The sequence below is a fragment of the Armigeres subalbatus genome, chromosome 2 (genome assembly GCF_024139115.2).
Source record: "Armigeres subalbatus isolate Guangzhou_Male chromosome 2, GZ_Asu_2, whole genome shotgun sequence".
Classification (NCBI taxonomy): Eukaryota; Metazoa; Arthropoda; class Insecta; order Diptera; family Culicidae; genus Armigeres; species Armigeres subalbatus.
Window position 1 is genome coordinate 423,318,624 of NC_085140.1, and position 72,089 is coordinate 423,390,712.

At 40.0% G+C, this 72,089-nt stretch overlaps 8 protein-coding genes across 8 annotated transcripts; 3 read left to right on the forward strand and 5 right to left on the reverse strand.

The window, feature by feature from the left end:
- Positions 1 to 9,792: 9,792 nt before the first annotated feature.
- LOC134213471 (uncharacterized) lies at positions 9,793 to 10,410 on the forward strand. The gene is made up of 2 exons (XM_062692552.1): positions 9,793 to 9,893; positions 9,953 to 10,410. The coding sequence occupies exons 1-2, from the start codon at positions 9,885 to 9,887 to the stop codon at positions 10,313 to 10,315; spliced, it is 372 nt and encodes a 123-aa protein (XP_062548536.1). The 5' UTR covers positions 9,793 to 9,884; the 3' UTR covers positions 10,316 to 10,410.
- On the reverse strand, positions 10,364 to 18,380 carry LOC134213472 (adult cuticle protein 1-like). Its single transcript, XM_062692553.1, has 2 exons — positions 18,222 to 18,380; positions 10,364 to 10,845 (listed from the first exon to the last, which is right to left on the reverse strand). Exons 1-2 carry the CDS (start codon positions 18,225 to 18,227, stop codon positions 10,540 to 10,542), a joined length of 312 nt encoding a protein of 103 aa, XP_062548537.1. The 5' UTR covers positions 18,228 to 18,380; the 3' UTR covers positions 10,364 to 10,539.
- Positions 18,381 to 19,967: 1,587 nt separating this feature from the next.
- On the reverse strand, positions 19,968 to 20,375 carry LOC134217802 (uncharacterized). Its single transcript, XM_062696619.1, has one exon. It carries the CDS (start codon positions 20,338 to 20,340, stop codon positions 19,987 to 19,989), a length of 354 nt encoding a protein of 117 aa, XP_062552603.1. The 5' UTR covers positions 20,341 to 20,375; the 3' UTR covers positions 19,968 to 19,986.
- Positions 20,376 to 26,855: 6,480 nt separating this feature from the next.
- LOC134217804 (adult cuticle protein 1-like) lies at positions 26,856 to 27,717 on the reverse strand. The gene is made up of 2 exons (XM_062696620.1): positions 27,564 to 27,717; positions 26,856 to 27,499 (listed from the first exon to the last, which is right to left on the reverse strand). The coding sequence occupies exons 1-2, from the start codon at positions 27,567 to 27,569 to the stop codon at positions 27,104 to 27,106; spliced, it is 402 nt and encodes a 133-aa protein (XP_062552604.1). The 5' UTR covers positions 27,570 to 27,717; the 3' UTR covers positions 26,856 to 27,103.
- Positions 27,718 to 29,031: 1,314 nt separating this feature from the next.
- On the forward strand, positions 29,032 to 29,853 carry LOC134217805 (adult cuticle protein 1-like). Its single transcript, XM_062696621.1, has 2 exons — positions 29,032 to 29,177; positions 29,242 to 29,853. The coding sequence occupies exons 1-2, from the start codon at positions 29,046 to 29,048 to the stop codon at positions 29,596 to 29,598; spliced, it is 489 nt and encodes a 162-aa protein (XP_062552605.1). The 5' UTR covers positions 29,032 to 29,045; the 3' UTR covers positions 29,599 to 29,853.
- A 5,622-nt stretch (positions 29,854 to 35,475) lies between these two features.
- On the forward strand, positions 35,476 to 36,234 carry LOC134217806 (adult cuticle protein 1-like). The gene is made up of 2 exons (XM_062696622.1): positions 35,476 to 35,578; positions 35,652 to 36,234. Exons 1-2 carry the CDS (start codon positions 35,573 to 35,575, stop codon positions 36,021 to 36,023), a joined length of 378 nt encoding a protein of 125 aa, XP_062552606.1. The 5' UTR covers positions 35,476 to 35,572; the 3' UTR covers positions 36,024 to 36,234.
- Positions 36,235 to 42,140: 5,906 nt separating this feature from the next.
- Positions 42,141 to 43,218, reverse strand: LOC134217807 (adult cuticle protein 1-like). The gene is made up of 2 exons (XM_062696624.1): positions 43,070 to 43,218; positions 42,141 to 42,995 (listed from the first exon to the last, which is right to left on the reverse strand). The coding sequence occupies exons 1-2, from the start codon at positions 43,073 to 43,075 to the stop codon at positions 42,624 to 42,626; spliced, it is 378 nt and encodes a 125-aa protein (XP_062552608.1). The 5' UTR covers positions 43,076 to 43,218; the 3' UTR covers positions 42,141 to 42,623.
- A 6,894-nt stretch (positions 43,219 to 50,112) lies between these two features.
- Positions 50,113 to 50,917, reverse strand: LOC134217808 (adult cuticle protein 1-like). The gene is made up of 2 exons (XM_062696625.1): positions 50,759 to 50,917; positions 50,113 to 50,682 (listed from the first exon to the last, which is right to left on the reverse strand). The coding sequence occupies exons 1-2, from the start codon at positions 50,762 to 50,764 to the stop codon at positions 50,311 to 50,313; spliced, it is 378 nt and encodes a 125-aa protein (XP_062552609.1). The 5' UTR covers positions 50,765 to 50,917; the 3' UTR covers positions 50,113 to 50,310.
- Between the last annotated feature and the right edge of the window lie 21,172 nt (positions 50,918 to 72,089).

Here is a 72,089-nt window from a genome sequence, read left to right on the forward strand (position 1 = left end):
AAGTTTTTACTGACTAGTTTGGTGTCATTTGTGACTGAAGAAAAAATTACTATAAGATCTTTAACAACCTTAGTAGTAGTAATTTTTGCTTTTTCGTGAGCATTGTCATGGTATGTACCTATCATGCATTTGTTGTTGTTGAAGATACCCGTTTCCTCCCGATCATAAAGTCTATTCTCTAAGAGGTATATTTTTTGCAGGTAAACTATAGACGTACACGTGTATATAAATCTTTGATTTTGCAGCTTTTGTCTTAAAAATAACATTTCTGATATGTTTCTATCAACGTTATTATCAACAGGTTTCAACACTATTAAAAGAATTTTTCGCCAGTCACGTGCAATGAAAATTATGACACTATCAATACTTTTGATCACAACACTGGATCGTGTCTAAGTTTCTTATAGATGCTATGAATAATTAAATCAAAATATCATGAAAACAACTTGTTTAAATCACGTCCCTTAACAATAAAATCTGCATCAAACTGCAATTCTCGAAATAACTAACACAGAAAAAATTTTTTTACTAAATGTGAAAATTGTGAAATGTTTGAAATGTCATAACTTTTTTGTTTATTAGTTTACCATCACCAAATTTTTATGGTAGATAGCTAATATAATGGACCGTTTTCCCTAAAAAATTACGTTCGAAAAAAGATAGGGTTTTGAGATATTTGAGTTTTTGTGACTAAAATGATATTTTTAAAGGCAAAAAAATTTTTTTTTACTGTGCACATTTTCTTAAGAATCACCATTTAGTTGTCTAACTTTGCTGAAAAAATCATAACAATCGAACATTCCGTTTTGCTGTGCAGCTTTTTAAATATTTTTGAACCATTTTCACATACACCCTTTTGAAAAGTTAGTCGTGACTCAATATGAAGATTTGATATCGAAAAATGACGATTTAGATGAAATTGAAAAACTGTGCAGAGTTTCAAATATTTTCGAAATGGTCGCTCAGGATCGACTGACATGCCCCCGTGGAATGCCTCTGAGGTAGCCTAAGTAACATTTTAAGTTTTATTACGCCTTTGAAGAACATAATTTACTCTACAAGAGTGTTATAAAACCATCATAAAACCAAAATGTTACTAGAGAGGGCAGGGTTCGTTTTGGTAAACGGTCAGCAGTGTATGGCGTGTAGTTTTATTTAAAACAAAAACAATCGAACGAACGCTAATGATTTTAATTATCGACCGCACTACACAACTGGATGCGAACTAAATTTTCTATGTCTGATCAATTTACTCGACCGCACAATGCAGAACAAAATTTCGGTGACCGACTGATTGTTTTGCTTTCCGCACAAAGCAGAACTGAATCTCGTTGACCGGCTGATCGCTCTGCTTACTGGAGAAACACGACTGGACAAGAGACAAATTTTCACTTTCTGATTTATTTACTCACCCGCGCAAAGCAGAACAAAACTACGGCGATCGGCCGATCGTTTTGCTTTCCGCACAAAGCAAAACTAAATTTCGATGACCGGCCGATCCGCTTACTGGAGAAATACGACTGCACAAGAAACCAACTTCCACTTTCTCGGCATGGCGACAAGACCCCAAAATAAAAAAAAACTCTTCTGTTCGTCGAATATGCTAGTTCCTCCCATGGCAAGGAACAGGCATAGTTTCGTTATACCTTGCAAATGCGTTTATTAAAAGAAGGAATAATCTCCTATGCTTGCCTTAAATCGGGCAAATGCGTTTCTTACAAGAAGGCATTATCAACTATGTTCGCCTCATATCGGGCAAATGCATTAATTTCAACAAGGCATTATCATCTCTGATCGCATTAAACCGAGCAAATGCGTTCATTTCAAAAATGCATTACCTCTGGCCTTATACTGGATGAATTCATCTAAAGAAGGCATTGTCTCCTATGTTCGCCTTATACCGGGCAAATGCGTTCATTAAAAGAAAGTGTTACCAATTCTGTTCGCCTTAATTCCGCCAAATATGCTCATCTACAGAAGGCGTTATCAACTCTGTTTGCCTTAAACCATTATCCTCTGTTTGCCTTATATTGGACAAATGCGTTCATTAAAAGAAGGCATTATCATCTCTGTTTGCCTTGAACCGGGCAAATGCGTTTATTTGAAAAAATGTATTACCTCCTCTTTTTGCCTTACCCTGGACAAATGAATTCATCTGTAAAAGGCATTATCTCCTATGCCTGCCTTATACTGGCAAATGCGTTAATTTTAAGTAGGCATTAGCTCCTCTGTTTGCCATAAACCGATACCGTTCATTTAAAGAAGGCATTATTTCCACTGTACACCTATGTTGATAGAAAGAAGGTGTTATCTCCTCACTTTCACCATTTCTTAGGATAGAACTTTTCCAGATAATAGTGGCGTAGAAAGATAATTTAAGTTAATTAGACCCAAAAGAGGCCCTCCTTAGCCGTGCGGTAAGACGCGCGGCTACAAAGGAAGACCATGCTGAGGGTGGCTGGGTTCGATTCCCGGTGCCGGTCTAGGCAATTTTCGGATTGGAAATTGTCTCGACTTCCCTGGGCATAAAAGTATAATCGTGTTAGCCTTATGATATACGAATGCAAGAATGGTAACCTGGCTTAGAAACCTCGCAGTTAATAACTGTGGAAGTGCTTAATGAACACTAAGCTGTGTGAGGTGGCTCTATTCCAGTGTGGGGATGTAATGCCAATAAGAAGAAGAAGAAGACTTTCTGGGTAATGGATCTCGGGTTAGTGTCCCATTCGGAGCAATGGCTTCCAGGGTACTGTCCCATTCGGGGTGATGGCCTTCGGGGTAATGGCATTCGGGGTACAGAAGTGGAGCCACCATTTCCTCTCTTCTTCCACCACTTCTACCGGGCGACTGCATTTTCTGAATGAAGGGATCAAATATTCTTTTGCCTTAAACCGAGCAAACGCATGAATTGAATAAAGGAACTATATCGTCTTTTACATTTTGCCGAGCAAATGCTTCCTCTAAATGAAGGAATCTCATCTACCTTTGCCTCTAACCGAGTAAATGCTTAAATTGAAAGAAGGAACCATATCATATTTTGCCTTCTACTGGACCTTCTGCCATCCTCTGAAAGAAGGGATCATATCTTCCCTCGCATTAAACCGAGCAAATGTCTGATTTGGAAGAAGGAAGCATATCGTATTTTGCCATCTGCCGGGCAAATGTATCCTTTGAAAAATGGAACCATATCTTCTCTGATGCAACTGTCGGGAAGATGCATCCTTTGAAAGAAGGGATCATATCCTCCTTTGCCTTAAGCCGAGCAAATGCCTTAATTGAACAAATGAATAAAATCTTCCCTTGCCTTCGCCGAGAAAATGCATCCTTTGAAAGAAGGAATTATATCTTCCCTTTCCTTGAACTGAATAATGCATACATTGAGAATAGGAACCACCCTAGCAGCACATATGTTCCGCATGTGACACTACAACTTATATGTGACCAGATTCAGTCCCAATCAAGTTGCTGCAACTACTTTTGGCTAACTGGTGCTGCTCGGGCATACATATTCTCCCTTGTATTACGCCAGACTAATGCATTATTAAAGAAAGGAGTGCATCCTTTGAAAAAAGAAGCATATACTTTTTAGATTTATGAACGACAAAGAATGCTTTTAAAGAGATGAATACATCTCATGCAAAAATATCTACATTTGCTTTTTATTGCCTTTTCTGCGTAATTTTTTTTTTGCTCTTGTGCACTTGCTGCATCCGGTTCTGTTTTTACACGGCCGTGTAAAAAAATCCCATACAAAATTTTTGCATGATTCGTCGAGAAATCATAAAAGTTTTTTTACACGGATTTTCGAATATTCAAGTTATTGTATTAAATAATTCAAGAATTTTGGTATTGATAATCAAAAAGCAAGAATAACATACACCTGAGATTTTTAGACACAATGCACAATATAAGCTAAGCTTTCCATCGATGTATTAATATTCAAAATCGGTGGTTGCAAACCTAGCGGAAGAATAGTTTTTAAAAAGAAATCCAGAATGGCGGCCAAATTCAATATCGCTGCCTCTATTTTGAAGACACACTTTTCCTCTTTCCAACGATATGCTTGATCTTTAAGATCGGTTGAGAAATGTTGGAGTTTTGACAGTTTTGGTGAGTCAAGAATTGACAAAAATCGAGAGGTCCATAAAAGTGATTTCGTGTATAACTATCGAGGGGTCTATCTTTCTGAAGAATTTAACTCGGATCCTTAATATACTCGCCGAAAGCTTTCGAATGAACATAAATTTAGACATTTTTAAGAACCTCGTGCAAATAGTGCCCGGTTTCCATGAGAATTAGAGTAATTCGCCAAATGTTGAACGGCTAATTTCTTCGTCTATTGTTGAACGCACGTGCATTTCTTATGGAAGTTCAACAATAAGCGAAAAAAATAGTCGTTTAATATTTGGCGGTTTCCCCTACTCCTATTTGTTTGAGTATTGTAGGAGCTAGTAGAATCGAAATTTGTGTTTTTGTATAGATTTCCCTTTTCCCATCAGTCTATTTACCGTCAACCTGTCAATAATTAACCAAACAAATAATAAAAGCAAAAGAGATGAAAGCACAAGAAATGTTTTCCGAGAAGTAAAATTTTATATTTGTATAGAATTTAAATATAAAATTGTGTTTAGAGTTTCTCGTAGCCGACATTCAATATCTAATAGCAGTACGGGTGATACTATATATACGGGCACAACGGGTGATACTATTGCCACCTCCAAGTAACAGTTAAATTGGGGATATTATTCTGATAGTGTTTGAATAAGTTATGTTATAATGAATCGAAATATTAATCTAAGAGCTTCCCTTGTTTTGATGCGGTTTGAAGTAGTTTGGAGAATTGTACCTATCTTTATGTCTTTTACCGATTGCAATGATGTCTGGTATTACAAGTTCCAATAGTCAAACAGTTAGTTTACTTCTAATTTTGTCTAATATTTCGTAAGATGTCTTTTTGTTTTAACTTGTTTAATTTACCTATCACATTGTCTTTCTTAGTTTTTTGTGTTCCCTACGTAATTCAGTTTAAGTTAATATTCAATGTAGATTATGTTGCGTCACTCCTTTATTTTATATGTCTAAGACTAATCTCCCAGGGTCGTTTCCGCATAGATGAAAAAAACTAGTTTAAAAATCTGAAAAAGCATCAATTCAAAAATGAAATTTGCCCTACCGTTTCTAATCGTCTTAAATCATTACAAGCAAGTGTAAAATAACTATCATTATATAAGTCGTGGTCAGCTATATGATTCACTTTTCGGTGGCAAAATAAAGCTTCATAACACTTTTTGCTTTTTGCCTTTCTCGTATACCAAGTATACGTAAAGGCTGTAGGATCACTCCAAAACCGAACTTTCGATAAAAGGCTCGGAGACCCATAGTGTTATTTACCAATCGACTCAGTTCGACGAATTGAGGTGATGTCTGTATGTATGTATGTATGTGTGTGTGTGTGTGTGTGTGTGTGTGTGTGTACAAAAATGTGAGACACACTTTTTGGTACTTAGCCTTATTCGATTTGCTTGTCAAGTTGCAGTCGACGCAGATTGCGGTCTAGTTGTTTCCTATTGAAAATTGACCCGATCGGTCATTGCGTTCCAAAGTTATTGAAAAAACATTGTTTTTCTGCCAAGGGGGAACCCCTAGGGAAAAAAAATTTCAAAAACGAAAAAAAAAATTCATAGATTGCAGCAATGCATTCAAATGACCGCAAATGCATATGAATTGATGGAAAAAGTAAAATCTATCCCCCTAAAGTGCTATTTCGACCTCTCTTATGTGTTTTTCTTATTTTTAATACGCGAGAAAGGCACCACCAACGCTAGGTGGATTGATCTGGGTTAAGCAATTGATGAGAAACAACTTTGGCATTTTCCTTTTGCGGGCAGCAGGGACTATGTCCAAGGGTTTGACGATCCCTCCCCAAGCCATCTGCGAGTTGTAACGCCTGCCTAGGATGTGGTGGGGTTTGACAGTGGGCCCTGTTAAACCTCTATAAAAAGCTGCATGTATCCGCAAGTAGGCTCCGCCAAAGCGACCGTGTGCCGCTCAAAGCGCACAAGCCCAAGTCCTGGTGTTAGGTGGGACGCTAAACAGCCCTGACACGACGGCCCTCCGACGAGACATGAGGTTTGCGCAGGCCCAATAAGCCGCCTTTAAAAACAACCATTACGTACGACATCCCGAGCAGCACAAGTCGGACAAAAAAGGTTGCAGCAACTTGATTGCGACTAAATCAAGTCACATTTAAGTTGCATTAACCTATGTCAAACATGTGTGCTGCTAGGGATAGTTACAATCGGCAACGACGACGAATAAAGGATTACGATTGGAAGCTTGGGACGTGAAACTGCAAGTCGCTAGGCTTCGCTGCTTACGACAGGATAATCTACGATGAATTACATTCCTGCAACTTTGAAGTCGTAACGCTGCAGGAAATCTGCTACACATGACAGAAAGTGTGGAAAAGCGTGCATCGAACGGCTACCTGCTACCAAAGCTGTGGCACCACCAACAAGCTGGGAACCGGCTTCATAGCGCTGGGAAAGATGCGCCAACGCGTGATTGGGTGGCAGCCAATCAACGCAAGGATATGCAAGCTGAGGATAAAAGGCCGATTCTTCAACTATAGCATCATCAACGTGCATAGCCCACACGAAGGGAGTCCCGACGACGAGAAAGAAGCGTTCTACGCACAGTCGGATAGTCTGCTTATCGAACGACAACGGCCAACGATGCATAAACTTTGCAGCCTCCTGCGGAATGGTAGTACGAAGCACTTTATTCCTCCGTAAGAATATCCACAAGGCCACATGGAAATCACCTAATCAAGTAACGGAAAACCAAATCGACCACGTTCTAATCGACGGTAAATACTCCTCCAACATCACGAACGGACGCACTTACAGCAATACGAATATTGAATCCGCACACTACCTCGTTGCAGACTAGCCCAAGACTATGCGGAGCAGCTGGAAGTGGCACTCCCAACGGAAGAGCAGCTAGGTGCAGTTGCTTTTGAAGATGACTGGAGAGATATTCGATCCGCCATTGGAAGCACCGCAACCTCTGCACTAGGTATGGTGCTCCCGGATCAGAGAAACGACTGGTATGACAGTGAATGTGAGCAGTTAGTTAAGAAGAAGAATGCAGCAAATGTTGTGCTGCTGACTAATGCCAATTGCAAGCCAATTGCAAGCGCGTTCGTGGGGCCAATTGCAAGCGAGTTCGTGGGGCAGTACCAGGTGGGATTTATGGGTGAACGCTCTACCACATATCAGGTGTATTGCAGAAATGCCGCGAATATAACGTGCTCCTACATCATCTATTTATCGACTTCAAAGCCGCATATGATACAATCGATCGGGACCAGCTATGGCAGCTAATGCACGAAAACGGATTTCCGGATAAACTGATACGGTTGATCAAGGCGACTATGGATCGGGTGATGTGCTTAGTTCGAGTTTCAGGGGCATTCTCGAGTCCCTTCGAAACCCGTAGTGAGTTACGGCAAGGTGATGGTCTTTCCTGATATTCAACTTCGCGTTGGAGAAAGTAATACGAAGGGCAGGGATTGACACGAGTGGTACGATTTTCACGAAATCCGTTCAGTTATTTGGTTTCGCCGACGACATTGATATTATGGTACGTAAATCTGAAAAATGGAGGAAGCCTACATCAGACTGAAAAGCGAAGCTAAACGGATTGGACTAGTCATCAACACGTCGAAGACGAAGCACATGATTTGAAGAGCCTCAAGAGAGTTCAATGTAAGCCACCCACCACGAGTCTCTATCGATGGCGACGAAATCGAGGTGGTTGAAGAATTCGTGTACTTGGGCTCATTAGTGACCGCCGATAACGATACCAGCAGAGAAATTCGGAGACGCATCATGGCAGGAAATCGTACGTCCGCCGCCGTACCAATCTGACTATCTACAAAACGCTAGTTCTCTACGGACACGAGACCTGGACAATGCTCGCGCACTGGGAGTTTTCGAAAGGAAAGGGCTGAAAAAGATGGCGGTGGAGGAGGCGAATGAACCACGAGTTGCATCAGCTGTTGGGAGAACCATCCATCGTTCAACCCGCGAAAATCGGAAGACTACGGTGGGCCGGGCACGTAGCCAGAATGTCGGACAAAAATCCAGTGAAAATGGTTTTCGACAACGATTTAACGGGAACAAGAAGGCGAGGTTCAGAGCGAGCAAGGTGGACCGATCAGGTGGAGAAGACTGTGTGGTTGACCACTTGCAGCCATGGACCGAGCTGAATAGAGAAAACTTTTATTTATTGCACAGGCCATTCCGGCCTTAGTCTTAAGCACGACGCATCAATTGAAACCATCGTTCAGTGTATAATTATGATAAATCTTATAAAAACCCCGCTACCTCCACTAAAGGTACAGTTACCCTACCGTTCATGCATTTTACATTTGCAGTTCTCGATTCAAATTTGTGAAATGGATAAAAAAATGAAAATAAGAAAAAATACGATTTTGTCACACTCCATATTTTATCACCCCAACATTCACCAAGGGGATAATAAAATCGTGATATAACTGTAGTAAGAAGTGAGAAGTGGATAGTGAGAAGTGAGATGCGAGAAGTGAGAAGAGAGAAGTTTAAAGGGAGAAGGAAGAAGCCGGAGTAAAAAAGAAAAAAGAAAAAGGAAGAAGAAAGAAGTGAGAAGGAGGAACCTGAGCAATGCAGCAAATTAGAAAGTGTGGATCTATTGCATCCACAGCTTCTAATTTACCACATTATTCAGAATGCTCAGAGTAGTGGGGGCGATTAACCTCCATGAACATCAAATTTGAAACTATCCAGAGGCTAGTTCGCAGCCGTTATCGCTCGTGGAAAACTGGATGAGTATCAACATGTTTGAAACGGTTCCGGAAGCATGCTTTTATAAGCTGATGGGCCTTCAGGAAGGTTTGCCATCGAAACGATAGACCAGAAAAAATTATTAAAATAGTCGGTAAATTCTACCTCTCTTACTCGATATCTTTAATATCGAGTAAGAACGAGCCCGCATTGAGCTAAAGAACACTTGTGGTTTTAGAATATTGAATCTAGAAAATTCAGGTTCCATGAAAATCTGTTTCGTTCTTGTGGAAAAAAACATGTCTCTGAAACGAATCAGATCATGCTTCTGAAACAATTTCATGAATTTTGATACCCATATTGCCAGGTTTTCTTCAGAATGAGTTTGTAGTCACTTAAGTCCCCACGGGAACCTGTTTGCGGAGTAACAGTTCCGGGATTAAATCATAAGATGGTCCTGTAACGTAGTTAAGTTATATTCTTTTTATTTCAAACGAAGTTCATCAGTCATGACGCAAATAATCTTGTATGTATCAAATAGCGGGTAGGTTCCTGAATCCGTAGCAATCAAAATCGTAATAATCGATCAAAAACTCTTATGATCATTTTAAGTCCGTGGGTACCCGGTAACGTAAGGGTGTTTTTTTTTGTCGGTGACAAAAGGGTTAATAAATCTCCAACTCCATTTTCATCTAACTAAATTATCAAAGATATAGAACCTCCTTAGCGTTTACCAAACTCGCGACTAGTCAATATCAAAAACCTATTTGAAAACCATTACCTTGCTTACATTGCCAAACAAGATCAAATAGCCCATAACACATATGAAGCTGATGGTAGAGCAGTAGCAACATCTACTGACCGATTTGATTCGATTCGCTGCTTACGGTTTGATTGACCTTCCAAAACAAAATCATCTTGTAATGTGTGTATTTTCCGGTGGAAAAAATAAAAAGCGCTTACTGACCGTTGTGAGACTTCAGAGTCTATCAGATAGCATTGGTGTAAGGTGCGGTAAGCCACGCGCTTATGATTTAGTAGGAAAAAGCGGCTGACATCATGATGAAAGTAAATACTGCCTTCTGTTAAGTAGCAATAGAAACCGTTCTAATTTTTTTTTCTTCTAGTCACAACCAGTATGGATAATTTTCGTAGTAGCGATAGCTATTGCAGACTGTCATTACTATACGCCACTAGAAACACATCCACAGTTGCCAGAGGATTTAAATCACGGTGGAGATGATTCCTGCTTTTCCATGAACAGCGATGCATATTTGGGTGATCTTTCCCAAGACTTGAGCGTTCACACTCTGGAGAAACCGAACTTTATGAATTATCAAGCTCCGCCAAACTCTGTGATCAATTACATCCCAGTGGAAGAGGATTCGTGGATCACTCCGAATGTGCACGTCGATGGACAGGGTTACTTCACGGACCGGTACGTGGCTCCGACAATGCTGAAAAGGTTTCTGTCGGTTAATCCTCGATAGTGCAGTTGGATTTTCTCTGGTTATAGTTGACTAAGTAAGTAAGACTGATTATTTCTATTCTTTTATAGAGAAATAAAAACGAGTTTATTCATTGATGCTTAAGCGTTGATAGTTCAGAAAAGAAATAGATGTAGATAGGATGTGGAAAAACAAAACAAATTGACTTCGGGTACAGCGATTGACTTCTGAGTTTCATTTGGTGGCGTATGTGAGGGTCGACAGTTCTAGGCAGTTCCTGGTGCTGGAGCCAAATTGAGCTGCTGCTGGTTGACGGCGTGACCAGGCAGGGGGGCAACGTGAACAGCTCCCCGGGTGGCGGTGACCGAGGTGGCAGCCGGTTCCGGAGCGGCTGGGGCATCAACGGCTACGACCGGGGCTGCAGCCGGTGCAGCGAGCGGCCAACCCCAGGGGGCGGCAGCGACTGGCCATGCGGCTGGCCAACCAGCAGCAGCGGGCCACGGGGCCCATGGCCACACGGGCTGAGCTTCTGCCGTCAGAGCCAGAGCAAGCACTACAAACAGGGCAGCGACCTGTGGAAGAGCGGAAGAAGAGAAAACGTTAGTTGTAGTAAATTACTTTAGTGGGATTATATAAATTTGTATAATTCTTCGGCCGTAAGGAGACATGATACTTATGTTTATCATGCTTCGTCTTATGACACGATGGACATTTTTCGTCTTATTCTTATTACTGATCTTTTTGCACTGTTCTCGGCATTTTTGAATTTTTGAATTTTTGAATTTCAAAAAGCAACTCGCTTTTCAATCCACCAGAAAGCCAGCAAACTGCCTTCTTAAGATCATTAATCCTATTTTATGTCGAGCTGCCGATCGTGTCCTGACGTTCTTTCAACCGAAGATTCTGGCCATCATACCGGCATTCTTCATGCGGGAGGAATATCTGACCAACTCAGTTCGAGTACGATAATAATTTGGATAATCTATACAATTTCCATAAGTATTAAACATCCAGTCATTATGAAGGAATATGAAGCATTTGAATAATCTGGGGGCTCCAAAAAATATGGGAGTATTTATGAAGTGTGTGATATGCGGAATCAGAAATATCTGAATAAGTTCTAAAAAGACTAGTTCGTGATAAAGATCTGAATCGGAAGGATCTATGTGAGGTCAGGAATCTGAAAAAAATGAAATTCCAGAGAATCTTTCTAAAGACAATTTCACCGTCTTCAACCACTGGTGGGTCAGACTGAACACTTACATAAGACAACAGACAGCTAACAATACGCATTAAACCAGTGATGAATGTTTCTTAAACATTAAATTAAACAAGTGAAGAGATTCCACAACATATCACACAATACATTCAGAAGACCCGCACTGCTAAAAGCTCGGCCTTTAGATCTAGAACAGCGATTTTCAACCTGGGGTACATGAAAATAGCTCAATAATATCAAATCTTGATATAATGACAAAATGAGATATGGATATGATTGATATAAGAGATAAAATCAGACGGCAATATCAATATTTTGCACTGCATTATAATGTGGGGATCAAGTTTAGTTATTTGTAAGAAGTGATCAATATTATGTGCTATTAACTTGTTCTTATCCATAGCTCATTTGGATATTTAAATGATGTTTCGGTACAAATTTTCAATATTGTTTCCTGTTCTTACATCTCTTATATCGATCATGTCCATATCAAGTTTTGTAATTCTGTTCGTGGCTTCTGCCCGGGTGGGATTACCTTTGCCAACCCCAGAGGGTACCTTGGCTCAGAATGCGTTATGGCGGATGTATTCTAATTCCAACAAAAACTTATTGATTCGGTTTTAATAGATGTGTAATTTCATATTCCAAAATATTTTGTTGTACATAATATGCATGATCGCCATCAAAACCTATTTAATCCTGTCCACTTCTTCTTCTTCTTTTTCTTTGGTATTACATCCCTCACTGGGACATTGCCGCCTCGCATCTTAGTGTTAATTAAGGACTTCCACAGTTATTAACTGCGAGGTTTTCTGCATTAGCATATCATGAGGCTAATACGAGAGTCTGAGATGTCTCCTTTCACGCGGCTGGTAAACCTTTTATTAAAAGGCAGAAAAGTCCGCTCTTAAGAGGCTGGGAAGCCTTCTTACAAGAGGCTTGGAAGCCTCCTTTCATGAAGCTCTATAGCCTTCTTTTTACGAATCTGAGAAGCATCCTTTTAAGCGGGTGGGAAGCCTCCTTTCAAGAGGCTGCAAAGCCTTCTTTCAAGCGGCTGGGAAGCCTCCTTTCGAGAGGATAGGAATTCTTCTTCGAAGGCTTCAAGGGTTTCTTTTTAGAGGCTCTGAAGCATCCTTTAAGAAAGCTGGGAAGGTTCATTTCACGAAGCGCGGAAGCCTCCTTTAAAGAGTCTGAGAAACATTCTTTCAAGCAGCTGGGAAGCCTCCTCTGAAAGAGCTCGGAAGCATGCTTTCAAGAAGCTCGGAAGCCTCCAGTCAAAAAAGGCTCGTAAGCTTCATTTCAAGAGGCTTGGAAGCATTCTATCAAGAGACTGGAAAGCCTCCTTTCGAGAAGCTGGAAAGCCTCCTTTCAAGATGCTGGGTAACCTCTAAAGAAGCTGGGAAGCCTTCTTTCAAGAGTCTGAGAAACCTCCTTTCTAGCGACTGGGAAGCCTCCTTTCGAGATACTGGGAAGCCTCCTCTCAAGAGGCTGAGAAGCCTTCTTTCAAAAGGCTGGGAATCCTCCTTTCAAGAGCCTGCGAAGCCTTCTTTCAAGTGGCTGAGAAGCCTCCTCTCAAAAGGCTCGGATGCCTCCTTTCAAGAGGCTTGGAAGCCTTCTTTCAAGAGATTGGAAAGCCTCTTTTCAAGAAACTGGGAAGCCTCCTATCAAAAGGCTAGGAAGCCTCCCTTCTAGAGTACAGGAATTTTTCTTTAAATAGACTTCTAAGGTTCCTTTTAAGAGGACCTGAAGCCTCCCTTCAAGAAGATCGGAAGATTCCTTTCAAAAGGACAGAAGCCTCCTTTCAAGAGTCTGGGAAGCATCCTTTCAAGCAGTTGGGGAGTATCATCTCAAAGGGCTTGGAAGCATGCTTTCAAGAAGCTTGGAAGCCTTCTTTCAAGAGACTGGAAAGCCTCCTTTCGTGAACCTGGGAAGCCTTCTTTCAAGAGGCTGGAAAACCTCCTTCCTAGCGACTGGGCAGCCTCCTTTCGAGATGCTGGGAAGCCTCCTCTCAAGACACTGAAAACCCTTCTTTCAAGAGGCTGGTAATCCCCTTTTCAAGAGACTGCGAAGCTTTCTTCAAAGTGGCTGGGAAGCCTCCATTTAAGATGCTTGGAAGCTTTCTTTCGAAAGGCTGGGATGCGTCCTTTCGAGAGGCTGGAAAGCTTCATTTCAAAAGGATCGAAAGTTTCTTTTCAAGAGGCTCGTTAGCCTCCCTTAGAGAGGATAGGAATTCTTCTTTAAAGAAGCTTCGAAGGTTCCTTTTAAGAGGTTCTGAAGCCTACCTTCAAGTGGCTCGAAAGGTTCCATTTACGAAGCGCGGAAGCCTCAAAAAGTAATCAAAGTCTTATAGGAAGCCAGATGTATAAACTTAATTTGTAATGCAAAGCTTCACAGAATAACGAAGACTTCGGTCAACATTTTGAATATCCATATTTTGCGTTAAAATAGGGGGTACCTCAATGAATGTTGAAGTTCGAAAACATACACCCAACCAGCGAATGGCAGATTTTAATACAGTTCTACATGAGAACCTTACAGAAACTGTATAATTATTTGGTACTAGCGAAAGAAACCCAGCCTTGCCCGGGACAAATGTCACAATAAACTATTTATAGCACCGCACTCTATATCAATTCCCGGACGTTTTTTTTTTGTCCTTATTAAAGAGACTTTCAGCCCGAGGCTGGCTCGTCTCCCCGGCCGTTTTTTTATGTTTCCTAAACAGCTGACCCAAAATTGTATTCTAATGATTTTTTTACGTTTCCCCGTTAAATTCACCATTTTTTTGTATATACAAACCTTGCGGATCCCAAAACGAATCGATTAGGGGGAAAATCTTGCAAATCGGTCAACCTGTTCGCGAGTTAAATCGTCAGGAAGGAAATCTCAACTCATTTTTATTATATAGACTATGCCGATCAAACCCTACAGGCTAGTACCAGTTGCTTTTCGTGGGTAAATGTAAATGTAAGATCGTTAGCAGCGCCGCACTCTAGATCAATATTAACTCGATTGTTTTGGATTTCATCACAACTCATCAACTAATTTTCACAACTTTAAAAAACTCTAACTTATATATAAACACAGCGGATCGCAAGATGAATCTATTGGTGAGAAAATCTGGCGAATCGGTCCATGCGTTCGTGAGCCTCAGAGGAAAGGCCAACTCATTTGTATATATTATATACAAATATATATATAGACTAGTCGAACCTGCCTGATCTTGCTCGAGTTGTTTTCTTTTGACTTAACTGTCAATCGTTTAGTCGATTACAGCGTCGCACTCTAGATCGATTTCAGTTCGAGCTTGATGGTTTTCTTCAGAGCTCATGGAATCGTAGTGTTTTTACATTTGTTCAACTTTCCCAGCAAAATGTTTTATCTTTTCATATATACAAACACAGCTGACCTCAAGACGAATCGATTAGTGGGGAAATATTGCAAATCGGTCCATCCGTTCGTGAGTTATAATGCCTCAAAGGAAAAGCAAACTCATTTTTATATATATAGAAAAATAAATACAATTTTGATACAATCCTTGTATTAAAATCTTACAATTTTGTATTATTTCAATACAGTATCTGTATAAAAATCTTTCGTTTCTTGTATTAAAACCCTGCAAATTTGTATATGCCAAGGCTTTATACAATAATTGTAAGATTTGTTTTTTGGTGTACCTCTCAAGAAAAAGGTTGAATCAAGAATATAAAATATTTCTTATTTCAAAAATAATTGTAGTAGAAATAATAGAAGAAAAAAAAACACTTGAGAAACGGTTTGATACGCTTTCGTACCATTTTGACTCAAATCCCGAACATATTTCGAACGCCAACGTTAAAACGCACCTTAACTGAAATTTCCATCAGTTTTACGTATGGAGAATCAAGATTACAAACGAATTCAATATCCTGTGGAAAAAAATACACGAATAAAGTTAAAATAGCCATTTGTAAGCGAGGGTTCGGAATATGTTCGGGATTTGAGTATAAACGGTAAATAATGCATAAGGTGTCCCGGATTGACCCAAGAAAAATCTGGTCACTTTAAATTAGTTAGTGCATGTCGGATGTCGGATAGTGCATGGCTGTTACAACACTCACGGATTTCGCGATTATCACGGATTTATCGCAAATTTGCTTTTTCAATCGCGGAAATCGCGTTTCCCTTAAATGATGTTGCGATAATCGCGGATTTATATTTACAGTCTCTTTTTATTGATATATTTTGACTTTTTCTGGCTGATATATTCAAACGGGTTTATATCAGAGCATTAGTGATTAATCATAGATTTAATCATGATTAATGAATAATGGGTTATTTAATCATTATTCATTAATCATAATCATACAAAAAATACGATTCAATCATTAATCACTAATCGTTAATCATAGATTTTCACATTTAATCATTAATCACTAATCTTATTCATGATTGTTTTGAGTTTATTCATTATTCATTAATTTTAATCATTGCATACATCGCTTTTGTTCATTAATCTTTAATCATAATCATAACATTTTTATACCTTTTAATAACACAGTTTGGTAGAAAGGTTACTTGACTATTGACCACAATGCAAATCATTTAATTTGATTATTCATTATCATTAATCATTAATCATACGCATATTGTGTCGACATTTAATCACGATCGGTAATCGTTAATCATACTCCAAATGTTTATTCATTAATCATAATCGTTAATCATTGTCAAAAATTAATTTAATCGGTAATCATAATCATTAATCACTGTCAAAGATGAATAAATCATTAATCATAATCTTTAATCATAGAGTTGAATGATTTAATCATAACAAATTTAATCATTCATTGGAAGCTTTATTCATTAACGCTCTGGTTTATATTTGCATTGCTGTAATCAATTCTCTTTTTTACAACCCCGACAGTGTTATCGCTTGGATAATGTGTAAAGCATTAGACCCCATTTTTGATTCCATAAGACAGAATAAAAAAAAAATAAAAATACTTAATATATTGAGCATAAAGACTTCAAACAGAATGCATTACATTCTGAATATTAGAACTATTGTCACAAAACACGAGCATAGATTATGTTTCATTTAACATAGAGTTTCACCTGTCATAAGACTATAGTTTATTGTTTGTCATAAGACGAATTAGTATTATCCTATTAAATTACATCACTTGATTTTAACTTCTCGAGTCAAGTACGAGACATTGAAAACGTCCGAACTATTGAAGTCGGTATACGTATCTGGGAAATTACAATCAAGTGGTAAAATTTAATAGAATAGTACTAACTCGTCTTATGATAGATGAAGACAGTTCACTAAAATGCTTTAAATAATTTTCTTATCAATTATTGTTTACTGCTCGAAATGATTGAGCGCTATAGACAACTTGTCGATCAACAGATTCAAAAATCATATAGGACGAAATAATGGTTCAATCTCTGAAAAAGCTTCCATATACGAAGCGAAACGTTGATTGAAAATTTAATCATCGTTATTTCAATTACAAAAACTGAGGGTGATTGAAAAATGACGTGCAGATTTTTAGACCCTTCCGTCCCCTCTCTCTGTCACGATTTTTTTATACTAGGGGATGCAATGTCACAAAATCTTGGACCCCTTCCCCCCTGAAACTATGGACGTCATTTTTGAACGGCCTCCGATCTGCCACTTAAGAACTTTCACCAACGATTTTTTCTGGTAAAATCAATATTACAACTCTACTTGCAACCGTGCAAATAATAAAAATCTTTGTTTGTCGAAGATTATTCGGTTTTGCTATATCGCACCAAGCGCTAAATAAATAATCAACCATTTTCTGTCCTAGTTTTTGCTTAGCAATTTTAATAAATTATTGGCAGTGGCTGATTTTCTACCCGCCGCTTCCACATCCAGGCGCTATCGTATATGCGCAAATAGCCAGCAAGAGTTAACCGCCAGAAATTTGTATGGCGAAAGACATCTAACGCGGGTTTTCTCAAAATTAGGAACTTTTCATGAAAAACTATTTGGTGCCGGTTATGAAGAATGGTGTCCGCTACTACGCCTACCAAATATTTTTTCGATTAAGGTGCTTAATTTTGAGAAACCGAACCTTAGATGCCTTTCGCCATACTGATTTCAGAAAGTTAACTCCTAGTGTGCCGCTGTAAGCACGCTCAAAGCAGGCGATTCATTGATCGCAAATCGAATAGGATACCTATCAACCCCATGAATGAATCGCCTGCTTTGAGCGTGCTTACAGCGGAACACTAGAAGTTAACTTTCTGAAATCAGTATGGCAAAGGCATCTAAGGTTCGATTTCTCAAAATTAAGCACCTTAATCGAAAAAATATTTGGTAGACGTAGTAGCGGACACCTTTCTACATAACCGGTACCAAATAGTTTTTCATGAAAAGTTCCTAATTTTGAGAAAACCCGCATTAGATGTCTTTCGCCATACAAATTTCTGGCGGATAACTCCTGCTGGCTATTTTACGCATATACTATAGCGCCTGGATGTGGTAGCGGCGAGTAGAAAATCAGCCACTGCCAATAATTCATTGATATGAAATTCCGTTCCGGCTTTTCTTGTAGGTACGAAAAAATATCACAAATCAGTCTAAAAGCCGCTTGGTGCGGTTTGGCAAAACGTCGATCATTTAGCACTCCACTAATCATGAAAAGTCCATCACATTTGGTTACAGTTCATTTTTTTTTTGCACTATTCACAGTGACAAAAAATATGTCAACTCACTTTCATTTTTGGTTCTTCTTGCGGTGATATTTGGCTTCCTTGCAAACAACTGAACACACCAACTAACTGTGACACATGCACCGAACCGACTCCACCTTTTTATACACAAATCCAGGAACTACGTCTAGAACCAGAACCTGGTCCATTTCTTTTCCTTATCCGAGCCAGTAGAAAACAGCGGTTCTTGCCAATAGATAGTATACTTTGTAGCTATGCCTACACTACTGGTTCAGATCCCCCTGTCCGCCCAACCTCCTATATGCAGCCGACAATCAGATCACCGTTCCACCTCGGACAGCCCGCCCACCCAGGGTTGATGCAAATCACTTACGCATATGAATCATACCTAAACTGCCACCACCGCCAGTGATAATGAAATGTAAATAGCAATTAGAATTTTCACGCGCGCATTTACGGTGCGGATCAAAAACCGGTGCAGCCTAGCATATTGCGATAGCAGCGATCAGGATTTGCTGTCGAGCAGTTATCACCGAACAGCTGTTGATATGGTTGTCTCTGCCTCCACTTCTTAATGATATGGATGGACATTTTCATTAAATAATAAACTGAGAATAAAAGTTGGAAAATAATCAGGATTAAGTCTATGCGAAAGTATTGACACGTATTTAATATTCGATTTAGTAGATGAACGTTCTATGTATTACCACTATTTCAATTTGGCATTATGCTTCTGGAATTTAGCCTGCATCCTAAAAGCATTTTGATGAAACTGTTTTCTATATTTCATATTAGAAGTACATGGTAACCCTAACTTATGACAAAGTAACCGAGCAGTAACCAGCTTCATTGCAAATTTGTAAGTGAAGAGAGATCAGTTTCCACGCCTGGTACTCTTCCTCTCCTCTTCACAACGGATGATTGGCCGAAGAATGGTCGTTCGACTTTATCGTCACTAAAATTTCCCTTCCCTTGCTTTACATCCACTTCCATAACAAAATTTTTCACGCCTGCCGTATTCTGGTGGAACCTATCAATTCTTTGCTTTCGTCTTCAATTCTATCATGAAAATGTATGTAAGCCTTAGTTTGGAAAATTATACAATATTAGCATTTCCATATCATAGCAAAATGCATTCAACTTCTCACAGCAGTAAAACACTCATATCATCAATCAAATCATTATCGGTCAATTTATTATTAAAAATCATGTGTAAGGAGATTTATTATAAATTTTTCTGATTTTGCACGCATAAATCTAATCTGGAATTTGGATATGAGTGATGATGTTAATAAGGGGTCCTAAAGCTTTCAACAAGCAATCCCACATTTGCACACCCCTTTCACTCTAGACGCCACAGACGAGCATTCTTACAAACTCGTTGGAAATACATACCCCTTGGAAGGACCCACCTTCCAATTCCCGACTGCAGCAATAAATGCGGATGTTTTGCTCCAATTTTGTAACAGCAGCGTCAGGTCGCCACATGTTCGCTAACGGAACGTTCTAGATAAGGGTTGCAACCTACAGTTTCTCTCCCTCACTGTGTACACACGTTCTACTACACTATATAATCGTGCTTCTGAAATCTAACAATGCAATACGCGTAGGTGGAAAAGTTGTCAGAAGTGTGTTACTTATTGCTGGGTCGGTTGCGCTAAGGCAGACTACAATGGCTAAAATATGTTACATATTTGTTCCGGGAGTTTCCCCAGTTGAGTCATTTTAGGTTGGTCGCAGAAATAAGAATTAAAATTGTAAAATCGAAACATCAAAGCATTCATTTTATTTCATCATCAATCCTAGTTTAGTACAGCCCCTTTTTGCCCCAACCATATTTTCCTGCGTATCCAACACCATAGGATCCCCATGGAAGGCCCCACGAATAGGCGCCCTGGTTGCCCAAATTAGCCTGAATCAGCGTTTTGTGTCCATACACTCCATATGCCGGTGACCAGCTCTGCGCATATGGATAGGCGATCGATGCTTGCTGGTGAAGACCATTCCAGGTGTTCCATCCTCCATTCAGCGAACTCCAAGCGGTTGAGTAGGGCCAAACAGCGCCAGTGTCCGCTACGACCGCCGTACTGAGAGCAGGAAGATATGATCCTTGAGCAGCGACGGCAAGCGAGGCGATGAATAGTGCAACAAAAGCCTTCATTTTGATAAAATACTATTGGACGGATTGGTTCTAACAATTAAAGAGGAACTGTGTCAATATATGGTTTGGGTGATACGTTTTATACAATTTGATTCCATACGGGAAGCACTTTGTCCGTCATGGATGGCTGATGAAGCTAGTGGTCACACAAGAACTTTTTAAAGTGAGAGGGTCGTGAAACATTGATCCTATCTTGGTAATTTGAAAATTTATTAAAGCCGGTACAAATGAGGTTACGGCTGGTGGAGATAAAAAAAATAAATATTAAAATAAGTAAGATCAAAAAACTCTTCGGAGTTGTTAAACACTGCTTCACAATTTTTGGTAATTTTCCTGAAATATTATTGTAATTTAAAAGAGGGGGACGTATGAGGTTATACAATAACCACAAGTATTGATGCAGTTTTAAATTGTTTAGATCCATGCGAAGGTATCTGATCATTTTTATCTATGCGTTTTTAAACCATACTGCTGCCACCAGTAATTTTCTCCACAGCATGAAAAATGTATCAGCGGGGTGCCAGAAGAGAATCGTCGATGCCACTGAATGTGGCAGGTTGACAGTCGGAAGTCCATATTTTCATCCTAGTGCATATATCAATGAATTCAGCTTACATTATCCTAACCGATGAAGTAAATCGTCCAGATAAGTGTATTTGCATCATGCTGTAAAACTTTGCATTTTTTTACATTTTTTGCATTTTTGTATTGCTCAATATAATGATTTCTTGTGGATAATTTATTTTGTGGAAAGTTCTTACTATTCTTGTTAATACTCATGAGTGATGGTCGGAAGAGTGTGGACCGACTATAATTTGCTTTTAGATGACCCATCTTTTGCACCTTTTGGGTGGAGTCAATGGAGTAAATTATGAAAACGTAACTCAATCTTAGACTAGTTTCGAAACCGACGACATGAATCTTCAAGTTCCAGAGCGCTGATTAATTAAGAAATACGATAATACGGATACGAATTTGGTGGATCTGCTGAACCCTATGACTGATTAGAGCTCTGTGTAAAAGTGAGATTCTGAAATGCCAAACGCAATGAAATCAGATCTTTGTACAAAAACTAATTAGGAACTCATAAGAAGCTGGGATAAAATAAGAAGAAGCAAAAATATGTTCAAACTCCCGAGCAGCACAAGCTCGACAAAAATGGTTGCCACAACTTGATTGTGACTGAATCTGGTCACATATGAATCGCAGTAACCAATACAGAACATGTGTGCTGCTAGGGCTTCAGTACCGCATGGTCAAAATCAGTATTATCCCACTTATTGTTGAAGCCGAAACTGATTGAGGGGCGCGCCTTTAAAAGTTGGTTTAAGCCATTTCTCGAAGGACATAAGGCGGTACCTCAATCTAATGAGGCCTCACATTATGTTTAAGAAATATCTGAATAAAAAACGACTTCTTCAGTTCTTCTCAATAGAAATGGAGCAAAAAGACATGCATAAACAAATGACACGGGTATACTACAAAAGTTCAATGAAATGGACGCAGTGGTTCATCCCAAACAAAAAACCCAGATTAATCCACCTAGCAGTGATGGTGCCTTCCTTGTGCAAATAAAAAATAGTATTTTGGTCATAACCTCCAAGCCCATAGTCCGATCTAGACAATTTTCAATTGGAAACAATTGAACAGAATTCTGCGTCGAATGCAACTTGTGTGACACTTTGCTACATTTTAGTACGTGGGTGCACACAGACACACACACATAGGGCTGTGAAATGGTGAGTTGACATCTGGGAAGGAGCGACCTACACAGTTCTGGTCTTCACAAGTTCCAATCTCACGCTTCCACGGGTCTTCCGATGACAATCGATCGCCAGCTAAGGGTTTTGTACTTTGCCGGTAGTGTAGCCTGGGCACTGTTGTCCTTCTGACATCAGCTAGAGTGAGTAGGTGTGACCAAGGGGACCATCGTCCCTAACCCCTAATCCCAAGGCGTTAAGCGACCCGTGCCGAGGGGATGCATGGCCAGGGGGGTGATGAGCCTCTAACAGAGCCTGTGGGGTACCTAGGCCCCCGTCCACAGTAATTGTCCCTTACCGCGTCATGCTGAGCTCTGGCGTGGTGGACCTCTTTTCCCGAGCAACTCGTGGGACCAAAATGGAAAACCAAATTAATCCTTCAATTAGTGGTAGTAGTGTAGGCGACAACCCCTTCGCAAGAGGTGGGTTGTTCAGGTCTCCGCCTAGGAGGACAGAGGCAATAGTCGGCAGCTTCTCCCCGGCTACGCCGGTAGAGGTTATAGACGGCCCTTGACTTGTGAGGGCGATGAAACGCAAACGCGATGGGCTTTCGGCCTTCGAGGTGGCGACGGAACAGCTGGACGCCATAATCGACTTTGCATCATCGAAGCATAGTATCAGCAAGAACCTCAAAAAGAGCTTGCTGAAACTACGAAAGTCGATGTTGGACGCCAAGCTGGAGAAGGCGGTCGAGACGGCCAAGTGCAAACCCGTGAAATCTTTGGAGTCGAGGTCTACCTAGATTGAGGCCCAAAGATTCGCGAACTCGGGCAAAAAAGCGAATCACGATGTTCGGTGCTGCAAGGACACGCAGCCAACCTCGAGGGTGCGTTGTGCACTGGCCCCCATTTGAAGCATTACTTTCTGGTTGTACCGAAGGGACTATGGGCTTGGCGGCAATGGAAACGGTTTAGCGGGTCGGGGACGTAGTCCTGCCTCCCTCGTTTGCTGTTGGAGGTGGTCCCTAACCTCGCACTTCCTGGATGTCCAACCCAGGATGTCTGTTGAGCAGATTCCCCCTCCATTGCTTAGGAAGAAAAATGGTGGCTCCGGTGACAAACGAAGAGTTACTCGCGGTGGTCAAATCCCTGGTAACGAACAAATCTCCAGGGCCTGATGGAGTTCCGAACAGCGCTCTCAAGGCAGCAATCATAGTGAACCCGAACATGTTCAGCTATGCAGGGATGCCTACATGAGTGTAGATTCCCCGAAAGATGGAAAAGCAAGAAACTGGTGTTGTTGCCGAAGGCCGGGAAGCCGCCGTGCGACTCATCGGCGCATAGACCAATCTGTCTTATAGACACGACGGGCAAGTTGCTAGAGATGATCATCCTTAACAGGCTGACCCCGTAATCAGAGGGTACGAACGGCCTGTCAAGCAATCAGTTCGGTTTTCGCAAGGGTAAGTCCACGTTGGACGCTATTAACTGGGTGGTAAAGAAATAGCGGAAATAGCGATCCATAAAAAAAAGACGAGGTATTCGATGCTGTGCGTTAGATACATTTAATGTGAAGAACGCATTCAACAGCGCAAGCTGGGATGCCATCGCGCTTTCGTTACTTCGGCTTAGCCTGCCGGTGGACCTGTATCGGGTTTCGGAAAGCTATTTCCAGAACCGTATCGTATAATAGACCGATGCCGGTTAGAGAAACGTATTTATTACCGCAGTAGTTTCGCAAGGTTCAATACTGGGCCCGGTATTTTGGAACCTTATGTATGACGGGCTTTTGAAGCTAAAGTTCTCTCCTGATGTTAAGATCGTCGGCTTCACCGATGACGTAACCTTGAAGGTCTACGGGCAGTCAATTCCCGAGATAGAACAGACCGCAGCATACGCGATCAGCACGGTGGAGGATTTGATGGGCGCTAGAGGTCTGGAGCTCGCTCAACAGAAGACGGAGCTGGTTATCGTCAACAACCGCAGGTCGCGACAAGCAGTGATTCACGTGGGTGGAGTCTCGATCGCATCAAAGCGGAGTTTGAAGCTCCTTAGGGTCGTAATAGACGGCAAGTTGACCTTCGCCAGCCATGTCGACTATGCGTGTAAGAGGGCTTCGGTTGCTGCTGTGGCATTATCGAGGATGATGTCCAACAGTTCCAAGGTGTGTGCCAGTAGACGTAGGCTACTGGCAGGCGTTGCCGTATCTATTCTTAGGTACGGCGGCCCGTCCTGGTCGAGAGCTCTGGGGGAAACCAGTTACCTGCGGAAGCTGGAGAGCACTTACCACTTGATGTGTCTCAGAGTGATATCTGCCAATCACACGATGCAGCCTGCGTGATTGCGAGCATGATACCAGTCGGGCTGGTCATCCGGAAAGACGAGGAGTGTTTCGAGCTACGTGGCACCAGAGGAGCCCGCGAACGCACCGGGGTGTCTTCGGTTGCCAGATGGCAGCGCGAGTGGGATAACTCTTCTAACGGTAGGTGAACCCACCGGCTGATACCTAAAATATTGAGCTGGGTGGAGAGACCCCGTGGGGAAGTTCATTTCCATCTGACACAATTCCTGTCAGGCCATGGCTAGTTCCGGCAGTACCTCCACAGGTTTGGGCACGCGGAGAGCCCCGTCTACCCTGACTGCCCAGGTGTTGAAACTGCAGAGCACGTACTGTTCGTATGTCCTCGTTTCGACGTCGAAACAAGAGCTATGCTAGACGCTTGCGGTCGGGACACAACGCCGGATATCCTTATCCAGAGGATGTGCCAAGCGGTGGAGAAGTGGAACGCAGTTTCGACTGCAACCACTCAGATTGCCTGCAGCTTGCAGAGAATCTTGCGCGCCGAACAGCAGTCGACACGCTAACTTGTTGGCTAACTTGTGATTGGTTTGTTAGAGCGAAAACAGGCTTAGCGCGGGGAAGTGAAGTTTGTGAAGTGAAGTGAAGAGAAGTTTGCACTTATCGAGGTAAGAGTGTCGCAGCGGGTGGCAACCGCAGTCGCCACCACGAGGCATGGCAGAAGAGTGAGCGCATAGGTGTTAGCATGGACTGCACATGCCGAGGTAGGAGGGTCGTAGCGTAGAACTGTTGGTACCTATAGCTATCGAAACCTCAAGGCATGGCAGAGGAGAGTAGAGTGAGCATCCAAGTCAGTCTCGCGTGGCATGTTAGAGGTGAGCACCCAAGTCAGACTCACATGGTAGGTTAAGGGCGAGCACCCAAGTCAGACTCGCATGGCATGTCAGAAGTGAGAACCTAAGTAAGTATCACATGGTGTGTCAGAGTGTGTGCCAGGAGGAGTGGCAGGGTGTGCTAGACTGAGCACCCAAATAAGTCTCAGATTGGTGTGCTAGCGCGTGAATCAGGTTAGTTAGTTAGTTAGTTAGTCTCACATGGTATGTCAGTGGTAAGCATCCAAGTAAGACTCATATGGTGCGTTACAAAGAGTGTCAGGGTATGTTAGAGAGAGCACCCAAGTAAGACTCATACGGGATGAGTGCCTGTGTGAGCGTGAATGAGCGAGTACATTAAGTACTGCCTATCACCCAGAAGTAATGCTGAGAGACAGTTCCTGGGGGAACCAGGGTATTAGTTGAGAAGGTATCTCAAGTAACCTTCCGTTGATTGGTGAGTTTAGTTTGCCTTTATCCCTGTATAAAAAAAGAAAACATACACAGACATCACCTCAATCCTTCGAACTAAGTAGATTTTTCTTCTTCATTGGCATTACATCCCCCACTGTCACATTGCCGCCTCGCTGCTTAGTGTTCATTCCTTCCGCAGTTATTAACTGCGAGGTTTCTAAGCCAACTGACCAACCGCACGGCTAAGTAGATTAGTATATAACAATATGGCTCTCAGGGCCTACTAAAAAAGTTTGGATTTGAAGCAAATTAATAAAAAGCCCTCAAAAATAGCTGCGTCGCTCTATAATGTTGAGCAACCAAACATGGAAGTTATATCAAATCTTTAACTTTTTGAATTTTGCTCTTATTTTCATTTTGTCATACAAAAATACATACTTCCACATTCGCATAGTATGATGGTCTTACAAATATTTAAAGGTACCAATGGATTTTTAACCTTAACTAGATATAGTTTTCGTTTTGGCCACATTATACCGTCTTACCCTACAAATGCGATAGACTTAAGAAAATTATTTTGAGCTTTTTAGTGGAATGTATTCTCTTGCCATAAGACGAGTTTGTGCAATCCCATTTAATTCCACCACTTAATTGTACCTTCGACAAGTCTAGTCAAGTACGAGACACTGAAGACGACCATACTGTTGAGGTCGAAATTGTTTTTTCGTTGTTTATGTTGAGGATTATCTTTCACCCAGCGGAAGGTAAACGAAAATCTTGTCTATTAGATGAAAATACTTTTTCATTTCATCACTTTTACCTCTCTCTCACCTTTCGTGAGAATTATTGCAGAACAATTACAAAATTGTATGGCCGCGTCGGGATTCGAACACAGCATAGTAACAATAATATCCGTAGGAATACGTTTACTCTAGTCACATCACCACGCTATCTGTATGAAAGCATTAAGTTATTTGTTCCACATAAACTACTACTATTTGCATTGATGTAGCTACGAGGAGACTCGAATATGAAAGAAAAAGAGCAAACCAACGTTTGGCGGCAATCAAAGTGAGCGAGAAATGGTTATCTCTCTTAAGACTGTTTTTCTTACTCGAAAAGCGATTTCTCCCTGAATTTTTTTGTGAGGGAGCATCCTGATAGAGAGCGATTTCTGCAAACCCTGATCGCTGTACATTCTTTCAAATCCTAAGATTTATGTTATTAAGTATTATGGAGAAATAATGAAAACAATTTTATTCACTTGCTGGTCCAGAACTTGCATTCATTCGAGATGGACTTAACTAGGATGCGATAGAGTGCACTTTTGAACGACAGAGTGATAGACAGTTGGGTATAGAATACAGAATGTGGTAACCCTTGATCCAAGATAGTTCATCGGTTCCACTATTTGGAAAATTGGAATCCTTCTCAGATCCAGTGACTAGCATGGGTCAGGTGTTCCGGGAGTCGATCGAATCAGATGGTTCCTGGTGCCGGAGCAAGGTTCAACTGTTGCTGCGAAAGGGCGTGTCCGGGCAGTGGAGCAACGTGCACTGCACCTCGGGTAGCTGTTACGGAGGTGGCTCCGGGAACGACCCCAGCGTGATGCGCAACCGAAGCAGCTGGCAGATGGGGAGCAGCAAGGATGGGGGCAGCATAGACAGCTGGTGCCAGAGCAGGAATCGCTGGTAAAGCAGCAGGGTAGGCAGCATGGATAGCAGCATGGGACAGTGCTCCGTAAGGATGGGCCAAAACGTTCGATTGGATGACGGTTGGTGCTCCCCAGTGGGCTGCCACTCCATATGGCCAAGCGGGGACGATTCCGGCTTCGGAGACGACGGCCAGCGCCAATATGACTGCAGCTACCATGCACTAGATGAGATTAACCGAATTTTAATGACGTATTTAAATAAATTCTTATTAAACACAAAAATACCTTCATGATTGGTCTGTGATTTGGTTTCGTTCGTCTCCCAAGGAAGTAGGTTACGGTAGAACACCTGAATTAATTATGATCAGAACGCCAACCCAACACCCGCTTATATAGAGCTAGGAAATTGACCGCTGCCGCATTCGATCGGATTTGGAATTAGATTTACTCGGGTTCAATTCACCCTTGCATGCCGTTTGATCCCTTCAACTAAACTAAACGACGCGACGATCAACGACGGAAGGGTGTCTTGAGCGGTCGTGCTAAGAATGCGGTAATACTGTATGCACCTACTGACTCCCGAGTGCCGCCACCAGCTGTAACAGCAACAACAATAACAAACGCCAAATGGGTTTCAAGAGTGTGTCTTGGCCAGCCGGTTTCAAGCTCACCCATATGGGACTCTTTGGTGGTGGAATTGCATCAGCCGTTGGTTTTCCGAATGGGTACGTACTGCTAACTGCGAGATGAAAATAGATCAGTGAACTTGAATTTTCGTGTCGTTCTTAAAGTTGTATTTTTAAGGGTGTGCAGTGCATCGTTTCGATCGAATTCATTCCCAATTACCCGTTTGGCATAACATCGGAAGGCATTATTATATCAAACATTTTGTAGCTCACAATATTATATAAGCAAGTGGTATAATCTTCCATTTCACGGTAACCAAAAGCAATGTTTGGGAGAAGTGAAATATCAACTCCAAAAGGTATGAAAATGACTATTTTAAGCGTTACGTAGTTGATGAGATTAACTTTGAACTCATAGAGATCTGTTGAATTGATAAAAATGCACCATTGAATAGTTGGCGTACGGATTCTTCTTTTGGGTATCGACAGGAATATAAAGCTGAAAAGCTCTTTCGATATTGCAGGACGAGGAAGCAGATGCCACATACCCCGATATTCAAGTTAAGTGAATTGTGCCGGTGCATGCGATACTTTTTAATTTATTCCACAAATGTTTTTAATTTTCGATTTGAGTTACATTCCCTATCAATTTAGCAATTTCCTAAGATATGTGTTAATATAATCATATAAGTTACTGTAATTTTGTATCAGTTGCATAAATTCTTGCAGGTCATTCCTAGATGATAGTAAATCGTAACACTGGACATGTTCGTATGGGGAAACTCCTTCTTTTTGCCTCAATTGGTGGAGCTGTATGCATATCTTTGCACTCTGCCCCCGCGTTCAACAATTGCTGCCGTCACATAGTGCTTGGTTTAACGAGAGTGAGAGTTCGCCCCGGCGAAGGTGTACCCTTCTGTATGTGAGTGTTCGCGAGCCGTGTTCGATTAATTACGGGCCGGGAACACACATCAAATGGAGGAATGTTTATTACATGATTATTGTTAGATAATTTTTTGCCCTCATCGCTCCGGCAAAAGAATGAGAGCACTGGATTGTGATACCTGCCCATTCTAGCCAATTGCTCCGTAGGCCGATTTGTTGGAGCCATATGGGAAAGTTAGAACTTGGACAATCCAACATGGATAGAATTCACGATCGTTCCCCCCACTTTGGTATAAATAGGAACAGTTTAGATCGAATAGGTATCACAAGAAGAACCAGCGTTCAGCCGAGCAGTTCCAAGCCTCACTCACAAAATCCAACCATGAAGGTAAGGATCAGTATGCTAATAGCTTAATCCAAATCACAAACTCTTATTATCCCTCCATAAACAGTGCATCATTGCTGCAGTCATCTTGGCCATGGCCGCCGTTTCCGAAGCCGGAGTGCTCCCATGGGGATGGCCACTAGGCCCATCGCTGCCTGCCGCCGTCCCAGTTGCCTCGTGGCCCGCTGCCGGATGGCCAGGTGCGTGGCCAGCTGCCGCTCACTGGCCCGCTGCGGTTGGTCCATGGCCAGCAGCCATCCCGGCCCTCCACGGCCCTGCTGCTTCGGTTGCCCATCACGCTGGAGTCGTTCCCGGAGCCACCTCGGTCACCGCCACCCGTGGAGCCGTCCATGTTGCCCCACTGGCCGGACATGCCATTTCGCAGCAGCAGCTGAATCTGGCTCCAGCTCCAGGAACTATCTAAGGTGATGATCGATACTACTAGTCAGGAATTGAAGCGGCCACCGACAAGAAGCAATGAACACTACTGGTGTGTGTATTCGCTACGGGAGTGACTTGCGTCACCAGAGGTGCACACCAAAACTATTGAAACAGTGATAAAATACTCATTAGATGATAGGATGGGTACCTAGTGCCATCAACGCTTACACTGAGAGATTCGTATGTAATTACAACTGAGCAATATTTCAATAAAAATGCGACTCATTTTTATGATAAACTAACTGGTTTTGATAATTGGATAATTCACAAAACGTCTGTGTCAAATTGCTTTGTTTCTGGTAATTGTGTTTTTCCACAACACGCATGATAGCAAAATAAGACTAGTAGATGTCACAACATGTGGGCAAAAATTGGTCAAAATAGCAAATAAGTGAAAGGCTAGAACAAATCAATGCAGTTGGACGCCGCTGACGATGACTATTTTATGTCGGCGCGCCGCCGATCATAATTTTATCACGCCGTTAGTCGTCGGTAAAAAATATTTTTCAATCAAGTCAAGAATCCAACATTTGTATTAAAGCATTTTCGAAACGGTCTTAATAAATTTCTCTAGATTAATAAATGTTTTTGCTGTTAAACTTCCGGGACCCGCATGATCGGTTCGAAGCAGATTAAGTCGGCGTTAAGTTATCCAATCCATCATTCAATATTACGAAATTTGAATTAGGTATTATCGCCTTGAAATTATTTAGTAATTTATTGGAAAAGTGTCTAGCAAATCTTCGAAATGTTTCTCCAAAAACTCCCAAAATTCCAGCCTACACGGATACCTGGTTGGCTACAAAGTCGATACACCTGTGCCTGGCGTATTGTAGAGCTAGCCAATTCCTACAATTCCGAATAATATATATAATAAAAAAATATCTGTAACTCTTTCTAAAATTTCTCTAAAGAATCCTTTGATCATTTTGCAGACATTTCTTTAAAAAAGACCATTTTTGAATCTATGAATTCATTTGGAAATTTCGTCAGGAATTTCTTCTGAACTCTTTTCAGGAATTCCTTCCGAATTCTTTTTAGGAGAATTCTTTCATTGAGAATTCTTCAAGATTTCTTCCGGTTATACCTCCAAAAATTCCTTAACGAATTCCTTCAAGAACCCCCTCCCTCGTTCTTTAGGAATACTTTCAGGTAATCCACCAGGAGTTTCCTTCCGAAATTCTAGCACGAATCCTTGGTAATTCGTTAAGAATATTTAACCGAACTCCAATTCGAAACATTCACAAATTTCTTTATGAATTTGGCTTAGGATATTCCTCCAAAAAAAGTTTCAGCGAATTCGTCGCAAATTACTTCAGAAAATATTTTACAAAAGTTCCTACAGATATTCCTTCCAAAATTTAAATAAGCAATTTTAAGAATCCCTTCGGAATTTCCCAAAATTCCTTAAAGAATTCTTTCGAAAAATTATTTGAGAGTTTCTTCGGGAATTCCTTTAGATTTTTTTCCAAGATTTCTTTAGGGTACTCCTGACAGAATGCAAATTTCAAAGTACTCGCGTTTTCAGGGGCACACCATCCGACACGGCAGTAACGCACAACTGTCATTCTTAGTTTTTTCTGCCTGCTGCGAGGAGTGCTCTTAAGAATTCTTTTGCGAATTTCTTTAAAAAAAATCCTTTGAAAAAATCCATTAGGAACTCCTCTTTAAATTCCTTTGAGAATTTATTCAGAAACTCCTTTAAGAATTTCTTCGAGATTTCTCTTTAAATTTCATCGAACATAATTTTGAATACTATTTCTGAAATTTATTTAAGAACACCAAGTTTGAAATTTCTCCAGTCATTTCAGTCAGTTTCCACTAGAAAGAAATTCAAGAAATTCTGAGATTTTTTAAAATTAAAATCATGTTTGCTGAAATTCGGCGGTGCCCACATCGGGGTAAAAAAAAAGGAAGCCAATTTTCTATTCTTTCGCCAACTTGATGAAAAAAATCGTTAAAAGTTAACAATATGAGTCTAATGAATTTTTGAATTCGATCAGTTCAAAAATTTGACCGTCATCAGTCCACTCATTCTTCTAATTCGTTAATTCCGTGGGGGACCGAAATCCGTACAGCGTCGAAATCAGTCACTTCAGGAGATATCAATTAATTATAGAAGATTTAAAGTAATTAATTTACAAATAATTTATCTTATTTTGTTCATAAACTTGACAGTAGGCTTTTAGGTCATTGAGATGGAAAGTAGGCTTTGAAATTAAAACAACATAAATCAAAAACAAATCGCCACCCACCAAACGCATAGTTTCTGGCGCCATTTTTATGCGTGTAGAACATAATTGCATCAAAATTAAGTGCGGTTTAATTGCAAATTGCGACTAATAAATTAAGATAAGCGGAAAACAAATCAAAGGCATCGCTTCTCACGGTTCGTATTTAATTATTTACAGTGGTAATTTACTCAACTGGTCTGCTACAACTTAGATATTCAAAAAAAAAAAAAAAACTGTACGGATTTTGATCCTTTGATTCGGATTCCGTCCACGGTGAACGGTTTTCGTTTTAAATTTTCCAGACTCCTTTTCACATACTGAGTGTACGGATTTCGATGCATCACGGTGGTAACATTATAGAATTCAAACTATTTTAATTCAAATTATCTAATTGATAATTGAACAAATTTAGCCAGATGGCTTTATAGGCCAGTCAACTAACTATTTCAGTCAGATCATTAATTTGGTAAGCATTCTAATTTGGAAAGTTAATCAATTCGTTACTCAACAATCCTTCCTGTCAATAGTTCGGTCCAAACGACTGGAGTAGGGTTCAAAAAATTACATTGAACAAAGTTAAGCAAGCGGCTGCTTTAATTTAACAAAATCATATTACAATGCAAATAATATCAGTTCGAATAAGACTTGACTTTCTGGAATTGGAATCAGGATCAAACTCAGGGGAATCAATAAGTGGGGCAGGGTTTATTGATATAATTTGACTGATAAAAATCAACTAGACAACTAGTTTTACCTTAAACAATATTTTGACATCAGCTGCTCAATCTTATTACTCGCAGACATTTACAAAAAGCAAGTTTTATCAGTTCTGAAAGTAAAAATCGTCATTAAAAAAATCTAGGAAACTCAAATTTTTTCTTCGAAAACAAAAAGCAAAGTTCCCATGCATGAAACAAAAAAAAACAATGCTTTGTTTTGTTCAACTTTTAATTTAAAAAAAATTTAATTGTTAATTAATGTTAATTGCAATTTTCATTTTAGAAATTGCTTCTTAGTACATTCAATGTTAATTGTTTCTGGGTATTAGGCCACCCGGAGTGGAAATTAATTACTAAGTTGGGTATACCAATTGCCGCCATACATAAGATCAACTATTTAAAAAAATAATATATATCAAGCGAAAGGTTTTACTTTCTGCTCCTTAGAACAGCTGTGAAAACCACAATAAAATTTGTTATAATCCTCAAAATTGATTAATCCATTATAGGAACGCATGCACCAGTTGTGGCACTATTCCTAATTTTGGTTCCTTATTTGGCAAATCCAATTGTTTTCTTATGGGATTGGCCACATTGGGACCACTAGTGCGACAACTGGTGCAGGACATCAAAAATTAAGCAAAATATTTTTTTACAATTAGGTATCGATTGTTTTGGAAGAGATCAAAGTTTTTATCGTATCATATGAATATGTTTTATCAATATGAATTTGGTTTACGGTGATTTGATTGGCCATTTATCATATAAAGCACTAGTGCGACAACTGGTGCTATAGCTCCAATAAGCATTTGCACAACAGTGGATATATTTAGTTTGGAAAAAGTATTGGAGGGTAACCGCTCCCTTCGGTGGGGTTTGATCCCAATTTGTGGGATCAAAAATGGTCGAAAGGGACAAAAAGTCGAAAGGACAAAACCTCGAACGGGACAAGATGTCGAAAGGACAAAACGTAGAACGGGACAAAAGGTAGAAAAAAAAACAAAAGGTCGAAAATAATAAAAGGTCAAAAGGGACAAAAGCTCCAAATAAACAAGAAACTGAAACGGAGAGAATCAATCTAGCACATCACAAGTTTTATTCATTTCTTAAATCAATAATATTTTGTATCTCTAATAGAACTATCTAGATATTCGTAATATTGTTTCGTAATTTGCTAATTCTTCAACTTTGATCGATGAGAAGAGTGTATTATTTTTGCTTGAAGTCAAATGCATTTCATACATTCCGTTGGAATACATCCTACCTGTAATCAAGTTGTTCTATTTCTACCTTTTGTCTCTTTCGATCTTTTGTCCTTTTCGACCTTTTGTCTCTTTCGAACTTTAGTCTCCTTCGACCTTTTGTTCTTTCTACCTTCCGTTCCTTTCGACGTTATGTCGAAAAGGCAAAATGTAGTGATGACGAGCTCAGTGGTCTAGTGCTATCGCTTCTGCCTTACAAGCAGGAGGACGAGGGTTCATTCAAGGCTTTTCCCTTTCCTACTTTGTATTTCTATCTTAGTTCTTTCTGTGTTTTACGTTTTAATACTAATTTTCATACAATAGTCCAGGCTTGTACCATCTACGAATTTGTGCGAATTGCTCAATGCTAATGCTAAATAGCCGAAAAAGCGAAATATAGTGCTGTTGGTTACCTGGTGATTCTGCAAGCTTTAGTTATTTTTCATTTATTGATAGGCCATGTTGGTGGAAAAAGTTCCACGGAAACATAAGATCCTTGAGACTAAATTTGTGTTGAAAAAAAAATGAGATCTAAACGCCAAACAATACTCATGCCAATAGAGATAATAAATAAAATTGAGGAAGATTGTCGCTGTGGTTCCTTTTGTTCTAGTTCCCAAACATGACGGGTACATAACTGTCGAAACGTATTGAGTTTTTGTTGACATTCAGCGTTATCCTCGCCAGCAAAAGATGTTTCGCCAGTGACGGCAGTGACAGTCTTCCTCTATGGTTTATTACCTCTGTTCCCATGCCACGTCGGACTCTGTTCATTATTGTGAAAAGGAAAAATCGATCAACCGAGAACAAGGCCCGAAACAAAAGTATCAAAATCCGGTTTAAATGCTAATAACATTTTCAGCTTATGCAATAACTCTTTACTTTTCAACAGTAACTTAGTTACTTTCAATTTTATAATTTATAATTTAGACATCACCAGCTAAATGGTTCACTGATCTTAATGGTAATGAAAGGAATAGACGAATTATTGTTCAATGTAGCAAATCGTAAAAAATATATAAACTGAATCCTCATTTCTTTGAGTTGCACTATTGAGCTGATAATCATGTCAAAATTCTATTTTGTTAATTTGATAAGCTAAAAATGACCAAGATTTTTTTTTATTATTTCAACCTCACAGTTGAGCTTTGTCGCCCTAAATGCATTACACTATTTGTTCTAAATAAAGCGACAAGTAAATTAATTACGATCTCGCCACTCCTTTAACATTACGCGCATGATTAATTACTGTCATCTATGGCCGGTTGCCTCGTTGTTTGAACATTAACACCTATCGCTCGGAAGGGGGAGTTGTTCTCAACTGGGATTCTCGCCCGCCTGCATCCTACATACATCCAGCGCTGGGCGTGAACAGGTGATACCGAAATCGAGCACCTTACCAGCTGGGTGGTGTTGGTTTCTTGGGGAATGTAGCGAAGGTTCGGTACGGCACACCACCTACCAATGGAAAAGAGTATCTAAATGGGCAATTACTATTATTAGCGGTCAATACTTTTGCGTTGAGCTCGGCTGAACAGAAGAGAGGTGGAGGATAGAAGGTGGTTCGATTGCAGCAGTCCCTTGCGCTCGATCCAGTCAAGCATGGGGAGATCGCAAAATTCTACGCGAGAGGTTCTGGAAGAGATAGATTTGATGTTTGTTGTATAAAAGCCACTGCCAGGTTCTGAGTTGAAGCAAACCGAACTCAAGTGTTCTAACAATCAAAGCACTAACCAAGCCAACATCTAGCCTCATCTGCCACAATGAAGGTATATCAGTGTTATCAGTGATTGTGTTTAACGTGTTCAAGTGATAATGGGACAATTTTGGGTTTATTTGCAGTTTATCGTTGCCGCCGTTGTCCTTGCCCTTGCTGTCGCCTCGGAGGCCAGCTGGCCAGCCGCTGGATTGCCATGGGGAGGACCATGGGGAACCGTTGTTCAGGCTAATGCTCCAGCTTGGCCCGCTGCCCACTGGGGCGGTGCTTGGCCAGCTGCTGCTGCTTACGGTGCCTGGCCTGGTGCTCACTGGGCTGGAGCGTGGCCAGCTGCCCATTGGGGTGCCCCAGCTGCGTCGGTTGCCCACCATGCCGGAGTTGTTCCCGGAGCCACCTCGGTCACTGCCAACCGTGGAGCCGTCCACGTTGCTCCTCTGCCAGGACATGCCATCTCCCAGAAGCAGCTGAACCTTGCCCCAGCTCCAGGAACTCTGTAAAAAGGATGCCAAAATAGAAAATAGATCTCAGCAGCAGATCAATGCTCATAAACTCAAGGTGACAAACAACTGCCATGATTACTAGAACAAACAATTGAGAAACCGAAGTTCTGTGTTTCACGCGTGATTTTTATATGCTAATAGGTAGAACAATTATTTACTCGAATTGTAAATAAATGTCAACTCTCAAATACTGAAATAATCGAAATAATTTATCATTTATTTCATAAATATCACAAACTATATCCAGTTCACTAGTCATAAGATAAGTTAGTACTACCCATTTCATTCCACCATTTGATTGTAACTTGACAAATAAGTATTCCGTACTTAATCATTCTACTAAAAAGCTTAATTTTCTTACATCCAATTCGCAAAGCAGCCTTCCGTAGTGTATCGATACGATGCGCGGACATGTTTAACCGATTCAATCCGGATTTTTTTTTCGTCGTATTTCAACATAAATTTTGGACATTCTGCTTCAAAAACGTATGCAAACCATGAAAAAGTAGAAATATGGGGTAAAATATTTTTTTTGAGATCTTCTAGGGCTTCCAAACCTTCCTTGAGTTCAGATCTTGATGATCTACATAAACAACAAAGCGTTTTACGGGGCCTCAATCCTTATTTGAAGTTGGCATTGCTACTTGAGACATAATTAAACTATTTTTTTATCAAATCGCAGTGTTACCAAAACATAAACGGTACTCCAAACTATTCTTGAGTTCAGATCTTGGAGGTCTACAAGATCAACAGAGCAGTTCATAGGTTCCCGAGCTTGTGTAATAGTTGGAGGTGCCCCATGGAACATTATTACAGTAGTATATACAAAATACAAGACTCCCAGAATATCTACTGTACTCCAAACAATTCTTGAGTTCAGATCTTGGAGGCCTACAAGACCAACAGAGTGATTGATAGGTTCCTGAGCTTGTGTGTTAGTTGTAAAAACCCCTTGGGACGTGATTATGTCAATATATAAAAACATCCACATTCCCAGAATATCTACGGTACTCCAAACCTTTCTTGAGTTCCGATCAGTTCATAGGGTCCTGAGCTTGTACGTTAGTTGGAGCAACCCCTTGGGACATCATTACACCAGAATATGTAAATCACAGCATTCCCAGAGTTCCTGGGGTAATCCAAGTCATTCTTGAGTTCAGATACTGGAGGTCTTCAAGACCAACAGAGTGATTCATTGATTTCCGAGCTTGTGTGTTAGCTGGAGAAGCCTCATGGAACATCATTACACCAGTATATACAAAATACAATATTCCCAGAGTATCTACGGTACTCCAAATCATTCTTGAATTCAGATCTTGGGGGTCTACAAGCAGGGTTGGAAAAAATCAAATTTCAAAAAATCGAGGATGATTAAAACACACCCGCGATCATACTTTTGAACAATCAAGTGATTAAAACTCGCCAGCAATCAAGAATCATTTAGAAAATCTCATCTTGATTTGAAGTATTTACCGTTACATTTTGAACTCTTTTCCCTTACTAGCATGAAGCTATAACGCCAAATAGAAGATAAAACGGGACTGTTGACAATTAGCTATTATTTGTGAAGAATAATGATTGATGTGTTTATTATCGTTTGAGTACAAAATTTGAGAAGTTGTCGCCGGCGACAACTTGCCTACTGTTTTCACGTGAGAAGTTTTCACATGAAAATTGCAATCATGATCGTCTGATAATGATTAAGCACAACACTGTCTACAAGACCAACAGAGTGATTCAAAGGCAACTCAGCTTCTGTGTTAGTTGTAAAAACCCCATGAGACATCATTACACCAGTATATGAAAATTGAAACATTCCAAGAATATCTACGGTACTCCAAACGATTTTTGAGTTCAGATATTGGAGGTCTACGAGGCCAACAGAGTGAATCATAGGATCCTGAGCGTGTGTGTCAGTTGTAGAAACCCCATGGGACATCAATATACCAGTATATACAAATCATAACATTCCCGGAATATTTACGGCGCCATACATGAGTTCAGATATTGGAGGTCTAAAAGACCAACATAGTGATTCATGGATTCTGAAGCTTGTTTGTTAGTTGGAGAACCATCATGAAACATCATTACACCATTATATAAAAATCTTGTTAGTTGGATTTGCTCAAATGGACATCATTACGTACACAATACGTAAGTACGAAAAAAAACGTGTTATTGTGATCACAAACATCGCATCCACAATTTTTTCGTTCCTTTTATCATCTATAGTGTTATAGAGGGGCCCTCCTTAGCCGTGCGGTAAGACGCGCGGCTACAAAGCATGACCATGCTGAGGGTGGCTGGGTTCGATTCCCGGTGCCGGTCTAGGCAATTTTCGGATTGGAAATTGTCTCGACTTCCCTGGGCATAAAAGTATCATCGTGCTAGCCTCATGATATACAAATGCAAAAATGGTAACCTGGCTTAGAAACCTCGCAGTTAATAACTGTGGAAGTGCTTAATGAACACTAAGCTGCGAGGCGGCTCTGTCCCAGTGTGGAGATGTAATGCCAATAAGAAGAAGAAGAAGAAGAAGTTTTATAGAATAAAGCTTGGTACCACGGCGTCTCTTGATGACCGGCTGGGCTATACATGTGAATTATTGCTACTCCATAATCGATCAGAATTATAGTAAGTTGCACCCTGAAGGCGTTGGTACTCTCATACTTACTTGTTTCATACTTATTATACATATTATATATTGTATACGATATGTTAACCCAAGTGTTTACCATTTCTATACGTATTGAAACCACCAAGGGGTATCATGAGATGACACTCTAACCAATAAATGAGGATTGCGTACCAAGAACTGAATAAAGCTCGCAATACATTCAATCGACAATATAATTGGTTTCAGTATTGCACGGAAGTGAATGTTACTAAAACTAACATTTATATGTAAGAGTAAAGTAATTTACGTATGAATAATATCACAAAATTTCATTTCAAATGCTTTTCTCCATACTTATCCCAAAATGAATTAAATGTAATAGCTAATTCATGTTGCTAAAAAAATCTCTCTCTCAGTTCCTCTGCAACCATTTGATGTGATTCTACGAGATCGTCAACAGAAGGCGTTTCAGTAAAACTTTCGAATCGACATGTTAAGCTCTGGTGCACTGCTGCAAACATGCAGCACACTAGGAGTAAACTTTTTGAAAGCAGTGTACCAAAAGGAATCAATAGTTAAGTTTCTCAATAATAATCTTCTTCATCGAAAAAATATTTAGTAGACTAACAGGTAACAGGTCATTGTATTTTTTTTTCGAGAAATGCTCTCATTATTGATGAAATTTGTGGAGGTTCATTACAAGAAGTGGCGAAGGGGAGAGGGGTGTTGAAAATAGTAATTGTACGTACTATATCGATCTTCCCTAGATGTCCTTCACCATACAATTTTTTGGCGGTAAATTCATGCTAGACTATTGTACATCTTCTTGTTGATCGATTTGAATATAAAGAATTGAGCTCATGGACAATTTGTATTGTCGTACATGTTCAACGAATTCCAGTAGAGCTATTCCAAGTCCAGTAGAGCTATTCCAACTCATAAAAATAGATGGGATGACGTAGATCTTCATGTTGATCGATTTGAGTATTGAGATCTGTACTCATGGACAGTTTGGAGTGTCGTCAATGTTCAACGAGTTCTGTAATGTATCTATAATGGTGTATCGAAGTCCCGTGGAGCTATTTCCACTCATAGATATAGTGGAAACCTCAAAGATCTTCGTGTTGATCGATTTGAATATTGGGATCTGAGCTCAAAGACAGTTTGGAGTGTCGTAGATGTCGAGCGAATTCTGTGGCGTGTCTCTAATACTGTAACCAAATCCTGTGGAGCAATTACAACTCATAAAAATAGTTGAGACATCGAAGATCTCTATGTGGATCGTTTTAAATATTCTGATCTGTACTCATGGATAGTTTGGAGTATAATAGATGTTCAGCAAATTCTGTTATGTATTTATAATGGTTTCATGAAGTCTCATGGAGCTATTCCAACTCATAAAAATAGTGGGGACATCAAAGATCTTCTAGTTGATCGATTTGTAAATAGGGATCTGTGCTTGTTTGGAGTTTGGAGTGTCGTACATGTTCAACGAATTCTGTGGTGTATATCTTACTGTGTACCGAAGTTCCGTGGAGATATTCCATCTCGTAAAAGTAGTTTAGACATCGGAGATCTTCATATTGATCGTTTTGAATATTAGGATCTGCGCTCAAAGACTGTTTGGAGTGTCGTAGATGTCAAACAAATTCTGTGATGTGTCTATAATTGTGTCACGAAATCCCGTGGAGAGTTTGGAGTGTCGTAAATGTCGAACGAATTCTGTGGTGTGTCTGTAATGATGTTACGAGGTATCCTGGAGCTATTCCAACTCCTAAAACTAGTGGGGACATCGATGATCTGCATGTTGATCGATTTGAATATTGGGATCTGTATTCAAGGATAGTTTGGAGTGTCGTAGGTGTCGAACAATTCTGTGGAGTGTCTGTTATGGTGTTACGAGGTATCCTGGAGCTATTCCAACTAATAAAACTAGTGGGGTCATCGAAGATCTGCATGTTGATCGATTTGAATATTAGGATCTGTACTCAAGGATAGTTTTGAGTGCCGTAGATGCCGAACGAATTCTGTGGTGTGTCTGTAATGATGTAATGAAGAACCGTGGAGCTGTCCCAACTCATAAAAATAGTGGGAACATCGTAGATCTTTTTGTTGACCGATTTGAATATTAAGATCTGAATTCAAGAACTGTTTGGAGTATCTTAGGTATTGAAAAAGATCTGTTATACTGCAGGACAGGTGCGGGATATGATAATAAAGCATTTCAATTTCAATTATTTAATCAAAATGTTGTAAAAAATAGTGTTGATTCCTTAGAACATCAAAATTAGAACTCAAGGATAGTTTGGATGCTCTAGATCATCCTAGTGACCATAACCTGACCTGGGCAATATTTTTCCTGGATGGAACAGTTAATTTCGAACATTTTTGCTGAAGAAAGCAAGGCTCTATATCTTAAAACTGATTTTCGACAACTGATTTTCGTCTTGGGTCATATATGACTGTCAACTTTAGGCCAATTGATTCACCTCCGCATAACTCTGATACGATGTTCACTTATACCATTAAGCCTGGTTCAACACCAACGTAGAGGTGAAGAAATCGGCCTTCATTTAGAAGTCGAATGGGGACATATTTGTACTTGACACGTAACATATGTTTTCTTAAACGATTAAATAATAGCTAAATAATTGTAAACTGAGTTGTTTTGCGATAATAATGTGACTACATATACCTTACAGAATACATATCTCAGGAATTACAGGAAAAAAAAATTAAAAAAACTTTCAATCCTTTTAGAAATACCGTAAGGTGGTAATAAATCCTCAAGAACAAAACAATGAAAAACTTGTGGTCTGTACCTCAAAGGAATAAAGCACTTGAAAAACATACTGAAAAATCTGGGCGTGATTAAACTGTGTTACGATAGCAATGTTCTAATTTTGAAAATACATACATATAAAAATTGGACACTCTTTCAGCTCATTATTATTTTCAAAACATTGCAATTACGAATTATACTCTTTCTTGCTAATTTTGATTGATGTTACAAAACAGTCAATCACGATACACAAAACGAGTCAAGTACGATACACTGAAGTAGGGCTTACTGTTGAGGTCGAAATATGTAACTGTCGAAGGCACAATAAAGTGGGGAAATCGTCAAGTGAATACATTCCACTAAAAGCTTATGATAGTTTTTTCATCCTAGTTTTGTAAATTCATTCAAAAAATTATTTCTAGGCAAAATTATCTTGAACATTGACAAACAGTATTATCAAAATGAACTCTCTTAATTTTTGTTTAAATAAATGAAGCTTTAGCAAAAGAACTGGTTGGTACATATTATTTTATTTAGGGTCACCTCTTGAATATAACTTTACAAACACTTATTTCGACCTAATCTGTAAATTGTCTTTAATGGCTCGAACTTGCCACACAGTTTTTTTTTATAATTATTATTATTATTTATTAAGGTGTTTTTTTTATTTTTAATTAAGTTTAACACCGCTTGGCACGAACTTGATTTTCTTTGATGATATACCACATTTTATATATCTCCAAAACAGTTAACGATTATATAGCATATAGTGATTGATCGTTGTATACACATCTGTAAAAAGTATGTAGTTTAATACTTGAACACTTGAAAATGAATAAATAAGTTTTGAAAATTTAATTAGGTAAATAAAATTGCATTGCGGGAGAAAATTTCCCACGTAATCACCTTCAGCATTGGAAATCACACATTGTATGGCTCCGTTTGCGAACTGGATGTAGCTTGTGATATTTATAAAATAAGTGATCAATTATTCCAATTATTTCAGTATTCGAGAGTTGACATTTATTTACAAATTGAGTAAATTATTGTTTTCCCTATTAACATAATAAAATCACGTGTGAAACACAGAACTTCGGTTCCTAATTGTTTGTTCTAGCAATCATGGCAGTGGTTTGTCATCTTGAGTTTACGAGCATTGATCTGCTGCTGAGATCAGTTTTCAGTTTAGGTATCCTGTTTACAAAGTTCCTGGAGCTGGGGCAAGGTTCAATTGCTGCTGAGAGATGGCATGTCCTGGCAGAGGAGCAACGTGGACGGCACCACGGTTGGCAGTGACCGAGGTGGCTCCGGGAACAACTCCGGCATGGTGGGCAACCGAGGCAGCTGGGGCACCCCAGTGGGCAGCTGGCCACGCTCCAGCCCAGTGAGCACCAGGCCAGGCACCGTAAGCAGCAGCAGCTGGCCAAGCACCGCCCCAGTGGGCAGCGGGCCAAGCTGGAGCATTAGCCTGAACAACGGTTCCCCATGGTCCTCCCCATGGCAATCCAGCGGCTGGCCAGCTGGCCTCCGAGGCGACAGCAAGGGCAAGGACAACAGCGGCAACGATGAACTGCAAATAAATCCAAAAATTGTCCCATTATCACTTTAACACGTTAAACACAATCACTGATAACACTGATATACCTTCATTGTGGCAGATGAGGTTTGATGTTGGTTTGGTTGGTGCTTTGATTGTTAGAACACTTGAGTTCGGTATGCTTCAACTCAGAACCTGGCAGTGGCTTTTATACAACAAACATCAAATCTATCTCTTCCAGAACCTCTCGCGTAGAATTTTGCGATCTCCCCATGCTTGACTGGATCGAGCGCAAGGGACTGCTGCAATTGAACCACCTTCTATCCTCCACCTCTCTTCTGTTCAGCCGAGCTCAACGCAAAAGTATTGACCGCTAATAATGGTAATTGCCCATTTAGATACTCTTTTCCATTGGTAGGTGGTGTGCAGTACCGAACCTTCGCTACATTCCCCAAGAAACCAACACCACCCAGCTGGTAAGGTGCTCGATTTCGGTATCACCTGTTCACGCCCAGTGCTTGATGTATGTAGGTTGCAGGCGGGCGAGAATCCCAGTTGAGAACGACTCCCCCTCCAAGCGATAGGTGTTAATGTTCAAACAACGAGACAACTGGGTATCGGGTACTTATGACAGTAATTAATCATAAGCGTAATTTAAGAAAAGTGGCGATGATGGGCAATAAAAACAATATTAGATAATTGAACTTTTATTTGAAAGTGCTGAACATTTTCAAGCTGAAGCTTTGGCTCCTTTAATTTTGGAACTAAAATGAATCCATTTATTTTCTGCTTCTTCCAATCATGTTTTCCTCTATAGCAAAATTTATTTAATATAAATTATGTATGTATGTATGTAACGTATGGAAATAACAGTCCTTTCCTTTTCACTAATAATTTAGTACATACATAATGTGCGATTTTATTCTATGAATTAAGTGAAAGTGCTAAAATTGTTGTTTTTGCTTTCGGTATCTCAAATTTGTTTAAAAAGGAATGATGATTGCTGATCTTTTTCGATAAAGGCGACTTACATCAGCGCAGCTTCTGGAATTTATACCTACTGCACTCGGAATTTTAAATGATTTTCATTATTACTGATTTGAATGTAGCCCAATTTTCCCTACTAAGGATGGCCAAAAGTTTAATATGTTGCCTTGAAATTTCAAAGTATTGGATGCTCCATTTTTTGCCTTTTCTTGTACAGTAAACCGTAGGGAAAGCTGGAGATGGGGGAGCCTTGATCCCATTTTTTTCGAGAATCTAAGTAGTTTTATTCTGGCGCCTTTTTGAGTATGGATCTTCTAGACCAGAGATTATTCACAAACTTTTTGGATATACGAGCCACTTAGCAGAGTGACTGCCAGAATCCAATATTGCTTGGGACCGATCAGGTACAAAATGAATAGATTTTTAGAAATTATATAAAAACTAGCGAAAGAAACCCAGCTTTGCCCGGGTGTAGCAAATGTCACAATAAAGTATTTGCAGCACCGCACTCTAGATCAATTTCCGTGCGTTTGTTTTGTTTTCTTCAACAGCTGACCCAAAATTGTATTCTAATGATTTTTTACATTTCCCCGTTATATTCACCAATTTTTTGTATATACAAACCTTGCGGATCCCAAAACGAATCGATTAGGAAAAAATCTTGCAAATCGGTCAACCCGTTCGCGAGTTAAACCGTCAGGAAGGAAATCTCAACTCATTTTTATTATATAGAAAGAAGAAGAAGTAGAAGATGAGTACGCGTTAGATTGAGCTAGGCATAACAAATTGCTTCAAACCCCTTTATTATATTCGCAAAATATCAGCAATGAATGATTCTATTTCTGAGGACCAAGATTTCGCATTCGTGTTTTATCTTTCTTGGAAAATAAAGTTTTAGGGTGAGGTGGTCGGTTGTCAACACCTTTTTATTCTTGGTTCATAATATTCGCCCAATAATGGAACAAAGTAGTGATATTTGCATATCAATGCCACAGTGAGAATGAAAGGGCCCGTAACGGTACTTATTTAGATGCTGCTGTTTTAGATGTCCGGAAAAGACCCATTCCTGTGTAAAAAAAATCCGAGGAATTGATTAACGCTGACAAACCATTGGAAAGGGCCCATTTTGCCCATTTGGCCCAATTTTCCCCAAAATACATCATAAAAGCGAATAATTCAAAAGAAAATCTTGTTTGCCGCTCCCGGAGAGGACTGAATGGATTGCATTGAGTTTTGTACGTAACATATCTCAAAATTAGCCTATTTTTAAACTCATGAATTAGTTTAAAAAAGTTGCTGGAAAGTAATTTATCTCGTTTAAAATTATCTTTTCTGGTTCAAATATATTCAAGATACGATTAGGGGGAAGGGTCGTTTGGCCGAAACCCATTCGACTAAAAGCCATTTGAACGAATGTCACTATGACGAATAGCCCATTGGGCCGAAAGTCATTTGGCCGAATGGGTCATTTGGCCAAAGGGGACATATTTTGGCTAAAAGGGCCGAATGGGACATTTGGCCGAATAGGACATTTGGCCGAATAGAACATCTGGCCGAATAGATCATTTAAAAAGTAAGAAATGAGGAGTGAGAAGTGAGACGTCTCACTTCTCATTGTAAAAATTGAGAAGCGCAAAGTGACGACTTACTACTCACTTCGCGCTTCTAACTTTTCACACTAAGGAGTGCAAAATTAAGATTGAGAAGTGAGACGTCTCAATTCACACTACTTATTTCTCACTTCTCAATGTGAAAAGGTGAAGTGCGAAGTGAATACTAAGACGTTTCACTACTCACTTCACTCTTCATTTCTCACTCCTCACTGTGGACATTTTTGCGCTATTTTGGAATTCAAGATGGCCGACTTTCATTTTTTTTAAACGACCGGAAACCCATGCAATATGGGTATTGCCGGAATGCGCTCGATAAGTAGAAGATATTTGGCACCATTTTGGAATTCAAGATAATCCGTTTCCGATTTGATAAAACGACCGAAAATCCTTTCAATACCAATGGCCGGAAAACATTCCGAGATTTCCTCCGGGAGTTCCTCCGGGAGTTCCTCCAGAAATTCCTCCGGGAGTTCTTCCGAGTATTGCTCAAGGAAATTCCTCAGGAAGTTTCTCCAAGAATTCCTCCGGAAGTTCCTCCAAAAAAACCTCCGGAAGCTCCTCTAGAAATTCCTCCGGAATTTCTCCGGAAGTTTTTCTAGGATTGAAAGTTTAAAGGCAATGACATGAATTGCATTTAAGTACATTAGGGGGAATGACGGCTTTGGCAGGTTTTGTTCTATTATTGGTAGGGGTTTTTTTATGACTGACTAGGCTCAAATTTGGCCTAAACATTCTTTGCGTATCAAAGAATATTGTGGCCAAATTTCATATAGTTTGGTCGACAAAAACCCCCCTGCCAATAATAGAACAAAACCTGTCAGAGCCGTCTTTCCTCCTATACATATTTAATTAAGCTTTCAAAAATTATTGTTTTCGCTCACAACGTGGCTTATAATCTGAAATTAGGCAATCAACTTGAATTTGTCTTAACATCCCCATTTGAAAAAGGGGTGCCGACAACCGAAATTTGCATCCATTTTGAAAAGTGTAAATAAAGGATGAATAGCAAACGCTACATTTAGTATTGAATCACAAAATACAGTAAACTCACTTTGTAAATACGTAATAAATTTATCTTTTCGATCGTTTTACTTCGTTTTGTAACTAAATACAGTGAACTCTCCCTTACTCGATATTGAAGGTACCATGGAGTTAAGGATGTACCGAGATAGCGACCACATTTATATTTGGCCGATTGCCGTTTAGCCGAACAGTCAAAATTTGTTTCCTTATTAAGTGAGGTGAGATGTGAGTCGTTTGAAGTGAATGGTGAACAGCGAGTGAGTACTGATAAACGAAAGTGAGTATTGAGTAGTGAGATGTGTGCAGTAACATGTGAGTAGTAGAAAGTGAAAAATGAAAAGTGAGAATATATTGGTAAGATATGTGAGTGAGATGTGATAGTTGTGAAGTGAGAAGAAGGATGTGATTAGTGAGAAAACAGAAGCAAGGGGTGAGAAGGACAGATGATTATAACGAAGTGACTTTTCACTTCTTACAACTCCCTTCTCACAACTTATTTCTCACTTCACACTTCTAACTATTAATTTTTCACCTCTCACTTCACTTCTCACTTTTCCCTTCTTACTTTTCACTTCTCACTACTCGCTTCGAACTTCTCACTTCGAAATTTCTTACCTCTCACTTTTATTTTTTCACTTCTCAGTATTCATCTCACACTTCTCACTTTGCACATCTTATTTCTCACTTCACACTTCTCATTTCGCATTTATTACTTTTAACTTCTCACTTCTCACTTAAGCTTCTTTTATCTCACTTCCGACTTCTCATTTTTCACATATCACATTTCACTTCTAACTTCTAACTTTTCACTTCTCCCTTCATACTTTTCACTTTACACTACTCACAACGCACTTAGAATTTCTCACTTCTCACTTTTTATTTTTCACTTCCCACTACTTATTTCTTACTTTTTACCTTGCACTTCTCACTGCTCATATTTCACTTCTCATTTCTCATTTCTAACTTCTTTCTCATTTTTCGCTTATCACTTTTCACTTCTAATTTCTAACTATATCATGTATGTACTGTTTCTGACAACATCGAGTCATCGAGGTGAAAATGCATTGGAAAATTATCGCGACTTAGAGAATATCGAGTAAGGAAGGTACCGACTTACGGAGGAAGCGCAGTATGCTAGTTTCAAAGGACTTTGAATTTCATCGAGTAACGGAAAATAACGAGTTACAGAACATCGAGTTAGGGAGAGTTCACTGTAAATGACCGAAACAAAATTCTGAGTAGGTTTTCACTTGATAAAAAAAGACGTTTTCTTTGTTAACCCTTATGTGAGTGACAGGGTACCTGGGTACTCATTCTCATATTGAAAGTTAAATAAATTGTTGTAAGTAAGTTCAAATACTATGAAACTTTCTGACATCTCGTATAATGTTAGGGCGAAATGCTGCTAGAACCGCCTACGATGCCATGATCGCCACTCTCAATGCGAAGAAAAACGTCTCTAATAAATTATCTTCTGTTCAAAATGGGGGCCATGAAAGGAAACCAGAAACGCACCAAAAGGATTCTCCGAATTTGAATCTGAAAATTTTACTTCCTACCACTAAATGGCTGCAGAAGCTACCGCGGAAACCTCCGCCGATGACCATCATTGATGTCTGATACTTGATAATTTCTGTTTCATTCGTTAACTGAGTGACTAGCGCTTGTGAAAGAAACTTTCCAATAAAGTAGATTCATCAGAAATTTTTTGTTATATTTTCAATTATGCGTCTTCGCTGATATAGTAACCAAACGATTATCCGAATCTAGCGAGAAAATTTAACTTTCTATCGTTGAATGGATATAGAAGCTACCTTGGCGAATAAATTGTCTGCAGCAACCACCGCCGACGACCATCACTGACGCTGATAGGATCGATAATGACGCACTCTTTGCCATTTAATTGTACGTCACTTTAAGAAAATACGATACAAATCAACTCTTTCAGTTCAAATATGGGTTCTGGGAAAAACCGACTTATGTTTTTTGAGACCCTGTTGAGCATTCATAGTTACTAACAGCAAGCAACCGATTGTCCGAATCTTGTGAGAATATTTCACTTTTCAGAAAAGTTCTTCGAAGTTTTCACTAGGAATTTATTGATATTACATCTGGAAATTCCATAGCACAATTCTAAAAACACTTCGTCTGGAATCTCTTCGGGATTTCTTTGGTGAATTTCTCGGGATTTCAAATTCTTCAGAATATCCTTCTGATTTTTTTATTTGGAAGTTCCTTGAAATTTCTTAAGGAAGTTCTTAGGAGTTTTCTCGAAAATTCTTCAAAATATCTATGGAATTTCCTTAACAAAACATTGTGAGTTTCTTCGGCGAATTCTTAAAAAAAAACTCGAAAATGCTCCGAAATATCATTGTGAATAAACAAATTTTTTTTTTTTTGAAAATCCCGCTAGTTTTTTCCCTAAAATTCTTAGGGATTTCCTTGATAAATTCTTTGAAACTCACTCAGAAAATTATTCAATTTTTTTTTGAGGAGTTCTTCCAAAATATTTGGATATTCGAAATACGTATCTGTCAAAGTTGTGCAACTAAATGGACTAGGTACATCGTCAAACAGTCGCAATTTATTCCGGTGACACCGTTAGAACTCAATTCAATTCATTCAATTATATCCATCTGATGCTCCTAAAGACACTAACTGAAAAAGATTGTTTGGTAATCTTTATTTAAAAGATTCGAAGCCCTAGATTGGCACATCTATGTGCTCAAAAAGATGCGCAGCAACCAACGAAAACCAATTTTTCATCTTTGCTGCGTTGCAGATGAGGATTAGTGTCGCAGCTATTTTTGACTCTCCCGTCATTGTCTTTAATGCAGCCATACAGGAGTCATTATCCAAACTTCATTCAGCTATGCTTGCAAATGATTTGCTATTTGATACATGTTTTAAGGTAGGAAGGGAATCAATTGCAATTTAGAGATTCTGGGTTCAATTTTCAACATAGCTTGATGATTGACTTGTGTATTTGAATTTAAGATTATATCGAATAAACACTTCTTAAACCTTGGATGACTTATTACCTGATTACCTTTTCGACTGAATCTGGCTAAGCTATTCTTCAACTCAACTACCCCATCAATAACAAGACTTTGAAGGCGACCGTATTGCTCAGGTCTAAAAACGTATCCGGAAAGTTACAAGTGGTAATATTAAAAGGGATAGCACTAACTGATCTTACGGCACGAGAATACATCGGTTCATAAATTAAAGCACAAGAAAAATGCAATAAAAAAACTCATGGAATTTGCACTTATATTTTTTCAGAAAATAATAGAAGTTTTATGGAATGTTATTTTTGCCAATTTGTACTACTCAAATTCGAAATTGATGAGAAAGGGGTTCGTAAGCAATGTATCAATTGTATTAAAAAAAACTTAAACAAAAGATATGTCTTCTACGAATTTTCTTTTTTACCAAAAATTCAGGGTTGGTTCACGGCAGTGTTGTGATACGTTAACTGGTGTAATATGTGATATAAACTATTTGAAAGTTAAACGCCTCAGTAATTCATTATTCGAGAGTTCACATTTATTTACAAATTGAGTAAAAAATTGCTCTACTTATTTACACAATAAAATCACACATACAAAACAGAAATTCGGTTTCTCAATTGTTTGTTCTAGCAATCATGGCAGTTGGTTGTCATCTTGAGCAAATGAGCATTGATCTGCTGCTGAGATTCATTTTCATTTTTGGCATCCTGTTTACAGAGTTCCTGGAGCTGGGGCAAGGTTCAGTTGCTTCTGGGAGATGGCATGTCCTGGCAGAGGGGCAACGTGGACGGCTCCACGGTTGGCAGTGACCGAGGTGGCTCCGGGAACAACTCCGGCATGGTGGGCAACCGAAGCAGCTGGGGCACCCCAATGGGCAGCTGGCCACGCTCCAGCCCAGTGAGCACCAGGCCAGGCACCGTAAGCAGCAGCCGCTGGCCAAGCACCGCCCCAGTGGGCAGCGGGCCACGCTGGAGCATTAGCCTGAACAACGGTTCCCCATGGACCTCCCCATGGCAATCCAGCGGCTGGCCAGCTGGCCTCCGAGGCGACAGCAAGGGCAAGGACAACGGCAGCAACGATGAACTGCAAATAAATCCAAAAATTGTCCCATTATCACGTTATCACACGTTAAGCACAATCACTGATAACACTGATATACCTTCATTGTGGCAGATGAGGTTTGTGGTTGGTTTAGTAAGTGGTTTGATAGTTAGAACACTTGAGTTCGGTATGCTTCAACTCAGAACCCGGTAGTCGCTTTTATACACCTAACATCGATTCGATCTCTTCCAGAACCTCTTGCGATCTCTTCAAACTAGACTGGATCGAGCGCAACGGGCTATTGCACTAGGGACACCCTCTGCCTCCCAACACCCCAATCTAATCGCGAAAGTATTGACCGTTAATAATAGTAATTGCCCATTAAGACTCTATTCGTGATTGGTTGGTATCAAACCTTCGCTGCATTCTTCAAGAATCCGACGAGAGACGACGAGCAACCAACACTAACCAGCTGTGCTCAGATTAGGTACCACCTGTTGACGCCTATCGCTGTGTAGGTTGCTAGTAGACGAGAGTCCTAGTTACCAACACCCTCCTTTCGGTAAATACCTATCTTTGAATTGCATCTACTTCGAGTGCAAGGGGAAGGGGCGAGAACAGCGATTATTCAAACGCGCGTGCGGAAAAGGAGTTAACGTTTTCTTACGAACCAGGCATTTGCCCTTGCACCTTCTTGTCAACATGTATACGACTTTCAAGATCGCTCAGTGTGGTGCGATAGGTTTGTATATTAACTATTCATTGGCCAGCGATGATTGTCTCTTACGATGTTCCAGACTTCGAAGGCATCACTCATTATGAAGATTATATTTTTTTTTCAATTTTTCGGCTCAAAATGTTGCTAACAAACATCAACTCAACACACCCTCTCGATGTCATTGGAAGAGGTAGCAGAAACATAGGCGTAACTAGGATGAGAAACTAGATTCTAGGCTCTAGAGTATGCAATAATGAACAATCTCTTATTTAATAATACGTTAAAAGTTAATTTATAAATTAGAAAAAGATGGTTCATAGTCGGAAATGATTTGTAGATTTTTTTTAATTTCCCATTCCCAATTTCTTAAATAGTTTATAGAATTATTAGGTAACAATTAATATATGGTAAACATTAAGGATGAGTGCAATATTGAGAAAATGCAAAATGTGTGAAATCAGAAATCAGTCACTTGTCACATTCCACTAAAAAGCTCAAAATAATTTTCTTAACAGAATTCAGTGTAATTTTCAAGGAAAAATATAAGTTTTCGATAAAGGAATAATTTGTCATGGGAGAACTGCTACAGATCTATGTGCTCAATATTATGTTTAACTGTAATTCATCTTTAATTTACTTGTTAATATAATTCTCGCTGAACTTTTCAAAAGGTCCTAAGTAACATTTTTTTCATGATTTAATTTGAGTAGTGCAATCAATAGCTTTCACATTAGTTTTTTGATTGCGCTACTCAAATTAAATCGTGAAAAAAATGTTACTTAGGACCTTTTGAAAAGTTTATCGAGAATTATGTATATAATAATGTATTTGGATAGAGAAAACTAATAAGAAATGCTGCTGTAAACAATATGTTCAAAAATTGGTCCTATAAATTACTCCGCTTATTTATAGAATGTTCTAAATAAATCTCTTTTAGGTACGAAGACCCTTGAACTCACGCTCCCCTGTTAACCCCAGTGTGAACCACTGAAGGAGAAACTAGACCACTAGTCAGAGCAAGATAGCTGGTTAGACTGTTAACTGGTAAGTGCCGCCATACACAGCTCAATCATCATAAAACAGTCATAATTTCAATTCCGATACAGCTGAAGCCATCGGAGCGCATTCAAGCCATTCAACATGGAGATAGTAGCGTATGTACGAACCACCCCCGACCTATAACAACGCGTAAAATAAGAGCAGCAGTATTCTGTTTATTTTGCTAGTAGAGAATCCAATCTAAAGTGGCTTATATGTACCGGAGATAAAATGACCAACAAAGACTAAACGCTGCAGGGTGGGTTGGAATTTAGAACGTTCTATTAATAAAATGGGCAATTAAATGATTGAACTAATAAGACCACATTTCGAACATGGTTATTCCTATATCAACGGTGCATAATCAATAGGATTAGTTGAGCTTTTTGTCTAAATTTAAGAATAAGTATATTTTTAATTGATTGAGTGCAGCATTATATTACTTACTTTTCAATACTGTTTTCCTTAACTGTTCCAGTCATCAATAAGCCTATTCATTGTCAGTTGCGTTTTTAAAGTAGTTTTTAAGAAAACGAAGTAAAACATTGTAACTACAAAAACAATTTTCTGTTAGGTGTTTGTACTAGAGAAATAAAGGCAAATCTGTCACAGATACCCAAAACTTATTACTTAGGGATTGGGATTGACAGGAGAGGTAATCCTAAACCTACCAAGTAATACAAGGTGTAGGGTTACTTTCGCTAATCTTCCGGGACTTCTGGATGTCATTACATCAGCAAGGGACTATGCTTACGCTTTTTATATTATGCATTGCCCTAATCGCTACTCGCCGATGATAGTTCGAATAAATGTTGCAGTACAGTTGGGGTCCCACAATGAGACCAAAACAAACAAAATGTCGTGATTAATTATTTTAGAGCGTCTTAGGGGAAATGCTACAAGGTTAAAAGACTATTATTCTTCTATTACTTCCACTATTAACTTTTTTATGTATCAACAAGCACATACGTATTTCGTTTCCTACTTGGAAACTTCTTCAGTCGATAACAAACACTGAAGAAGTTTCCAAGTAGGAAACGAAATACGTATCTGCTTGTTGATACATAAAAAAGTTAATAGTGCAAGTAAATGGAAGAATAATAGTCTTTTAACAAAATGTCAATTTTTAGATTTCTGCGTGTAAAATGTAAATGTTTAAGCTTATATCTTTTGTTTTGTAATCAGGACACTTTCAATTTTCCTTTGATTTTTTACACGTAGGAAAAATAAATTAGGATTTCAATAAGTCACAATTTATGAATGAGCATCTATTTGGTTTCATTACAGACTTATGCGGTTCATTAAAATGGCTTGTGAATTCCATAACCGTAGCTTATGATTGACATAAAAGTTGATATTGAGGAAAAATATTGAGTTTACGATGGAGATGATGGAGAAGTGAGCATTCGTTGATTTCTTCTCGGACCATTTTTTCCTTTTATCTCCATATTTAATAATTTTGATAATATGGGGACACTTGATCCCCCATTAGTCACCCTTACAAAAATTTGGCGAAAAAATTCAAAAAATATAAATCTGTTCTCAGGCTTCCAATTTCTTGTAAATTTGACAGATTTTAAGAGGGGTTGACAGGAAAAATCATTTATTGCGTAGATAGCAAAGAAAGGGGATCAAGTCTCCCCAAATTTTAAAATTGCATGTGCTGTCGAATTCAATAACAAAAATCATTCATGTATACGCACAGCAAATCGAAAATTCCGCGTATTTTGAAGGAAAAATATTTGAAAAATCTGAGGGCACATTTCTAATTTTATCAAAGCAAGTTCTTGAAGAGGGATCAATTTCCCCCGAATATTTGAAAAGTCGATTTTTGACAGCACTCCAAAAAATCGATTGAGTATCAATAATAACAATAATTTAAGGACTGTCATACATCAGCAAAGTTAAATTCTATATTTCTTAGAGAGTCTGTGTTGAAATCGCGTATGTTTATTTATTTTGGCTGTACATACATCGGCAATTAGAAAAGAGTATCAAGTCTCCCCAGTCTCCCCTACAGCGACACAAACGGTCGTGTTTATGCTCGCCCATCGGGAAAGTTTTTGCAACTGTTTTTGTCTACATTTTTATTTTCTCGCTCGTTCCGCTCTCGCGGTTGGTGTTTCTTTCGAGGCACGCTGCTTCAAGCGCAACCCGTGCGAAAGGAGACGTGCCCGTCGGTACTCTTCAAAGGCGACCCGCTGGACCTGCGCCCAAAGCTCCGCCAACTAATTGCGAGGGGACTAAACTGCGCGTTCCGACTTTGCAGTGAAGCTGTGAAGGTTATGTCAGCAAACAAGGATCACCACAAGTCTGTCAAGAGTTCCTTCAGGTCCACAAGAATGAGGACTATACTCATGACCTCCCTGAAACGAAGCTGCTCAATGCCCTACTGCGTGGACTCCACGATGTGGATGAGCAGGAACTCATTGCCGAGGTGGAGGGTTGTGGACTCAAGCCTGTCGCCATCCACAAAATCGTTCGTCACGACAAGACGAGAAAGTATCGGGATCAACTGGTATCTGGCCCAACTCGAGCAAGGCTCCATCACTTGGAAAGACCTCATCGACGCGACAAATTACTAGGCCGTCGACTGGAAGCGATATCGGCCTGTGCACCGAGACGTGACACAGTGCACTAACTATTTCAATTTTGGGCATGGCACCCGTAATTGCCATATAACCTCGCGCTGTCTAAAATTTGGCGATCCCCACCCAATCGAAACGTACGACAAGATGGCTAAAATGACCCAAAGTGCGCCTGTAGCTATAGCGACAGGCTTTCACCTGGGCTCTGCCGAAGAAGAATCGTTTTCCTGCACTCAACGAGGTGAACTATGCGGCCATGACGACCGCCCGTCGGGTGATTCCAGGTGCGAGCCCATCCTAGCAACCATTTTTTTTTTCGATGAACATGCCAAGAATGAAGGCCTGGTTGAATCGGGTATAGTAACCGCGCAGCCTTGGGGTGAGCTGCGAGGATATCGTCGGAACAAATATTTTTTGAGATTTTTGTAGCATGCTATTCATTTTTCGCGTTTCTATAGATATTGAAAGGGGCAGATATGTAAACATCGCGAACATCTCTCATTGAAAATGAGAAATTCCAGTACTGCATCAGTTGCTCCGGGGTGTAGAGCGGAGCAGATTCTTCCGGTGGGAGAGTTTCATTCGACAAAACCCAGGAGGAGGGTTGTAACGGTGTGAGGATTGGAATCGCTCGACGGGCGATCGGTGGCTCGAAGGCAGTACCAGCATACTGGGCTGCCTACCCAATCCATTAACAAAAATCATCCAGGCCTGAATGGTGCACCTTAGAAATAACGATTTTTCGAATAAGACCCGCGCTCTCCCAGATTTTGCTAAGCCGTTCTGGAAAATAACCAAAATTCTAAAATCCAAGCCTCGGCTCATTCTACCTTTGCTCCACGATAGGGACTCTTCAGATCGCTTGATAACTCCTGCAGAGAAGGTCGCCGAAATAGGTCGTCACTTCGGCAGCTCACACAATATTGGACAGAATATCGTCAGTCCACACGAAGCAGCAGTCAGCGAGCATGCTAACAACATCCAGCCGGCAAAATCATCTAAAGCGTGAAGGCCCCAGGCTTTGACAGCATTCTGAATCTCCAGCTCAAACACATGAGTGTTCCGTTCTTCGAGCACCTTTCGCTGATCTTCAATCAGTGTCTCCGGCGCTGCTACTTCCCATCGTCCTCAAAGTCAGCGAAAGCCATCCCCATATGGAAGCCTGGTAAGGATACTTCCTCCGATTTATCGACACCTGAACCTTCTATTTGGGTTATCCAAGCTGTTCAAAAAATAAATACACAGTCTGCGAACATCACAACATCTTGCTAAAGGAACAGTTTGGTTTCAGACACGTTCGATTCACCGTGCCTCAACTGACCCGAGTTGCCAACGTCATCAAGTGGAACAATTATCTAAACATGCCTCTTCTCGTTGTTATATGAAAATTACCATGAGAATAGTAACTTTTAAGGAAAACCGTTCCGTAACATTGCCAATTAGACTAAAAAAGTATATAAAACGATCTTATACAGTGGGCGGTGCACATAGGGGTATTTTGCCAATCTAGCCGGAATAAAGTTGATTTTAAAAAAATGGCTTTTTCGTAGTGTAAAAATATGCAAAAAAAAAAGCTGAATAATGTGGGACCTGCTATCTACATACATTTTCTTATTTGCAATGATATTTTGCTAGCTACGCTCTTTGAAACTTTGCGGTTTTTGAATAACGTTTTCGTTTTTGCGGACTGCTTTTTCATAGCACGAAATTAATTATTTCGTTATTCATTCTGAATAACCTTAATTTACATTATTACCACGGATGCTGATTATGGTGGTAATATAGTAGTCCATAAATATTTTATTGTGTGTGTGTGCTTCATCCTCTATCCCTCACCCAGCTGGGGGTGTTGATTAAGTAGTACTACGAATAATTTGATCAGATCTCATGTTCCGTAATGGTGCCCTTTTTGTTACGAAGACTAGTACTACAAAAAGGATTCACTTCTAAAGCAAGAAAAGTGTCTTCAGAAGTGTGGGGAATGGGATGTACTAGTTGTTCATAACAGGTACAGCAAAACTTCACAAGGACGCCCTTATTCGTACTAACTACTCAGGGAGTAGAAGGTCGAGAAGAGCCATCGTTGCTAACTAAAGCGTGAACCGGATACCTGGGACTCCCACAATATCCGCGGCAATAGCAGCAAACGATGCCCTGTACGTATTTAGTGCTCAATTTAGTAAATTTATATGTTGGCGAAGCAATAAGAACTGGAACGTGCTCACCAATTTAGTTCGTCCAGAGTTCAGTATCCTTCGCTTCCATTTAAGACGTGATCGCATTGCCCAACAGTTCGCCCAACTGTGGCTGATTTGGCAGCTGCAAAGTTCTCTTTGGGTTAGTGGCTGTGGATGTTCCGGTTGCTGTTACTCTCATGGCTGTTGCTGCATTAAAATTGGTTGTAGTGCATTTACAGTATTGCGTCAATGTCTTCAAGCATTTGAAAGTAGGAAGTGTTCAAATATTAAACAATGGAATTCTTGAATCCTGAAAAGATGAGACGAAAAAACGAGGGCAGTTTCAAACATTACAACTTTACAACAACAAGCTTTTGAAAATCAATTAAATCCCTGAGGAAGGCCAAGACCAAGGGCCAAAACGTAGGAAACTAAACCAGCGTGTCGTTTCGATTTTTGTGAGACTGAAAAGCCGCTAATCCCAAAGTTAAAATCAATATGGTTTCCCTTATTATCACCGGGAGTTTTGAGAAGGTGTGTAGTGGCACATTAAAAAAGTGTTTATTGAAGCAAAAAAAGGCCGGATCAAATGTCTCGCTGCTCTTGAGTCCAATTAATAGTGAGACCACGAGCTAGAACACGCTAAGTAATCCACTTTGCTTGAATATGAATAAAGATGGCTTCACCTAACTCATGGTTTCCCAAACTGTGGGTCCCGAACCCCAGGGGGGTCGCGAGCGGATTTTTGGTGTGTCGCGCAGAACAAATATTAATTGCAGCTCGACTGCCGAACCTTTTGATCATTTTTTTTAGGAACATTATTTCAAGTTTAAACCGCATTTTATTTTAAATATCCATCACCACGCTATTTTATTTAAACATTTATGCCTAAAAGCTGTCCTCTAAAAGCTGAAGTAAAATAAAAACGCTAACATTTTGACAACTAATACCATGTTATGAAACTCATATGTGAATATGTACGTTATGTGGAAGATATTGATTTGGAAAATGTATTGGAGGTAACCACTTTCCCTTCGATGGGACTCGAACCCAATACCCTACAGTACGCTAGACCGGTGCTTTAACCAACTAAGCTACGAAGGACCTCCGTCGGCCTTCGCAACCTACCAATACATTTTCCAAATCAACATCTTCCACATAACGTACATATTCACACGGCACGGCAAAAAAAAACTTAAATGGTGCCAGAAGCTCCACTGGAACATAACAATATTTGATCAAATTAAAAACAAACGGTCAATTTTTGTACGTTCTAGGTTCAAATAATAGCATTTTTCATGTGCATTATGTATTTCTTATTTCTTTATTACTTAAGTAGTCCATAAATATTTTATTCATAGAAAAAATCGATTGTTTTGAGATATATGGAGGAATCAATAGTTGTTACTTTTGAATAAAAAAAAAGATGAAAACCTCACAATTTCATTGGTCTGGCATTTCGTTATTCGGCGATATTCGGTAATATTTCAGTACATAGCAGCTAGATATACATATTTCATATTTTGTAATCCCGAAAAAAAAATCTTGCGCAAATTTGCGCCATTTCAAAGTCGGGATATCGAAAGTTGTGATACAATTTGAGATTTTTCTGTGGAATGCAAGTTATTTCCAGGTGCGATGAACTTACCATCTCACTTTCTAAGCGTATAGATGTCGACTAACTATATGATAGGTGCAGCAGGGACTATGTCCAAGGGCTTGACGATCCCTCCCCAGGCCATCTGCGAGTTGTGGTGCCTGCCTAGGATGTGGTGGGGTTTGACAGTGGGCTCTATTAAACCTCTATAAAAAGCTGCATGTATCCGCAAGTAGGCTTCGCCAAAGCGACCGTGTGCCGCTCAAAGCGCACAAGCCCAAGTCCTGGTGTTAGGTGGGACGCTAAACAGCCCTGACACGACGGCCCTCCGACGAGACAGGAGGTTTGCGCAGGCCCAATAAGCCGCCTTTAAAAATAACGATTACGAACGGCATAGAAAATAATACGACTCGATACAATCGGCAACGACCTAGGCGATATGGCAGACAACGGTGGTGGTATGGTAATGAACCTAGGAGCACGCGCGCAAGACATGCGACTACCGGCTCCGAATCTCCAGGAAATCCAGGAGGAGATCGGCCGGCTGAAAAACAACAAAGCCCCTGGAGTTGACCAACTACCAGGAGAGCTGTTTAAACACGGTGGTGAAGCACTGGCTAGAGCGCTGCACTGGGTGATTACCAAGGTTTGGGAGGATGAGGTTCTGCCGCAGGAGTGGATGGAAGGTGTCGTGTGTCCCATCTACAAAAAGGGCGATAAGCTGGATTGTAGCAACTACCGCGCAATCACATTGCTGAACGCCGCCTACAAGGTACTCTCCCAAATTTTATGCCGTCGACTAACACCAATTGCAAGAGAGTTCGTGGGGCAGTACCAGGCGGGATTTATGGGTGAACGCTCTACCACAGACCAGGTGTTCGCCATACGTCAGGTATTGCAGAAATGCCGCGAATACAACGTGCCCACACATCATCTATTTATCGACTTCAAAGCCGCATATGATACAATCGATCGGGACCAGCTATGGCAGCTAATGCACGAAAACGGATTTCCGGATAAACTGATACGGTTGATCAAGGCGACTATGGATCGGGTGATGTGCGTAGTTCGAGTTTCAGGGGCATTCTCGAGTCCCTTCGAAACCCGTAGTGAGTTACGGCAAGGTGATGGTCTTTCGTGTCTGCTATTCAACATCGCTTTGGAGGGAGTAATACGAAAGGCAGGGATTGACACGAGTGGTACGATTTTCACGAAGTCCGTCCAGTTATTTGGTTTCGCCGACGACATTGATATCATGGCACGTAACTTTGAGAGGATGGAGGAAGCCTACATCAGACTGAAAAGCGAAGCTAAACGGATTGGACTAGTCATCAACACGTCGAAGACGAAGTACATGATAGGAAGAGGCTCAAGAGAGGTCAATGTGAGCCACCTACCACGAGTTTCTATCGGTGGTGACGAAATCGAGGTGGTTGAAGAATTCGTGTACTTGGGCTCACTGGTGACCGCCGATAACGATACCAGCAGAGAAATTCGGAGACGCATAGTGGCTGGAAATCGTACGTACTTTGGACTCCGCAAGACGCTTCGATCGAATAGAGTTCGCCGCCGTACCAAACTGACTATCTACAAAACGCTTATAAGACCGGTAGTTCTCTACGGACACGAGACCTGGACGATGCTCGTGGAGGACCAACGCGCACTGGGAGTTTTCGAAAGGAAAGTGCTGCGTACCATCTATGGTGGGGTGCAGATGGCAGACGGTACGTGGAGGAGGCGAATGAACCACGAGTTGCATCAGCTGTTGGGAGAACCATCCATCGTTCACACCGCGAAAATCGGAAGACTGCGGATGTCGGACAGTAATCCGGTGAAAATGGTTCTCGACAACGATCCGACGGGAACAAGAAGGCGAGGTGCACAGCGGGCAAGGTGGATCGATCAGGTGGAGGACGACTTGCGGACCCTCCGCAGACTGCGTGGTTGGCGAAGTGCAGCCATGAACCGAGCTGAATGGAGAAGTCTTTTATGTGCAGCACAGGCCACTCCGGCCTTAGTCTGATGATAAATAAATAACTATATGATAGTATTTAACAAAATATTATTCATATTTACGACATTCTAATCAGGCGTATTACGCTTGGGGAACGTGGGGTAAAACGATCAATAATTCATAACAGCTGGAAGGAATGTATCTGTGACAGTCGATTATTCACAACTTTAATGTTAAATTCATAGACAATTAGACGAATTACGATGAAGAATGATGATCCCTTGGCACAAAAGGTGAAACCAATGCCATGTTTGAATGGTTTAGTGAAGACTAACTAATTCATATTTTTCTCAATCTTAAACATTCACTCACTCACATTATCACACGTTCACATATTCGCTCATTTTTTTTCTCATCTACTCACAAACTGATTTATATAACTCTTTCACTTTTTCACTCAATCACATTCTTACTCATTCATTCAGTCACTAGCTTACACACATATTGGGTCGTTATCTCATTAGCTAACTTTATTACCCACTATTATACTTTAATATTTGCTTACTCACCCACTGCATCACTTATTTACCTACCCACCCACTATCTTGCATACTTACTTAGTCACTAACTCACTCAATTTCTCACCTATTGATTAGTTCGTCCGTTTTTTATTCTTACTCAAATAATCATTAGTTTGTTTTCTCGCTTACGCACTTTCCACTCATTCACTCACTTATTCACTTGTTCATTAGCTTGCTCATTCAAACAGGCACTCAAGGCTTCACGTGCTGACTTCCTCACTAATTGATTAACTAGTCATTTTACTTACTTGATACTTGATGGGCTACAGCTCTTCGATGAACCTACGCCGAATGGAGTATCCTTCTCCACTGGACTCGATCCTGGGCCAATCGCTTCCAGTCGCCCTGAACATTGAGCGCCCTCAGGTCCTCTTCAACTGCAAAAAGCCATCGTGTACGCGGCCTTCCACGAAGCCTGCGGCCTCTTCCGGGTTCTCTACTAAATATTATCTTCGCTTGACGTTCTTCCGGCATACGAACAACGTGACCAGCCCACCGTAGTCTGCCGTGTTGTATAAGCTTAATAATATCCAGCCCTTTATACACCTGGTACAATTCGTGATTCATGCGACGCCGCCAGATACCGTTCTCCTGTTTACCGCCGAGTATTGTCCGCAGCACCTTACGCTCAAACACCTGAGAGCTCTCCGATCAGCCTCCTTTAACGTCCATGTCTCATGGCCGTATAAAGCCACCGGAAGAATCAGAGTAGTATACAGCGCGAGTTTTGTTTTCGTTTGCAGACTACGGGACTTAAGCTGGTTACGAAGTCCGTAATAAGCCCTATTTGCAGCTGCAATACGCCTTTTCACCTCGCGGGTAACATCATTATCGCACGTCACTAATGTACCAAGATACACAAATTCTTCTACCACTTCAAATTTTTCACCATCCAGCACTATTTCGCTACCACCACCACTAATGAACCCACGTTGATTGCCAGCGACCGTGTACTTCGTTTTGCTGGTATTGATCGTGAGTCCAATCCTCGCTGTCTCCCTCTTAAAAGGCGCAAAAGCCTCTTCCACGGCACGGCGATCAATTCCGATAATATCGATATCGTCCGCAAATCCCAGGAGCATATGCGATTTTGTGATAATGGTACCGCTTCTTTGCACACCAGCTCTCCTAATCGCTCCCTCGAGCGCTATATTGAACAGTAGATTCGAGAGTGCATCACCCTGCTTTAATCCATCTAAGGTAACAAATGACGTCGATATTTCATCCGCAACCCTTACACTTGATTTCGATCCGTCCAACGTTATACGAATCAGCCGTATCAGTTTCGCCGGAAAACCATGTTCAAGCATAATTTGCCATATTTCATTCCGTTTCACTGAATCGTACGCCGCCTTGAAATCAATAAACAGATGATGTGTCTGCAAGTTGTACTTCCGGAATTTATCAAGGATTTGTCTCAGGGTAAACATTTGATCCGTCGTTGCTCGGCCCTCACGAAAACCTGTTTGGTATTCGCCGACGAAGGACTCTTCAAGCGGTCTCAATCTGTTGAACAGAATACGGGACATAATTTTGTACGCCGAATTAAGGAGGGTTATTCCTCGGTAATTGGCGCACTCCAGTCTGTGCCCTTTCTTAAAGAGAGGGCAAATGAGGCCGTCCAACCAGCTAGCAGGCATTTCTTCGTCTTCCCATATTTTCGACATAATATGGTGCAGAACTTCATAAAGCTGCTCACTGCCATGTTTGAGAAGTTCAGCCGGGAGCTGGTCCTTCCCCGCAGCCTTATTGTTTTTCAGCTCTTTCACAGCTTTTTTAACCTCATCTAGTGTAGGTGACTCCACAGCTTGTCCATCGTCGCTAATATTTATTCTGTTCACCGATGCACCGTCACTTCCTCCATTCAACAAAGTCTCGAAGTGTTGCTTCCACCTGGCAGCCACTTCAGTTTTATCTGTCAGCAAAGTTGGTCGTTGCACATGACGGGAGATGGCGCTGTCTTTCTCCGCACGCCATTGACAGACTCATAAAACCTCCGCATATCGTTCTGCTCCATTTTTTCCTGCGCCTCACTAATCACTTGTTCTTCGTACTCTTTTTTCTTCCTGCGGTGGGTTCGTTTTTCGGCTGCTCTTGCTTCCTTGTACCGATCTCTATTCGATCGGGTACCTGACACCAACATCCGGCTTCTGGCAACGTTCTTCTCGTCTGTCACTCTCTGACACTCCACATCGAACCAACCCGTCCTGGGTCGCCTGTGTGCAGTGCCTACCACTTCTCGTGCTGTTGTGCTCACCGCTCCATGGATCGACTCCCATAGATCGTTAATGTTGTCGCTAACGTTGATTGCACTTATCCGTTCGTCGAGCTTCTGGCGGTACTCAGCCGATACTCCTTCCGCCGACAATCGCTGGATATTGTAACGCATCGTTCGCTGTGATCTTTCGTTCGATACAGTTGACAACCGTGATCGAATTTTACTGACAACGAGGTAGTGATCAGAGTCAATGTTCGGACCTCTGAATGTCCGCACATCGATAACATCCGAGAAATGGCGCCCATCCACCAGAACATGGTCTATCTGGTTGCAAGTTTCACCATTTGGGTGTCTCCAGGTGTGCTTTCGGATGTTCTTTCGTGCAAAGTAGGTGCTACTGATGGCCATCCCTCTGGCAGCAGCAAAATTTACTAGCCGTAGGCCGTTGTCATTGGTGACGGAGTGAAGGCTCTCCCTACCGATTATGGGACGGAAAAAGTCCTCTCTACCGACCTGAGCGTTAGCGTCTCCGATAACAATTTTCACGTCATGCTTTGGGCACTCTCCATAGGCTTTATCAAGACATTCATAAAACGTGTCCTTCACGTCGTCGGATTTATCGTTTGTCGGTGCGTAAACGTTGATTAGGCTGTAATTGAAGAATTTGCCCCGTATCCTCAACACACAGATTCGTTCGCTAATGGGTTTCCACCGCATCACTCGCTTCATCTGCTTGCCCATCACTACGAAACCAACTCCATGCTCTGCTTTTCACCGCCGCTGTGATAGATGTTATACTTGAATGCAGTGTTGGTCGTGGGGTCCACGGCTCGGAATTCACGTTCTCCGGATCTAGGCCATCGGACTTCTTGAATAGCAGCCACGATCACTCCAACCTTCTGCAGTTCACGAGCCAGAAGGCTCACTCGTCCAGGTTCATTTAGGGTCCTGACATTCCAGGTACCGAGTTTCCAATCATAGTCCGTATTTCGTTGCCAAAAATAACGTTCTCTTTTTTTTATCTCCATTTTTCGTGGTATTTGAGAGGCTTCAGTAAGCTACCTTACCGGGGTCGCGTTACCTACATCGCGATGATGGGGCTGCCACCTTAGGTATAGCTGACGCGATACAGCATTTCGTTAATCAGCCGCTGGGTACCAGGCAGACGCTGTTTGAGCCGCACCTCCTGGTGAACAGACGCTCGAGGCGTACCTTCTCACTCTAGCTGATGTCAGAAGGACAACAGTGCCCAGGCTGCACTACCAGCTAAGTACACAACCCTTAGCTGGCGGTCTTTTGTCATCGGACGACCCGTGGAAGCGTGAGATAGGGACTTGTGGGGACCAGAGCTCTGTTGGGCGCTCCTTCCTTGATGTCAACCCACCATTTTGCAGCCCTACTAGTCCTTTTACCAACTCATTAAATCCCTCGTTCCCCTTGTTCATTTTTTTTTTTTCACTCTCAAGCTCTCCTTATCATCTGATTAACTCTTCACTTACTTACTTACTTACTAACTTAATTGCTAACTCACTTACTCATTCACTCACTTACTTTCTCACTCACTTACTCACTTATACACTCACCTACTCACTCACTCATTAACTTACTCGCTCACTTACTGACTCACTAATTTACTCACTCACTTACTCTCAATTACTTGCCCATTCACTCACTTACTCACTCTCTCATTTACTCACTCGCTCACTTACTCACTCACTCATTTACTCATTCGATTACTCACTTACTCACTTAAGCAGTCACTTATTCTCTCATACGATTATATCTTAATTTTTCGGTTTATCGCGTTCGTTTACTCATTTATTCATACTCTAATGTACGATAATCTTCCATGCACTTGTTCGCTTACTCACTTACTCACTTACTTGGTCACTCACTTATTCACTTATTAACTCACTTGCTCATTCACTCATTTACTCACTCAATTACTCACTTACTCACTCACCCACGCACGTGGGAAATCTGCACCCACATCAACTAGCATTTTGATCGGATTCTACATACAGTCATATATATATATATATATATATATATATATATATATATATATATATATATATATATATATATATATATATATATATATATATATATATATATATATATATATATATATATATATATATATAGCAATTGCTAACTTGTGAAAGTTTTGGTTCGGAAAATGTATTGGAGGGTAACCACTTCCTTCGGTGGGCTTTGAACCCACATGTGCATAAGCAGACGTTGGATCATTTGGCCGAAGGTCGTTAGACCGTAGGCTATTAGCCAGTACAGTAGACGTTCGATAACTGCAAGTTATTTAACTGCAATGCTTTTTAACTGCAATTCGATAGTTGCAACAGTTTTGCAGTTATCGGACTGCTAAACTTCAAACTGATGTCAAACTCAATGACAGCTGCATTGCGCTGCACATTTGGATGCACTTTTATTGCATCTGACGTCGATTGACAACCGTTTGACGTCTAGAATGCGTTGCAGTTATCGAACGGCATTCGTTAACTGAAAAGTAAACATTTTGCAGTTATCGAACGGCTACTGTAGTCCGAACGGTCATTAGCTCACAAGTAAGAATGGATGTGAGAAGTGAGATGTGTGAAGTAGGATATGAGAAGTGAGAAGTGAGTAGTGAATAGTGATAAGTGAGAAGTGAGAAATGAGAAGTGAGAAGTAAGTATTGAGAAGTACCCGAGCAGCACAAGTCAGACAAAAATGGTTGCAGCAACTTGATTGTGACTGAATACGGTCATATAGGAGTTGCTGTAACCTATGTGGAATATGTGTGCTGCTAGGGTAAGAAGCTAAGAGTGAGAAGTTAAGAGTGAGTAGTAAGAAGTGTGAAATAAAGAAGGTAGAAAGAAGAATGTAGAAAAAAAAACCCTGATTAATCCACCTAGCGATGTTGGTGCCTTTCTCGCGCAAAAAAAAATATGCGTGAGTGCTTTTTAGCGTGTTTTGTGCATACAAAATTGTATTTTGACCATAACTTCTGATCCCATAGTCCAATCTGGCCAATTTTCAATAGCAAACAATGGGACAGGGTTTTAAGTCGAATGGAACTTGTTGTGAGTAAATCGGCCAATGCTAAGTTCCATAAAGTGTGTCTACAAAATTTTGAACACATACACACACACACACACACACATACATACATACACACAAACAGACATCACCTCAATTCGTCGAGCTGAGTCGATTGGTATATAACACTATGAGTCTCCGAGCCTTCTATCAAAAGTTTGGTTTTGGAGTGATCATATAGCCTTTACGTATACTTAGTATACGAGAAAGGCAAAAAGGGAAGAAGCAAGAATGAGGAGAAAGGAAGAAAGAAGAAGGAAGAAGGTTGCAATGTATCACGCATCTGACTTCTTAGGTGATTGTGGATTCAATGTGTTTCATATCAGAAACAAAACAGAGATGTTGCACAAATAATACTTTAGTTCGTTGTTGTTAACACAATGTTTCTGATATGTTGAAAAAATTTGAGCTCCAGCTAAGCAGCATTTTATTTTGAACAGTCCGAATCCCTAGCATAAAACATACATTGTAGTTACAAATGACTTTTTTGTTTATGTAGTGCACTTGTAAGCAGAACTTCCAAATAGAATTGATAGAATGGTAGAATGATGATGCTTATAGTACTAGCTTACAAATCTTAAGGTTCATGGTTCGATTCCCAGCTGGTTTTTGTGTTTTTTATTTTCAAGCTGTTGCAAATAAGGAATGTTCAGTTTATTGAGAGGACACTTTTACATAAAGATATAAAACAGACAGGTTGGTAAATTTTTGAGGAATTTGCTTTATCGTTTATTATAATACACTGTCAATCAACTGTAATTTTTGAAAGAGATAAAACAGTTTAAATCCAACAAAATGGCGTCTATTGTCAAAGCTTCTCGAATTTCGAGTAAACAAAAGCTTTCCAACATGTTGCAAGAATGTCGGACAGCAACCCTGCAAATATGGTGTTCGCTTCCGATCCGGCAGGTACGAGATGGCGTGGAGCGCTTCGAGTGCAAAACAACCTGGCCAGTATGGGGCGCATTCGAGGATGGAGAGATGCGGCCTTGAACCATATATTGTGGCGTCAAATTGTTGATTCAGTGTTATCTGTTTATACGATAAATGAAATGATAAGCTTTCCAACACATTTTTTATAAGCAAAATTGACAGTTTGTAAAAAAAAAAATCGGCATGTCAACAAAATCATCAAGAAGATCGGTAAAAAACATACTGTCATTGATTTGTCAATATCTAAAAACATTAGAACCTGTGGCAGCCCAAAAACGGAATATGAACGATTTTAGCAAAAATTTGAAAATTGAAAATCCAATAAATTGATATTGTTATGAATATCAAAAATTTCTGAGTTAGAATTGTTTCCTTGATAATTGAATTTCATTTCTAGTAGGTCAGATGATATATTGAACGTAAAAAAATAGATTTCTAAAATGATTGATGGTTTAAAAAACATTGACAATACAATGTGTCCTCTTTATAAACTGAACAGTCCTTAGGCTCCACCTGCTTTTTGTGTTACAAAGAAGTTCCACATATGACGCGTTAGTTGTGCATTATTCAGACCTTCAGTAAGCCACAGTTCACTCTACAGTTTCAGTAACTAACGGTGAAACCAGCCTAATGGCCATTCGGACTAATGGCCTGACACCGTACCAACAATACGACAATTGAGCCAACAATTGAGAGTTTTCAAACATATGTAGTAATTATTTTGGTCATTATTTTGGTTGGTCAAAAGTCGAAAAGTAGGTACCTTCCGTTTGGGTAAACCCACAGAAAATTAGTATTTTTTTAACTTTCTTGCATTTTATATAGAACACAACAAATATTGAAATACTATGCACTATTTTTTCTCGAAACTACATTTTTGTCACTTCTCTTTGCGTTTGACACACTCAATTAGCATAGTTCGGTTGTGGGCACCCTTTTGAATATTGTCTATAACTTTGGTTCTAGTTGGTATTATGTTTACATTTTTATACCAATGGAAAGCTACAACCTTACCGCTAGAAAAGAAATTGGTTTGATTTCATCGATTTGAAACATTTTGTAGTCAATTCCGTAAATTTGGAATTTTTGACATTTCAGTTTTGTGGTTCGGTTGTGGGCACCCTTGAAAATCCGGCTAATAATGAAGAATAACAAATGAAATCCATCAAGTTTCAAAGAAAAAATGTATTTTATTAGTTTAAATTGTCATGAAATAATAAAAAACCTAGATTTATCCACCTAGCAGTGATTATGCCTTTCTCATGCATTGAAGAGGGTAACGGAAGCAATCACTTGGGAAAGGTCAAAAATATTACTTTAGGAAGTTGGGTTTAACTTTTTCTATCAATTTACATTTATTGCATTAATTTATATGCATCGCGGGCGGAACATTTTTTTTATATTTCGCGTTTTTCTTCTCAATGAGGGGTCCCTTTGAAAATAAATGATAATTTGTCAACAACTTCGTAAGGCAATGTATAAAAGATTCAATTTTAAATGGCAAACAATAAGACTGAATTCCCCGTCGAATGCAACTGGTTGCGTGTAAATCTGTCCTAAGTAAATCTGTTCCAAAAAGCGCATATACATTGGTTAGATGCTCGGTTAGATGCGCCTAAAAACAAATAAATAATAAAACTTATTACCTATTACAATAAATTATGCTTGAATAATTCGAAGAAAATGCATAAAAACAGCATAAAATTAAGTTTGTTGATAAACTCAGTGATATTGACGATTTTCAATAAAAATAAGGGGCCCATAACCGAACCAATTTTTCAATTCAATTAAACCATTTTATGACACACTGAAAAAGGTCAAACAAAATGTTCGTGTTGATTTCTATGTAGTAAAAAAATTATTTATAAATAGTTCAAAGTTGAAGTGTCTATCTAGTTCGGTATTCTGCATAAAACATCGTGTTTCGATAGCAAATGAATGGCAGATGTCAGAATAACAGTATCTGCTTTCTGTCAAAAGATACGTGGGGGTGCCACAACTGAACGGTGCCCACAACCTAACCACTTCCCCTACTATTATTCAGCAACAATAGTTCGACATAGCGATTGTTTGAAGTGAAAACACTCACTAGTTCTTTTAAATTTATAGAGCTTTAACCTGTCAAAAGTGAGTAAATCGATCAACATTCAAAATTGTTTATCAAGCAGAAAGAAGTGTAATCAAGCGAGAATGCTTTGTCTTACAAGTTTACATAATTACTCAATGACTATCAATATCTGAAAAACGCATTCGTGCTGTCGTAATGAAATTTGCATCAGGTGTGAAATTGTTTATAATTGATTTACAAATTGTTATCTTTTCGCGATAGCCAATGGGACCTCCAACTTCGAACGTTCGCGTTTTTGCTATTACACCAGAGGACCAAAGAGTGAAAGCCATAGTCTTTCAGCAGCTCTTAATTACCTATTGACAGGTGCGATAAGTGTACCACTTCTGTGGCACACCTTCTTTAATTTACTCCCACGGTTACTTTCAAAACATCTTATACACTGCAGACCACAACTATAATTCAATGTATACAATTTAAAATAAATTTATTGACTTGTTGATTCTTAAGCATCGAGCAGCAGTATATTCAAAAGGATAATTGTTTACTAAAGGTTTCAAATTTCCGAACGATATAGTTTGTTATGAATTCGAGGGTTGCGTGTACATGACCAGAACGAATCGGTTATTCTTAGCTCTATTGCAAGTTTGCTTTTGTAGTAAACCATTTTGTTACCATAGATTACTACACCGAAAAAACAAATCTGACAATTATTGTATAAAATCTGGGCATATACAATTTTGTAAGTTTTTTATACAAATATTGTATTAAAACAATACAAATCTGTATTATTTTAATACAATAATTGTATTAAAATCTGGTTGGGTGTAGGGTATCCAATCATTGCTTGAATCATTTTGTGATTATTACTAGGTATTCCACCATGTTACATAGTTCGAACAAGTGCGAATAGCCGAGACTGCGACATTCCTTCAGATACGCTCAAACTATGATTGGTTGCCCTATTTGTAATCTATTCTGTAACGTGCTTGTTGCTAATCATATACCCAGCACGCGCGAACAAACCGGAATCTGGAACAGGACTACTATCACCATCGCCAACCGTACTGGTATCAATTAGAAGCGTGAGATATTGTTTCGAATCTGGATAACACATTATCATAACGCACAATTAATTCAACTTGTAAACCCATCCAATTAAAGCCAATCAAAGGGGGTACAGCTTTGGATCATTCGACTATCACGTCAGTGAACTGAATTATATTTCTGTTGCTTATGGACAGCCAATTACGGTCCAAGTATCCATTTTGGAAAACAAATAATAACCATTATATTTGTACTATTAAGAGTAGTACGTAGTTCTGCGATTAAATGTACTTCCACAACGCAACGACCCCAAGAGCTCCACCACGTTGAGATCTGAGAAATCTTAAATCGCGCCCTGTAGCCATTTGTATACAGAAGCATAAAAGACATTTCCGTTTGAAACATGATTGGTAAATAAAATCCAACAACATTCAAATGAATCAATCACTCGAGCAGTTGTAAATGGAATGTTTTTTCTCGGGCTAATAAAATGTCTGATTGCTAGTTAACCAGAGATAATCGCTTCGTGATTGTGCATCTTCAGTTTCCGAATCATCATCAATTCCCCCAAAGCGATTCAAATGTTTTAATAGAGCTATTCAATTTCTTTAATCTAAATCTACGTGGATGAATTGTTTCTCGATTGGCGTTTAATTTTTTTTTTCTAACAATATTTTGAATTAGTTGATGTATAAGGTAACACATTTCTGGAGTTGGAAATTGTATAAATCCTTTTTGTAAATGTGAAATACTTATGGACGATAATAACACTCTATTCGCACAAACGACCAAATCAAAAATTTTGTATAAATTACGCATCCGCATACCGATTGACCTAAGAAAACCAATGTAGACCTTGCACTTGCACCTCTCTTGATTGATTGAATAACCTAACGACATATTATTCAACCCATGAAATCATACCAACCAGGTAACGGAAGGACAATTTTTATACATTATTCCATGCAATTAAGTGCACTGCAAGGCATACCTACCTAGGGTAAGACGGTATAATGCGCCCCACCTGGCCAAAACGCCCCCCTTTGATTTCTAGAAAACTATAACTAACTAAGGGTCAAATTCAGTTGGTACCTATAAATATTTGTAAAACCATCATCCTATGTGAATATGGGAATATTTTTGTATTACTTAATGAAAATATTTGCAAAATACAAAAAGTCATAGTTTCGATGTAACTTTTAATGTTTGTTTGCTGAACATTCTGGAGCAACTCTGGCATACTGTCCGTAAAACTTGCACTGGAACACTCAGTTGGGCAACAAAATTACTTTTCTCAGTGGTTAATATGATATAAAATTGCTTCCATCTTCAAAAATGTAACGAATTTCGAAAACATGTTTCACTGGCCAAAACGCCCCAGTGTAGGCAGGACGATATGCCCTTACCAACTGGACAAAAGCGCAGCGAGCC

What these genes read in the sequence shown, in the direction of transcription:
- LOC134217802 (XM_062696619.1), bottom strand. Translation starts at nt 20,340, where the DNA reads ATGAAGGCTTTTGTTGCACTATTCATCGCCTCGCTTGCCGTCGCTGCT.
- LOC134217805 (XM_062696621.1), top strand. Translation starts at nt 29,046, where the DNA reads ATGGATAGAATTCACGATCGTTCCCCCCACTTTGGTATAAATAGGAAC. An exon ending in CACAAAATCCAACCATGAAG is followed by an intron (nt 29,178 to 29,241) that starts GTAAGGATCAGT and finishes CTCCATAAACAG; the next exon opens with TGCATCATTGCTGCAGTCAT.